The 55,321-nt window shown below is 45.9% G+C and overlaps 3 protein-coding genes across 3 annotated transcripts in view; all 3 read right to left on the bottom strand.

Annotated features, from left to right (window-relative positions):
- Positions 1–590: 590 nt before the first annotated feature.
- On the bottom strand, positions 591–29,971 carry KNG1 (kininogen 1). Its single transcript, XM_081911090.1, has 11 exons — positions 29,592–29,971; positions 22,367–22,477; positions 16,424–16,508; positions 12,880–13,052; positions 11,031–11,138; positions 7,513–7,594; positions 6,397–6,563; positions 4,392–4,499; positions 3,853–3,942; positions 2,369–2,413; positions 591–1,890 (listed from the first exon to the last, which is right to left on the bottom strand). Exons 1-11 carry the CDS (start codon positions 29,778–29,780, stop codon positions 1,354–1,356), a joined length of 1,695 nt encoding a protein of 564 aa, XP_081767216.1. The 5' UTR covers positions 29,781–29,971; the 3' UTR covers positions 591–1,353.
- Positions 29,972–32,332: 2,361 nt separating this feature from the next.
- On the bottom strand, positions 32,333–45,346 carry HRG (histidine rich glycoprotein). The gene is made up of 7 exons (XM_081911112.1): positions 45,006–45,346; positions 42,914–43,024; positions 42,071–42,158; positions 39,839–40,005; positions 37,808–37,921; positions 34,511–34,606; positions 32,333–33,213 (listed from the first exon to the last, which is right to left on the bottom strand). The coding sequence occupies exons 1-7, from the start codon at positions 45,207–45,209 to the stop codon at positions 32,422–32,424; spliced, it is 1,572 nt and encodes a 523-aa protein (XP_081767238.1). The 5' UTR covers positions 45,210–45,346; the 3' UTR covers positions 32,333–32,421.
- Positions 45,347–53,247: 7,901 nt separating this feature from the next.
- FETUB (fetuin B) overlaps positions 53,248–55,321 on the bottom strand; it is a 9,768-nt gene continuing 7,694 nt past the window's right edge. The window contains exons 6-7 of the mRNA XM_081912525.1: positions 54,876–54,888; positions 53,248–54,397 (exon numbers count right to left, since the gene is read on the bottom strand). Coding sequence (XP_081768651.1) covers positions 53,831–54,397; positions 54,876–54,888 — 580 coding nt within the window. The 3' untranslated portion in view covers positions 53,248–53,830. The remainder of the gene's footprint in view (positions 54,398–54,875; positions 54,889–55,321) is intronic.

Here is a 55,321-nt window from a genome sequence, read left to right as displayed (position 1 = left end):
AACCAACCTATTTTTGAAAAATTCAAGATTTCTGCTGCTGTGGTTCATGAAGTAAAAGGGTAAAGGTAAAGGTACCCCTGCCCGTACGGGCCAGTCTTGACAGACTCTGGGGTTGTGCGCCCATCTCACTCAAGAGGCCAGGGGCCAGCGCTGTCCGGAGACACTTCCGGGTCACGTGGCCAGCGTGACATCGCTGCTCTGGCGAGCCAGAGCCGCACACGGAAACGCCGTTTACCTTCCCGCTGGTAAGCGGTCCCTATTTATCTACTTGCACCCGGAGGTGCATTCGAACTGCTAGGTTGGCAGGCGCTGGGACCGAGCAGCGGGAGCGCACCCCGCCGCAGGGATTCGAACCGCTGACCTTTCGATCGGCAAGTCCTAGGCGCTGAGGCTTTAACCCACAGCGCCACCTGCGTCCCCCAGGTTCATGAAGTAGGGGGTGCCTAAATTTAGCGAGGTTTATCACTTTTTAAATTTTGCTTTAACTCTGAGTTTGAGGTCCAGAGGCATTTGGGAAAACTGAGTTTCTCTGGCCAAGCCTTCAAAGACCTTCCCGGTTCGTTGCCAACAAAGTATATTTAGTACTTGAGTGCTTTTTCAATGCTTGCTTTATTATTTGCAATAGCCAGGGAAGAGAGCGCAGCTCAATCACCAAATGTACTTTGCATTAGAGTAACAGACAAAGTAGCCTACATTGCTTTCATCCTTACTGTTTCAAAGCTGGAACATTCTACTGATTTCAACTGAGTCGGGGCGGGAGTGGGAAATAATCAGGTGCAATATGCTAGATCATGCTTGGAATTCATTCAGAAAATTACTGGCTAACAAGGCTGCAGACAAACATAACACTATTGGTGTAGCGAGGTTGCTCGAAAAGTGCAATTAGGACATTCTGTTCAAACATATGATTCTTTCCAGGGATCGGTACAGAGGCAACTAGTTCTGAGAATTTGTTATAGGAGCCATGTATACATTGCAGATTGGCAGGTTGCCTGTGATATACTGAACCTACCACCCCCATGTCCTTGGAACACTTTGGTAACTCTTAAATTTTGCTTTTTCGTCCCAGTGTAAGAAAAGGAGGAAGAGGACAAATGCTGAAATAAATAATTCGAAAAACAAAACAAAATAAAAGCATGTGAGAGGCAAGGTTGCTGACTCAACGTTTAAATTTCGGGGTTGCACACCTGCCAATTGCATTGCAAAAGGGGGGGGCAGGCTTGCCGTGTGGGAAAACAATTTGCCGCAACTCCTGTTTCAGTGTTATGTTTGCACGCAGCCTTAAAATCCCAGTCACTTTCCCACTTCAACTGCTGTGGGATTTCATGAATTCCTGAAGAAATAATAAACTGGTTACAGAGCATCTGTGAGATCAAAATCAAGGGAGATTGACGGGTTGGGAGCTGATGTTGTTTCGATCGGTTCAGCGGTGTCCACAGAGGGAGGTAAAAGATCTTCGAGTGTGAAGTCCCGACTAGGTTCCTGAAGGGCTATAATGGGTTTCCACGGTTTCCCTGGACACTTAGGAGCTGGTGGTTCTGTCAGATCCGGTAGAGGTTCAAACAAAGAAGGTGGAGATCCATTGATGTCTTGTGGTGTCTCAACTTCCTCTTGTTGAAGCACATCTAAAGTAGGTAGCTGTTCTGGGATTTCAGCAGCTGGTGTAAGTGTAGTTTTGTCTTCATCAGATTCTTCAGAAGACTTGTTTTTCGGCTTGCTTTTGGGCTTTTTAAGGACGTATTTGTGGCTGTGGCCGTGTTTGTGGCTGTGGCCATGATTGCTGCCAAAGCCTAGGTTACAAGCCCCACTTGGTTCATCTCCACTTGTTCCTGTGATGAGGGCTAGAGCAGCACTTCGGAATGGGGTGTAACCTGGAGGTCTCCTCATAAGCTGAAAAGCCATCACAGTGTATTTAATTAGGTGCTTAAAACAGACCAACACATCCCGGAAGTCAAGATTGCATAATAACAGACAAGAATTAGACTTAACTCTTAAAATACAGTGAAATGTAAATTGGAAACTCGGACCATGCTAAATCCAGGACCACCCCCCACAAGCCCCAATAATGAACTTTCTGGAAGTTGTTCTGATCTTTGAGGGCATAGCTCCACTTCAGGCTTAAAACTGGTTTAAAAGCCATTCCCTCAGCCCAGACAGGGATCTACTGAGCTGCAGTTCTATGAGGGGAAGTTCAGGATTTCTATTAGAATCCTCACTAAACTGCAAATCCAAGTATTCTATGGGAGAAGTCACGATGACTATTAAAATTATGAGGTTGCAGCAACAGATGTGCTCAGAGTGATTAGACTCTAGGGGCGGCTCCAAAACTGCTAAAGCATACCCCCCCCCATTATTGTGTTTCCTGTACCTGCATCATGACTGGTTTCTTCAAGGGCTGGCTTTCTTCTGTTTCCTACAATGGCACACAGAAAAGCAAGTCTCTCAGATACAGCGGTATCTCTGGTCACGTACTTAATTCGTTCCGGTGGTTCATTCTTAGCCTGAAACCGTTCTTAACCTGAAGCACCACTTTAGCTAATGGGGCCTCCTGCTGTCGCTGCCACGTGAGTTCTATTCTCATCCTGAAGCAAAGTTCTTAACCCGGGGTACTATTTCTGGGTTAATGGAGTCTTGTAACCTGAAGCGTCTGTAACCTGAAGTGCCTGTAACCCGAGGTACCACTGTACATTGGGCTAAGAGCATTAAGTCTTATAGGCCAAATGCAATCAACATCTTGACTGGAAGAGGAAGAAGAAGAAGAAGAAGAAGAAGAAGAAGAAGAAGAAGAAGAAGAAGGAGAGGAGGAGGAGTTTGGATTTGATATCCCACTTTATCACTACCTGAAGGAGTCTCAAAGCGGCTAACAATCTCCTTTCCCTTCCTCCCTCACAACAAACACTCTGTGAGGTGAGTGGGGCTGAGAGACTTCAGAGAAGTGTGACTGGCCCAAGGTCACCCAGCAGCTGCATGTGGAGGAGCGGAGACGCGAACCCGGTTCACCAGATTATGAGTCCACCACTCTTAACCACTACACCACACTGGCTCTCACTGGAGCTCTAAAGACTAGAAGAACTAGCATGGGAAGTGGGTCCTTGTCCCTCTCCAGTCTGTACCAAACCACACCAAACCTTCAAGCCAGTTTTCTGCACTTTGATGTCTTTTGGATAGTGTTGGACCCCCAACTCCCATCAGCAACATCAGCGGTCTGCAATGACGAGAGTTGTACTCCAACCAGATGCCTTCTAGATATCACTGGACAAGACTGTTCCAAGTTTATCTGGCTCGTTATTATTTCAATTTCTTACCTGCTCTTCCTCTAAGGAGAGGTTACAGCAATATAAAATTCAATATTAAAAACAGCAGTACCTCATCTTAAAACTCTTATCACCTGGGATAGAGGTATTCATATGACAAAATGGGTTGATGGCCCGTCTAAGAGGAATCTTGGGCCGGGGCAGACAGAAGGCTGCCAGGATAACTAGATGTGAGGTGACAGGGAAAGAGAGTCTTTAGCAAAGTGTGCTGGGAAGAAGGGGGAGAAGAAAGACTGGGATCCATCTTGGGCTGGCTGGCTGAAGGCTGGCTGGGACAGATGCCTTGGAGTCCAAGGCTGCACTGCTATGGGGAACAAGCCCCTCTTGAAATGACCATGCTGCAAGATCTGGACTCCCTCCGTGCAAACAGAAGCTGTAAATAAGTGAATAAACCACATTTCTTAAAGCTATGACAGTCTCTTCTGTGTCTCAATTCTCCAAAGGAACACAGACCCTGGATGAGTGTCTGGAACCCCCTGGACTTTTGCTACCGCTTGGCAGAGTGGGGGTGATTTTGTAACAATATGGATTTTCATACCTCCTGAGGTTCCTCACCACATTTCAATTTGGGCTGGATTTCTGACGTCCAGGGTCTCTCATAAATAGATGCATAGCAGTATAACAGTTTCTGCAGCCAAAACAAGACAGAGCAATGGCACAGCTCTAGTCAAAGGTTATAATGAAATACAAACCCTGGCAAATTATTATAGCTGGGAATGCTATTGTGAAAGCTTGTGGCATTTTCTTATCTGTATTTTTTTTTATATAAAAAAGACCCTTTTCGTTTATAAACAGTTGTGCTGGGTTTTCATGTGAAGAGGAATAAAATTTATTAAGACCACAACCAAACACAAATTAAGGCAAGAAATCTTAACTGAATTAAATATTACCTAGCATTCAGGTCTAACCAGGGAACTAAAGAAGTTTAAATCAAAGTGAATCAGGAATGGACTTCTCAAAAAGTAAGAATACAAATAACCACATGGATCTGCAATATTCCCACCCGCATCCAAATTTTAGATTTATTTAGTGGATTGAAATAAAATATTCATCTTAGAACCTCTCCCAGTAACTTACACTGTCTTCTGTAGTCTGACAATCATCATTCAATTTCGGGACAATTTGCTTAGAGCAATTTGTCTCCTTAATTTGAAAGTGAACTCGGTACATTATTCCAGCGACAACCTGAAATTTAAGGAGAAAGATGACCAGGAGAAGCACGAGTAAAGGGGAATGGATGTTGTAGAGCACACTGTGAATGCTTAGTATTGTTAAATTTAAAAACAGCATGGAGGTTGGCAGGATAGCATGGAGATGGCACGCAGCTCATGTTGGAAGTGAAGCCTTCACGCTGTTCAAGCGCAGCCTCAAAACCCAAGTCAGGACTTTTGCACAGAAAGGGTTGAGCAGTAGGGGCATGTCTTGCATGAAAATTACTATCCCATCTGGCTTAATGTATATATTCTCATGTGGTCTAGCAGGTAGGAATCCTGATTTTTGTGGGATGTGAAACACAAGAGCAGTCAAGTACAACATTCCTAGAGTGGACATAAAAAGGGGTGTCTGGACCAGCCAGTCGGAACTTCCTGTTTCTCCTTGGCTGGGACAGACTTCCTCTGCATGTGACTAGAGGTGGGTGTGACCTCACTTGGTCAGCCATCTCTCTCTCTCTCTGACCACATTTGTCGAAGAAGCAACATCTGCTTTGCCTAAGATGCTCTCTTGGCGTGCAGCCAAGAATGGACAAAGGAGCCCTCTCCTTATGGGATAGTTTCCAGGTGTATATTACTTTTCTAACTTAAGTCTGCCTTCTGTGATTCAATTGTGAACAGAATGTGTGAGTAAACTCTTTTTATACTTTTAAAGAAGACTGTGTCGTGTCTATCTTTTTACGAGGGACTAAATGGGGAATTACCAAAAAGGAAAATGTATTTTAGAGGCTTTAGCGAGCCTGAGCAAACACATCTGCTGTGCAAGTTTAAAAAAGGGGAAAGTTGCTCTGCTAAATTGCATCCCTGAACATTCCCACAGTTTTCACCCAAGTGGCCCAGGTTTGACTCCCAGTATGGGAAAGTCTGAATTTTGGGGAAGGGCTGCAGCTCAGTGTGATGGGTTGCCTGTTTTGCATGCAGAAGGTCCAAGGTTTCATCCCCGACGTCTCCAGGTAGGGCTCAGGTTATCCCTTGCCTTAAACCCTGGGGAGCCACTGCCAGCCAGTGTGGACACCACTGAGCTGATGAATCGTTGGCCTGATTCAGTAAAAGGCAGCTTTCTATGTTCCCATAAGGGACAGGTGGGGCTCATCAACCTGGGAAGGTAGCCCTTCTAGTGGGAAAACTCTGACTCTAAATCTCCTCTGCCTTGCAGAATATATTTGGGAGAAGAAAAGGCTAAGGAATAAACCAGGGGCCAGCAAACCTTTTCAGGAAGGGGCTGGTCCACTGTCCCTCAGACCTTGGGGGGGGGCGCAGGACTATATTTTGGGGGGAAATGAACTAATTCCTATGCCCTACAAAAACCCAGAGATGCATCTTAAATAAAAGGACACATTCTACTCACTTAAAAACACACTGATTCCTGGACCGTCCATGGGCCAGAATTAGAAAGTGATTGGGCCAGATGTGGCCCCCGGGCCTTAGTTTGCCTACCCATGGCGTAAACCCTACACAAATTGAGTAGAGTCCCTAAGGTGTTTGGATGGTGTCTTGTACACTGTCTCCTTCCTGCAACTCCCGCAGCCAAGCTGGTGCCAAATGGATTGCTCTGTTTTCATTTAGACCACACCAGCGAGGCTGAGAAGGGGGTCTTGGAAGTTGAGAGGTGGGGTCTTTGGGCAGCCCAGGGCCTCCATACACACTGCCAATTTGGTGCTGATAACACAGCAAAAACAACACAGGGGGCAGCGGTTACGAGTCATCAGTCTCTGCAGCCACAGCAGGCGCTGTGATTCCCCAGCGGTTTGACTTCACCCCCTGAGGCACATTCCATTGTCTCTCGAGACAGACTGAACAGTTCATCCCAGTTTGAGTCAATTTTCTTAAAACATTACATTGAAATATAAGGGTAGCAACAGAGTCCAGACCTGGCTTGAAGCTTCTGTAATGTTTTCAATTTTGTAATAGAAATCGCCACCACATTGCGAGTTGTATTTCTCCAGGGTAACCGCCAGTGGCTCCTTCAGTTCTGGGCTGTCTGTTGGAATACGTTGAGGGCAACCAGGACAAACAGCGCCAGAAAATTTTTCCTTTTCTGTAAGTAAACGAACAAACTAAGTAAAACACGTTAGATTTCATCAAAATCAAATAATTTTCAAAACGGAGACCTCGCTGCAGGCACCATGCATGCATTGCGACTGAGCACATGCCACGACCACATTCTATTGGTTACCACAGAATGCTTCTTTCAAGCCTAATTTCTGTGGGGAGAGGTGAGGAAGCCCAGAGGAATCTATAGAAGGCCTATGTGGGTGTCAGGCGCTGGTGGTGGTTGCTCGCGAGTAACCAGGCAGGACTCAGACCTGTCTTTTACAGGTTTTATTTGGTGCAAACTATATACAGTGCAGAAACACAAAGTTCTTGTCTGTCCTAGTCGCTTGCAGATTCCGGGAGTGGCCCCTTCCGGTTTCTCCCCCAACATAAGAACTTAGACACCCCAAATCGCCACCTCCCCTCCTTACGTTTCACCCCTCTGCGTAAGCTGGGTGACGGAAACGGCGTGTCTGCCTGCTGGCCAGCCGGGCTAGGTGAGGTGCTGGGGCTCTCAGTAGCATCTTTGAGCCCTCCCCTCGCCTGGCTATCCCCTTCCCCCTCCGTTCTACTGACTTTCCCCACCGCTTGACAAGTGGCTGCTCCTCAGAAGCGTCGGAGGCTCCCTGTATCCCCCTGCCTCCCTCGCCAGTCCCGATGGCACTCCCCTGACAGTGGGCATGGGCGCTGCTGCCATAGCTACGGCGAAGAGGCTACGCTTTGGTCTCCCATCTCCGCATTGTCCTAAGTAAGCTGAGCCTGTGTTCTGTCCTCCGGTCTGTTTCTCACTTGTCTCTTTGGCCCATAGGAATTAATGCCAAGCTCTGTGTGACACAGCACTGTGACCCAAACAGAACCAAAAAGTGCCCTACCTTTTTTGCCCCCACGTAGAGATGATGAATACTAACTTCACCCCCCCTCCAATTTTTTTTTATAATGCTGCAGTTACAAACCTCGAAGGATGCACTTCTGTTCAGCATGTACAAGCTTCCCTTTCAAGTCCACAACGGCATCAACTACACAACTAGCTATGTGCTGGAAGGGGGACAGAAAGCAAAATGAAGACAAGGTGAAGTGGTCATTGAACCCCAAAAATAAAAGCAAATGCTGTGTGCTGGCCGCTACATCTCAAGCTTTGCTCTTCTTTTTTTGATGTCCTGATGTGGTCCTCTTAGTTGAATTGGAAAAGGAGAAAGGGAATCCCCAGATGTTAAGGACATACCACACCTCCCCCCCCCATTCCCATTCCTATAGGGCAGCAGGGATGGAAGAGAAATTCGATTTGGTTCACCCTCCCAAATTTGCAGTGTCTGAAACAGCACATGAACCAAAACACCGCCTTCAAAATTCACACTTCTTTGAATTTTGCAATGCAGTTCTCCCGACAAGCAACACGCACAAAGCTGCATATACTAGGGCTAAGTGTGATTAAAATAGATATATTACAAAGAATAACACACAAAATTGCATTAAATTAGGGGGAAATTGGTTTGTAAAAATAAGGTAATATTGCATACAAAACTATGTACATGAGGAGAAACGGGCACTAAATTACTGATGAAATTTCATTAGTATTAAGCTCAGTTCTTGTAAAGGTAAAGGGACGCCTGACTGTTAATTCCAGTCGTGGCCGACTCTGGGCTCATCTCGCTTTATTGGCCGAGGGAGCCGGCGTACAGCTTCTGGGTCATGTGGCCAGCATGACTAAGCCACTTCTGGCAAACCAGAACAGTGCATGGAAATGCCATTTACCTTCCCGCCCGAGCAGTACCTATTTATCTGCTTGCACTTTGATGTGCTTTCTAACTGCTAGGTTGGCATGAGCAGGGACCGAGCAACGGGAGCTCACCCCATTTCAGGGATTCGAACCACCAACATTTTGATCGGCAAGTCCTAGGCTCTGTGGTTTAACCCACAGCGCCACCCGTGTCCCTTGAGTTCTTGTAGTCAAATAGTAACCCATAGTTTAGAAGGTGAGCAGAGGCACTTAATTCCATTTTTCTGCCAAGGGTGGGACTTTAAGATCTGCTCAGTGTATATTCGACTCACACACATGGAGGGATGAATTGCAATTAATATACCCTCTCCTACCCTCTCATGACCTTGTTTCTGTTTCAGAGGTTTTTTGATGTCCATTGCTTCCCTCGAGGCTTAAGTTCAGCTGGGCAGTTCCTTAAGAAAGTTGGGAAGGCAATGGCCATAGCTGTTGGGGCGAGAACAGTACCATGCTTTCATTATGATAGGAGTTAGGGTTACAATTAGCTCTCATGGCTAACAGCTCTTCCTATGTATTCCTCTTTCTCGTCTACTCCAGCAGTGGAGAACCTGAGAACCTCCAGCAGTTGTCGGACTCCAGCTTCCATGAGCTGCAGCCATCCTGGCTGATGGACAGGGATGATGGGAGTTGTAGTCTGGTGAGCTGCAGTTCCCCACGCCTGTTTTGCAGGGTCTCCAAACAAAGTTCCTGATTCACATTCCCCCGATCCCCTGTAATCTGGCCTGGACCACTGATGGGGGAATTAGGAGGCAGAATCGCAGAGCAAGAACAAGCAAATCAGCTGTTCTTTCTAACTCAGAGACTTCTCTAACAATGCAGTAGCTAGGAAGTTCCTGGCTGGAATATATATATATATATATCTCCACTCGAAACATCCCTCCTCTGAACTGCATTGCAGATATATATGCTTTAGAGGATCATTTAACAACTTCCTTTTTATGGAAATATTTGCCTGGAGTTAAATTGGTTGCTGTCTTAATCTTTTTATTTCTTTTGGCAACTCTTCCAGCACAGCTCTCTTGGCCAAGAGAAGAAACAGAATGAATTAGACTGCTGTTTCCTGAAGTGCTTTTGGCTGCCCAGCCAAACATCCCCGGAGGAAGCTACCGTCTAGGAGCTAGACAGGACTTTAGTTCCCACTTTTGCTAGGATGTTGTTTCAGCCCCGGGATCCCACCAGGCTGGTGTTGTTTTTGCAGGTGCGTTCTGCAACACGTCACTGACACAATAATAATGCGTTAAAGGTGGATTTATACCGAAGCGTCCACACATCATTCTGCTTTATTACTTGTTCAGGGATGCTCAGTGGCGTAGTGTGGGGGGTGCAGGGGGGGGCGGCCGCACCGGGCACAACATCGGGGGGGGGCGTGCTCGCACTCGCAAATTACTTGCCTTGCCCCGGGTGCTGACAACCCACGCTACACCACTGGGGATGCTAGCCTAACGTTACTGCAATATTGCAGTCTGGAGGGGCAATATTTGTAGTATAGCACAACAAAACCCGGGGGGAGGGGGAAACCAGAAGACTTGTGGTCTGAAAAGATACAGGACTTCAGCAGGAAGCTATGGGACATGTATGGATTAGAAACAAAACAGTATGTCCACCCTGAAACTTTTGCAGGTGCAAACAGTATTGAAATCTTTTTTTAAAAATAATGTTTACGTTCTCATGAAAATTTAACAGCATCTTACTGCTAATTTCTTCCAGTGTGCACATTTTTGCAAAGAATGTCTCCTAATATATACATTTCTGCAAAGCAATTTCCCCATGTGTAATGTGCTTTTGTATGCTATTTTCACAAATACATACATTTATATGCACTCTTTTACCCCAGTATATGCATTTTTGCAGTGCTTTTTCTGGGGGGAGGGGGACACACAGGGGTACGCATACCCCTAAACATTTTGTGAATCTTCGTACTTTTGTCCATTTCCTATATTGATTTTTCCCGATTTGAACTATGAAATGGTGATTTTCTTGAGTCAAAATGAGACTACCCCTAAACATTTTTTTTAAAAGAAAAAATGCACTGCATTTTTGTATACATCTCTTGACTGGAGAATTGCTTTGCAAAATTCAGAGAAGTGTTAATTTCAGTATACGACTGTGTTTTGGTGCGCGTATTGCTTCGGAAAGTGCTAATTTGGTAAGTTCGCCTTTAAATGTTGTGAACTTCACAGAGATATACAGATAAAGAGCGGTATAAAAAAATTAATTAATAAAACAATAAATTAATTAATAAAAGAAATACCAGCTGAATTGAGTTTTCCCTTCATCCCTAGGTTTGGTTTAAGAAAAGAAAAAGAAACCTTTCCCTGGTTTGTCTTCTCTGTCTGCCTGGAGATTCTGTTCACAATCTCCATCATACATTACAAAGGTTGAGAATGAGGTTAGGGATGGAGGGCAACCTCAGGTACATCAAATCCTATCACATTTCTATGCACTCTATATTTTTTCTGTTGGTTGCATACAATTCCATCTGTCTTTGTCCTCCTTCAGACTTATTTCCCAAATTCTGTGTAAATCAAATATGCACATTGTATGCAATTTTCAAAAATGCTAATATGTCCAACTTGTATGGTTCATTCACCCATTGGTTCATGTACGTTTGGTGATTCTAACATTTTGAGGTGTTTTTTGCACAAAATTCTGGAACCCTTCTTTATTCCAGAATAAACAGAGAGGTTCACTTACGCCTTGAGGAAGAGCTTTGCATTCTGCAGTCAAATCTGTAAATTCAGCCTTGGAACAATTTGTCTCTCTGGCCAAATACTCAAAATTATACTTCCATCCAGCCACCACCTGGAAGAAACGTTTAGGCGAGGTTGTAAATGACTCACAAAAGTTCCCCTACAGCTCAAGGGAGATGGAGGTTCTGCTGAGCTTCTGGGCTGGAGTTCTCAAAGTCACAAGGGGCTGGGGAAGTGAACGTCTCTTCCCATGCTGGACCTTCTGACGCAGTGAGGACCATTGGGGGTGGCTCTGTGGGCAATTCCCACTCCTCCCATTGTTTTTCCTCCAAGTCCACAGTCTTGCTGGAACAAATCTTGGGTTGGGGAAACTAGCTAAAATGTTTAAAAATGTTCTAATTTTGGCTCCTCTGTTTCATTTTTGTCGGGTTGGTGTTGGTTAAATGTTTACCGTATTTTTGGCTCCATAGGGCGCACCGGACCATAGGGCGCACCTAGTTTTTAGGGGGTGAATTAAAGAAAATCCCCCCCCCACCAGCCCCAAAGAGCAAAAAAGCCAAGACAGCTAGTGGGATCCATCCCGCTGGCCGTCTTGGCTTCCTCTTTAGCCGCGTGCAACCTCTCCAGCTGGGAGAGGCTGCACACGGTTTTGGCAGAAGCCAAGACTGTGAGCGGGATGGATCCCGCTCGCTGTCATGGCTTCGTTTTTAGCCACGGGGCTGGGGTAGGGGAAGCCCGAGCTTCCCCCGACCCCAGCCCTCAGAACAGGTCTGGGAGCAGTGGCAAGGTTGTGCGCAGCCTTGCCGCCGCTCCTGGAGCTTGTGGGGCTGGGGGCACGCTCCGAAGCCCGGGGAGCACAGCGGGAGTTGGCACTGCGCTCCCCAGGCTTCAGGCTGCTATCTGCAAGCCCTCGGAGCGCGGGGGGAACTCAGCCACCAGAACAGGTCTGGGAGCGGCGGCAAGGTTGCCTGTAGCCTTGCCTCCACTCCTGGAGCTTGCGGGGCTGGGGGCAGGGTAAACCCGAGCTTCCCCCAACCCCAGCACCCAGAACAGGTTGGGGAGCGGCGGTCCCTTCTCCCTCGCGAAGCTTGTGTGCAGCTCTTAGGGGCTTTTCCTGCCTGCCTCCCCCCTGCATTTGCTCCATAGGACACACAGACATCCCCCCTTCGTTTTTAAGAAGGAAAAAGTGTGTTCTATGGAGCGAACAATACGGTAGTTGAGGTTGGCGGTTACTTTAATTTGGGTATAACTGTAAACAGTCTACTATTATTATCACTATTGTTGTTATTATTGTAATTGGTTTCTATTGATTTATTGGTCTGTTGCTTGTATAGGGTATTTTGTTTTTAATGATTGATGTTATGTCACACACACACACGCACACACACACACACACACACACACACACACACACAGTCATACATTGGAAGTCAAACAGAATCCATTCTGGAAGTCTGTTCAACTTCCAAGACATTTGGAAACCAAAGCGTGGCTTCTGATTAGCTGCATGAAGCTCCTGCAACCAATCAGAAGCTGCGGAAGCCCCGTCAGGCTTCCAAATGAACGTTCAAAAACCAAAACAGTCACTTCCGGTTTTGCGGCATTCGGGAGCCAAAACATTAGAGAACTAAGCTGTTCAAAAACCAAGGTACGACTGTATATGTTGTAAGCTGCCCACAATGGCTGGCGAAACCCAGCCAGATGGGCAGGATATAAATTTAAAATTTATTATTATTATTATCCCCTGAAGAGGGTGAGGCAGACCCTGAGGTCATGACACCAGCGTATGGAGACCCAGATGATGCCAAGGAGCACATGACATTAGGTTCCCCCCACCCCAGACATATACAAACCTGACGCTGGGCTTTCACTATCTCTCCAGCTTCAAAAAGGTTTGGCATTCCGCTCTGGTTGTTATGTAGCTGTATGGCGTGTCTCAAAATGGGCAGCAACTCCAAAATCTTGGTGGATATGGATTGCCAGCAGCCTAGGCACCCGGCATGCGCCCTGGTCACCTTGTCTGGGACTGAAGAACAAACAAAACAAGAACAGCACTATGCCAGCTTCGGTAAGCTGCAAAGCTCCAGCTCCACTGCCCAGTGCACAAACTGGTACAATGCAGAAAGAAAGAAATTTCCTGGGGGGAATAGTGGTTGAGGTAAGACATTCACAGTAGATGAACAACATTAAGAAAAACGTTCAACCCTCTTCCCTCAGTGCCGTGGTCCCAGTCTAATTGTGGGTGCTTTTAATCAAAATTTAAATAGAAGCGAGAGCCCACTTATCCAAAATGTAGGGCCCCTCCAAAACTCCCTTTTATTGCACGTTCATGATTATTTGTGCTCATGATGGTATCTCAGTGGTCATATGTCACCCCACTTTTGCACCTGCAAAGCCTTAGGGGTGGGCAAACTCCTTAACATCCAGTCAATGTTTAACTTGCAATCGGTGCACATCCTACAACGTACTGCTGAAATCCCGTGACATTTCATATTGCAAACTTTCTGGCTTTGCCCTGAGTTTGTTGCGCTATACAGTGGTACCTCGGGTTAAGAACTTAATTTGTTCCGGAGGTCAGTTCTTAACCTGAAACTGTTCTTACCCTGATGCACCACTTTAGCTAATGGGGCCTCCTGCTGCTGCTTCACTGCCGCCACACAATTTCTGTTCTCATCCTGAAGCAAAGTTCTTAACCCGAGGTAATAGTTCTGGGTTAGCGGAGTCTGTAACCTGAAGCGTATGTAACCTGAAGCACCTGTAACCTGAGGTACCACTGTAGTGCCTCCCGACAGCCGGAGTGTGGTAGCTTTCAGGAAGCATAGCATAAAAACTAACGATGCAGAATCAACCGACCATTAATGTATTACTGTATTAATGAATCAGGAACATGCTGCATAATACAGCTGCCATAGAACACCAGTCAGAAGGACCCCTTTGTACAGGACAGCTATAGTCCTGCGGAACAAAAGGAGCATGTGAAAACACTGCTTTTGTTTCATTTTGTTTGCTGTTTTGTTATTCTGCCGCATTGGGCTCCTATAGGAGGCAAGGGAAAAGAAATACTACTCTTCTTCTTTGGCGATCACTCGTAGCTGAGTAAGATTGTCTTCCATAAACATGGTTTTAACAATGAGTTCGTAAGTGACTCTGGAGGCCAATTCTGGATCCACACATCCTTCCACAGTGTGGACATTGGTTCCCCAGCAGGAGTTGATCACGGTGTGGATTTGCCAAGCGTGCCTTCCTCTTAGCATGCTTCTCCCTTGCGTTCTGAGTTTGAGTGTCTTCAAAGCCCACGACACCTTTGGTAAAGGCTGTTCTCCAAATGGAGCTCTCTCAGGCCAGTGTTTCCCAGTCATCAGTGTTTATACTACATTTTTTTTAAAGATTTGCCTTGAGACAGTCTTTAAACTTCTTTTGCTGACCACCAGCATTACGATTTCCATTTTTAAGTATGGAATAGAGCAGTTGCTTGAATAAAATATTGTGGGGACCCATGACACAATGCACCCCCCTTTGAATGGAAATGTCCCAAAACTTGGGGAGGCAGCCCCCTCAAATATTTTATTGTGGGAGCTGAAGCCCCTATGGTCCCTAGGAATTGGCTCCTGTGATTGACAAGGCACCCTGAACATAGCAAATCTTATTCAATAGATTTGGAGGGTACTTCTAGTTTCCATGTTTCTTCAGATACAACGGGGAACTTTCCCAGACTTCGGAATCAGAGCTGTATTTTCCGGCGGTGCACAGCTCATGTAGATTTCAGCTTTCACAAAGGGGCCAGAAAGTGTCCCTGCAGAACACATACAGCTACCATTTAACAGTGACAACTAGGTGTCACCATTGCCTTATAAATGTGTTTGAGAATGAAGTTGAAGACTTGCTGGTAGGGAAAAATAAAGCCAGCCAGCCTTTCGCAGAAAGGGGCTTAGCTAAGGTGCCTGCAAACAGTTCAGGTTCTCAGCAATTGGGGGTGCATTTGCATAGGCGCTACGACATACCGTATTTTTTCCTCTATAAGACTCACTTTTTCCCTTCTAAAAAGTAAGGGGAAATGTGTGTGCGTCTTATGGGGCAAATGCAGGCTGCGCAGCTATCACAGAAGCCAGAACAGCAAGAGGGATTGCTGCTTTCACTGCGCAGCGATCCCTCTTGCTGTTCTGGCTTCTGAGATTCAGAATTTTTTTTTCTTGTTTTCCTCCACCAAAAACTAGGTGCGTCTTGTGGTCTGGTGCGTCTTATAGAGCGAAAAATACGGTAACTTGCCACAGCGCTGCCACACAAAGCTGGAGTTGCAGCTCCAAGTTCAGTGCTAAATGGCTTTAACAAACCGTATTGCAAATCCTCAGGCCTCATACACATCCGATGGGCTTTGATCCTTCAGGTCTGGGCACTGTCCCCTCACATGTGTCCATCTGAGAATTTGGTAGGCTTCTTCCTCAGTTGTTCAGTCCTGCCAGCCTGACATTCAGTTCCTAGCCTTGTTTCTTAATTACCTCAATAAACCATAAATCTAAATGAAATATGTACATGCTGGGAAATATTAATAGGGGTCTTAGCCAGGGTTCCTTCTGCTTCATGGTAAGTACTGGTAGCATATATGTCTCAAATATATTCATAGACACACAAACCCCTTCAAATACACGGACCTATTGGTTGAATATCTCCTTGTGGCCCATTTCTCAAGTTCTCTCTTGCTCCACATGTACTAAAGTAACCCATCACGAAATGGGCTCCTTTTAATTTAAGTAAATAGCATCTAAAAAGCAGAGACATCGCCTTGCCGACAAAGGTCCCTATAGTTAAAGCTATGGTTTTCCCAGTAGTGATGTATGGAAGTGAGAGCTGGACCATAAAGAAGCCTGATCGCCGAAGAATTGATGCTTTTGAATTATGGTGCTGGAGGAGACTCTTGAGAGTCCCATGGACTGCAAGAAGATCAAACTTATCCATTCTGAAGGAAATCAGCCCTGAGTGCTCACTGGAAGGACAGATCCTGAAGCTGAGGCTCCAATACTTTGGCCACCTCATGAGAAAAGGAGACTCCCTGGAAAAAGACCCTGATGTTGGGAAAGATGGAGGGCACAAGGAGAAGGGGACCACAGAGGACGAGATGGTTGGATAGTGTCTTCAAAGCTACAAACATGAGTCTGACCAAACCGCGGGAGGCAGTGGAAGACAGGAGTGCCTGGCGTGCTCTGGTCCATGGGGTCACGAAGAGCCGGACACGACTAAACGACCCAACAACAACAAAATAAAACCAAGCTTGGGGCTTTCATCTTTTCCTGGGGAGCATTGCTTTGCAATTATCAACATGGACCATTCTTCTGCCCATTCCTAGTCACTATTTTCCTATTCGGTCAGCCTACTGTGTGCTAACTTAAAAGTACCGCCTACCAGTAATGTTAGTGCATTTCTGCAAAACGTTGGAATGTTCGGCGGAGTCATCGATGTGAACTTCAGCTTTACACTCGCCGGAGTCCTACAAGGAGTGAGAAGGACAACGATTAGTGTTTACCAGACATAAAATTCCTCTTCTCTGATAGTTATGCTGTTAGTTACTGCTAGAATTGTACTGCATAATTTGAAGAAATGCAAAATTCTGAGAAATGCAGGCCTGAGATTCTTTGGGAAGAAGGGCAGGATAGAAACTTGACACAAAGGGAAGCAGTCCCGACCGAAGAAGATTGGCAAACCATGGACTATGCTAAAATGGCGAAATTAACTGGAAAGCTCAGAAATCAAGATGACAAGAAATTTAAAAAAGAATGGGAAATGTTTATTATATATTTGCAAAAGTATTGTAAACAGGTTAATGCATTGGCAGCATTTTAAGAACACTTGTAATTATAGAGATAGTATAGGAAATTTGAGATGAAAATAATTTGGAGTAGAAATGATATGCAGCTAAAAAGAAAAATTTAAGGAACCGAGTGTGTGTGTCACGGGATTCAGAGAATCCCATTTTATGGAATTGATATTGTTTTTGTGTATATTTTTCTTTCTTTCTTTGTTGTTGTAGTCGTTATTGGGTTTTTTTTGTTCAAAAATTTAATAAAAATTTTGTTTTTTTTATTTTTTAATATTTTTTTATTAAGGATTTTCTTGTTTTACAGAAGTGTCGTGCCTCGTATTTTTTTCTTCTTCTTCCATGTAACGTTTTTACAAATCCGTTTCATTTGTTGAGGCATTAGGGGGAGAGGAAAAAAGGAAGAAGAAAGAAAGGGGGTGGAGAGAGGGAAGATGGATGGGGGTGGGGTCGGGTGGCGGTGTTTCTATTATGTTTAATGTATGTAGAGTTTGGTGTCAGCGTTGTTTGTGTTGTTCACTTGTGTTCCTTTGGCGGTGAGAGAGGTTGGGGTTGGCCTAGGGTGTGATTGTTTGCTTGTGATTGTGATTCCTTTATGTATCAAGTTTCTCTTTCTTAACAAATTTTTTATAATCACAATCACAATCATAAAAAAATTGTTAAGAAAGAGAAACTTGATACATAAAGGAATACCTGAAGAATAAGAATTAAGGCTTTGCAAGGTCCCCTCAGTCTGGCACTTTGGCTCAGCACAGGCCAACCTTAGTGCTAATTAGGGTTTAAACCTCTGATTAAACTTGTGGTCAGGGCAGGGGAAGAAGATGCGGCTTCACTTCCCCCACTCACAACTTTAATTACAGTTTTAAGCTGTGGTCTAAACCACAGAGCCTAGGACTTGTCGATCAGAAGGTCGGTGGTTCGAATCCCCGCGACGAGGTGAGCTCCCGTTGCTCGGTCCCTGCTCCTGCCAACCTAGCAGTTCGAAAGCACGTCAAAGTGCAAGTGGATAAATAGCGGGAAGGTAAACGGCGTTTCCGTGTGCTCCTCTGGTTCGCCAGAAGCGGCTTAGTCATGCTGGCCACATGACCAGGAAACTGTCTGTGGACAAACGCCGGCTCCCTTGGCCAGTAAAGAGAGATGAGCGCCGCAACCCCACAGCCATCCGCGACTGGACTAAACGGTCAGGGGTCCCTTTACCTTTACCTTTTAAACATGTGGTTGGGTAGGGTTGCCATATTTCAAAAATTGTTGAGCTTCTTTGGGTGATTTTAGGTTTTGGAGCTGTTTCTGCTTTTCCCACCGCGTTGCCATACACCTGGGTTTTCCCTAACATTTTGCCGATTCAGCAAAATCCTGGACGCCATTTTTACATCCAAAAACCAGGACATGTCAGGAATTTTCCTGACGTATGGCAAGCCTATGATTGGGAGCTGGGAGGGGAAGATGGAGATGCTACAGGTCTCCTTCCTCCTTATCACACTGCAGAGAGCACGTTCGTACCTTCCAATCACCAGCTGGTGAGTAGAGGGTTCAATCCTGCTGGGTGTTGCTTTGCCAGTTCCCTGCGGCAAACCCTGCAGAGGCTGTTTGTCTCTCCTTCTCCCCTCCCACCCAACTGCCCTGCCTTTTGGCAACCCCAGGTGACTGACCGAAAGCCATCTCAACTGGATTCAGCCGGAGCCCAGATCAACCTGATCTGGTGTGGGATTAGGGCTTCAGCTGAATCAGGGGCAGAGCCCTAATAATTACACTCCGATCTGTGCATTAGTTTAGGCTACTAGACGTGACAGCTATTCTCTGCCTCCACGGTTGGAGGCAGTTATGCATCTCAACAGCAGTTGCTGGAAGCTGCAAGAAGGGAGAGTGTTCTTCTGCTTGGCTCCTCCTTGCATGTTTTCAATAGGCAACTGGTTGGCCATTGTAAAAACAGAATGTTGGACTAGATAGGCCATTTGCTTAACCAGCAGAGTCTTCTATTCTTATGGCAGCTAGACTGGTGACTGGGAGTGGCCACTGAGACCATATAACACTGGTCCTGAAAGACCTCCATTGGCTCCCAGTACGTTTCTGAGCACAATCCAAAATGTTGATGCTGACCTTTAAAGCCCTAAACCAGGCTTCCTCAACCTCGGCCCTCCAGATGTTTTGAGACGACAATTCCCATCATCCCTGACCACTGGTCCTGCTAGCTGGGGATCATGGGAGTTGTAGGCCAAAAATATCTGGAGGGCAGAGGTTGAGAAAGCCTGCCCTAAATGGCCTTGGCCCAGTATATCTGAAGGAGCGTCTCCACGCCCATCGTTCAGCTCGGACACTAAGGTCCAGCGCTGAGGGGCTTCGGGTGGTTCCCTCTCTGAGAGAAGCAAATTTACAGGGAACCAGGCAGAGGGCCTTCTCGGTAGTGGCACCTGGCTTGTAGAACGCCCTCCCATCAGATGTCAAGGAAATAAAACAACTATCTGACTTTTACAAAACATCTGAAGGCAGCCCTGTTTAGGGAATTTTTTAATGTTTGATGTTTCATCGTGTTTTAATATTCTGTTGGGAGCCACCCAGAGCGTCTGGGGAGACCCACCCAAATGGGTGGGGTATAAATAAATTATTATTATTATTATTATTATTATTATTATTATTATTATTATACAAGTTAGGTCATTTTTGTTTTAAAAAGTGGACCGAATAAAAATCTTTCCCCATCTCTAGTTGCCGTTGACATTTAACTGATGTTTCAAAATTATTCTATGGCCCTCTATTTTATTATTGTTTCAGGCTGTGTTCAAACATCGCCTCAGTTGCCTTCAGGCAGACTGTGTGTAAATGGAAAACTAGGTGTATAATTTAGCGTTGATATTTGAAGCTGATTTAGCCAACTCCTTCTTTGGAAACTATCATTTGTTAATGTTCTCATCCAGAACTAATCCAAGCAGGCGTTCTTTACCCAAAACGATATCCTGAGGTGATATCGTGTGATTTGTTTCCGAAAAGGATTAATCTCACATTGAAAGTTAGTTGAAAGCACGCGATAAAGGAAAATTGATCATATAATGGATCAATGCTGCAAATATGTTTTTTAAAAATCCATTGTGGGTGGTTTCATTTATTTATTTTAAAAGATTAATGTTTGCTGGAGAACTGCTTAACCGTAATTCACAATTGAATGACCAAGTACTTCGAAGCAGGGATAATCTTGCTTAGTTATTTGAAAAAAACCCTGTGTGGATGTAGTCTGATGTAGTGCTAATGGCGAATATATTGATCCCTGTAAGGATGGAATTAGCATGGAAATGAATCTCTGGGTTTTTCAGCAGTAAATATATCAATAGCAGCACCACAATCTAGCAGTTGGTAGGATTTTTTTTTTTGCTCACGCGGATCAGCTTTCTGATGTACACAAGCCCTTATTCCACACTGAGCTTCCCTTATGCATCTGATTGGCCAATGCAAGGAGAAAAAGCTAGACTAGATGGGCCTCTGGTCGGATCCAGCAAGCGCTTCTCTTCCATTTCCATCTTGGATACTGCTGTTATGTCTCTTGACATTAGGTATGTGTCCTTCATGTTGGGAGACGTTCTGCACAGAAACGTGTGTACCTTTAAGAAGTCTCTGTAAACTCTGGGTTAATTGGTTGCAGCTGGCCGTGGCTACAAAAAGAAAAAAGCTGCAGTTTGTCCCCTGCCTGCAGGAATAACACCCACCAGCATTTCTGTTTGTTGTTTTGTAATAAAGTCTTCGTTTAAGTTTGGTTTTACACCTGTCTCCTGGAGTCACAGTCTGTCCTCTGCCACCAGTTGAAAACCCCCCTCCAATAGGTTATGGACCTAGTCCTGAGTGGGCAGAGACAGAGTGTGAAAAGAACCCAGAGACTGGAAGCAACTCAGCATTTCTCAAGCAGCTGGCTGTGTGAAGGCGTTGGCAGAGAGCGTGTTTGAGACCAGGAGCCGAACATTGCTTCAAGCCACGTGTGAGTAAGGACTGAGTGGAAAGCTGGAAGCTGGGTGGCGCCATGGCTGAACTTGGAGCTGGAGCTCAAGGAGGAGCTTCCTACAGTGGTGCCCCACAAGACGAATGCCTCGCAAGACGGAAAACCCGCTAGATGAAAGGGCTTTCCGTTTGGAGGTGCTTCGCAAAACGAATTTCCTATGGGCTTGCTTCACAAGACGAAAATGTCTTGCGAGTTCCTGCGGGGGTTTTCCCCTCCCCCTTTCCCCCAAGCTGCTTATCAGCTGATCCGTCAAGCCGCTAAGCCGCTTAACAGCTGATCCGTTAAGCCGCTTAACAGCTGATCCGCTAAGCCGCTTATCAGCTGATCCACTAAGCCGCTAAGCCGCTTATCAGCTGATCCGCTAAGCCCGCTAAGCCGCTAATAGCGCTAAGCCGCTAATGGGCTTGCTTCGCAAGACGAAAAAACCGTAAGACGAAGAGACTCGTGGAACTGTATTTTCCAGCAGAGAAACTGAGAGAGTCCAATTATATGTCATGGAGTTTACAAATGCAGGCGTTTTTAAGGAAAGAACAATGTTGGGCTGTTATTGTTAACCCTCCTGTAAAAGATGAGGATGAAGAAGTAGATGAAGCAGACCAAAGGCTGGAGGACAAAGCCTATGCCAATTTAATTTTGAGTTTAGAGAAGTCTCAGTTATCTCATGTGCGAGACCTTGAAACAGCAAGTGAGATTTGGAAAGCACTGAGAGCAATACACGCTTGTGAGTTGTACATACAAGCAAAGGGTCATACACACTGTAGCTTGCATGCTTGGGCAACCAACACAATTTCATCATTGGAATCCCTGCTAAAGATGTCGGTGCCACCTGTACCCAGAGCACAGTTCTCCCATGTTCTGTGTAACGCATTTCCACATGGGCACTCCTGCATGGTGGGATACTGCTGGGGAGACGGGGGCATCAGTCAGTCAGTGACACGAGCCTCAGATACGTTCCGAGACCCGTGCACACTCTGTCAGCAGAGTGTTTAAATCATCCACAACGGAAGAGGCAGACAGAGAGAGTTGTGCAAGCATCATTGACAGCATTTATTCAGCGTAGTCCAGGAACAAAGGAAAACATGACTGCTTGCCTTCGTGTCCAGCAAAAACAGCCACATAGCAAAAGCAACACACAACAGAAGTTCCCAGCAGACAGTGCTGGCAGTAAACAGGCATGTGATACACAAACCGTTTTAAGGTGGAATGGAACTATATCCTAACACTGAATACCCTCCAACATCCCGCTGATCAAAATTGGGACGCTTGTTTTTTTGGTTTCCAGTTTTTGTGGAAACCAGGGGATTCCTTCAAGAACATGAGACACCCAAAAAACGATAGCCCTTTGGCCCGGCACTCTGGCGCAGATCAGCTGACTTGCACCACAGCATGAGACAAAATAATAATAAAATGGGCGTCTTTTGGTCTGATCCAATCAGCAATTGGGACTGTTGACGGGTATGCTGTGTCTGTTGCCCTTTCCTGTGGCACCTTCCCACCACGTTTGCGCTAAATTATACATACATTTTAGAGAGAAAATATAGATACTTACTCCCTCCGATAATAGCATGAACTCGCAGTTTTGCCAGGGAGTCGCATCTCCAGCAACGCAAGAGGTTTTCTTTAGCTGATATGTCACAATGTAATTTTGGCCAGGGCCTGGCTGAAGAAAACATTTATGTAAGTGCTCATCATTTCCACAGCGAGCCAGGAAGATCGTTTTCAGAAGGATTTCTTAATGACTTATTAATATGTGCAGCCTTTTAAATGAGGCCTATTCCCCAGGATCATAAATGACCAGGCTCTTTTCTGCCGGAAACCCATTTTCCTAAAAGTGTGCAAGAAATTTTGTTTGGTAGATAGTGTATTCTCAGCTTGCTTTCTTTTTTTACATTTTAAATGCTTCTGTTCAGAATACTTCAGTGCTTTTGTTCAACCAGTGATAGACAAATTGAAATTACTACACCTAAATATCCAAAGAGGGAGTTGCATAGTAAAATGAATATTTAAATCAACTTTTTACATGGGGCCCTTCAGATGTTTTCGTCCACTGATCTCCTCATCCCTGACCATTGGGCCATGCTAACTGGGGAAGATGGCCCTAGAGTCTAAAAAAACCCCATGGCTTCAGTTTAGAGGAGGTTGATAAAGACTTTCCCAATCAAATTAAATATCAAAATAGAATTACCATATATCAAACACATACCCTGTGCTGCTACCCTTGGATCAATATTCATGAGAATTAAGTAAATACTCCGAATTCATCACTGTATTTAGTTTTGAACTGTTTTTGGTACAGTGGTACCTTGGTACTCGAACGCCCAGGCTCCCGAACGCCGCAAACCCAGAATTAAGTCTTCTGGTTTTTCAGAAGCTGAACATCTAACACAGCTTAGGTTATTGTATTTTAGTGTTTTGTTGGAAGCCGCCCAGCGTGGCTGGGGAATCCCAGCCAGATGGGTGGGGTATAAATAATAAATTACTATTATTATTAGCTTCCACTTGAGTTCAGGAAGCTCCTGCAGCCAAACGGAAGCTGCGCCTTGGTTGCTGAACAGTTTCGGGAGTTGAACGGACTCCTAGAACCACGTTTAAATTGTTGTAACCTGCATTGTGACCGTGATGTTGAAGGGTCCCACAAACCAACTTCTTTTTCTCCTCCCCTCTATAGCTTCTTTGCAAACACCCGCCCGCCATCTGCTCTAGAGGGTTGGGGGGACCCTCCAGAGCATATTTTGGGTGTGCAAGAGGACTTGGAGGTGGAAGAAGTATCTAAAACCCTTTATCATTATTTTCCGCAAGCCTAATCCGGACATACGATTCAGTCGCCTATGCTTGTTTCGAAGGTGCTGCCGATTTCATCTGTGTTTTAAGATCGTGTCCAGCCCGGTTTTACTCGAAGAAAACCCAATGAAAACAATGTGCGCCACAGTCAAAACCAGCAGGACATTTCTCTTAGTAAGGTTGAAGTTGTCTGCGGTTAAGCAGGGGGGTGGGTGGGAGCACCCATTCTGTTCATAGAATTGTAGAAGGCAGCACTTCATCAAAATTCAAATTCAAAATGTACTCACTGGTCCAAAAAGGTTGGTGCCCCCTGCTGTAAGGCCTAGTTTTTTGAAAATGGCAAATGGAGTGATAAACCTGTGTTTAGGTAGCCCCATTACATGTGGGGGAATCTCATAGCCTGATGCTAAATCACTTTGGAATGCCTTATGGGAAGCAATTTGCAGATGAAATAAATAATATACACTTCTCTTTAAAGAAAAATTAAAAATCCTCTACACATAAGAAAGAACATGACAGCACATCCCAAAACATAGCCTATATCAGATGTATTCAGATATCTCTTGAAGGTTTTATTCTTTTGCTTCGTAATTCCCTGACACTTAAGATCAGAGCCCATAATTTCTGAATCCTGTTTTTACCTATATCTATCTATCTATCTATCTATCTATCTATCTATCTATCTATCTATCTATCATCTATCTATCTATCTATATCTCTATCTATCTATATCTCTATCTATCTATATCTATCTATCTATCTATCTATCTATCTATCTATCTATCTATCATCTATCTATCATCTATCTATCTATCAATCATCTATCTATATCTATCTATCTATCTATCATCTATCTATCTATCATCTATCTATCATCTATCTATCATCTATCTATCATCTATCATCTATCTCTATCTATCTATCTATCTATCTATCTATCTATCTATCTATCTATCTATCTATCTCTATCTATCATCTATCTATCTATCTATCTATCTATCTATCTATCTATCTATCATCTATCTATATCTATCTATCTATATCTATCTATCTATCTATCTATCTATCTATCATCTATCTATCTATCTATCTATCTATCTATATCTATCTATCATCTATCTATCTATCTATCTAATCTATCATCTATCTATCTATCATCTATCTATCTATCTATCTATCTATCTATCTATCTATCTATATCTATCTATCATCTATCATCTATCTATCATCTATCTATCTATCTATCTATCTATCTATCTATCTATCTATCATCTATCTATCATCTATCTATCTATCTATCTATCTATCTATCTATCTATCTATCTATCATCTATCTATCTATCAATCATCTATCTATCTATCTATCTATCTATCTATCTATCGCTCGATCAATCTATCATCTATCATCTATCTCTCTATCTGATGTTGTTTTTATTATGTGTCATTTTTGTATACCGCTTACAGATTTTAAAAAAAATATTAAGCACTTTAGAAATGCTTCAAATAAATAAATATTTTTGCTTTCACAACAGGGCTTTCCCTTCCTCTCCTCTCTCTGTGCCCTCTCCCCCAATCTGCTCCAGAAGGTCCCTCAATCCTCTGGAACAGATTTTGATTGTGCATAGGGGAGATTGTGTGAGAGAGGAGTTGCACAAGCAGAAGTGTGTTGCGCGTGTGGAACGGCAGAATCGGACACAGCACCCAGACTCATTAACTCAACTGCAGCAATTTGTGCCGAGTTAACACAGAAGCAACAGAATGAAACTGGACCCAGCACACTGCTGTGTTTCTTTGCTACATGCCGTGAAACAGCCCTTTCAGCTAAGCATTCTTTGAACCGTTGTCCGCAAGGAGCAAAGCAGAGCAAACATTTCATAAATGAAAGGTAACTGATGGGAATATTTAACCTCTGTAAACAAAGCCAGCTCTTCAGCCGGCGTGTTGTGAACTTTCCAAGCAGAAGACTTGTTCCAAATTCCGCTGCGGTCGACACACTGTGTGATCTACAGCTGCATCCAGACTTGCGCTTGCCGCACCTCAACATCAATATTTGGCTGCTTTGATAAAGCTACGTGCTGTTTTCTCCTACGATGGCAAGCCCTACCCACTGTGCTTGAAACCAGAGTGACACCAGTCTCTTGTACAAGAAAGCTTTTATGCTTAATTAGTCCATCAATAATAGATGGGTTTGAACGATCCATTTAAGAAATGCCAGCAGAGCAGCAATGCCTATATTCTAGAATAAATTAAGGATGGATGAATAGATAGATGATAGATTGATAGATGATAGATAGATAGATGATAGATAGATAGATAAATAGATAGATAGATATAGATAGATGATAGAAAGATGATAGATAGATATGAGCCAAATCTCTCCTATGTTAGCATCAACTTCAGCTCAAAAAATCATATTAATTTCAGTACAGTGGTACCTCAGGTTAAGAACTTAATTCGTTCTGGAGGTCCGTTCTTAACCTGAAATTGTTCTTAACCTGAGGTACCACTTTAGCTAATGGGGCCTCCTGCTGCTGCCGCTGCGTGATTTCTGTTCTCATCCTGAAGCAAAGTTCTTAACCAGAGGTACTATTTCTGGGTTAGCGGAGTCTGTAACCTGAAGCATCTGTAACCTGAGGTACCAATGTATTACTGTAGAACCCCAAAGCATGTAATTTCATGGGAAGCAAAGTTCAGCTAGAAGCAGCCGCCTTGGTGTGTCATTCAGAAGTGTCACAAAAGAGTGGGATTATTGGAGTCCCTCTCACAATACCAAAGAACTTGGAGTCATTCAGAGAAACTGATTTGCAGCAATTTGGTCTTACAATAAGAAGCAATTCATCACACAATGCTTGTGGAATTCCATCCCACAACTATGCAGCGACTATTTCTAATGCGGAGTCAAATTACTTACTTATTTACAATATTAATAGAAAGCCACCCAAAGACTTGGTCCTTGGGGGCAGCTCCTGGCACGAAATGTCAGAATACAATTACCGTATTTTTCGCACCATAGGGCGCACCGGACCATAGGGCGCACCCATTTTTTTGGGGGGAAATAAAGGGAAAAAAATTATTTCCCCCCCCAGGCGCGGGGCTGGGGCGGGGGAAGCTCGAGCTTCCCCCGACCCCAGCCCGCAAACAGGCAGCTCTCTGCAAGCCGTGGGAGCACTCCCGCTGCTTGTGGAGAGGTCCGCGAAGCCTGGGCGCGCTGAGCTCAGCGCGCGCAGGCTTCGGCATGCTGGCAACTCCCCGCAAGGAGCCGGAGCGCTCCGGCTCCTTGCGGAGAGGTCCGCGAAGCCTGGGCGCGCTGAGCTCAGCGCGCGCAGGCTTCGGCATGCTGGCAACTCCCCGCAAGGAGCCGGAGTGCTCCCGCTCCTTGCGAAGAGGTCCGCGAAGCCTGGAGAGCGTGAGGGGTCGGTGCGCACCGACCCCTCTCACTCTCCAGGCTTCAGCGAAAGCCTGCATTCGCACCATAGGACGCACACACATTTCCCCTTCATTTTTGGAGGGGAAAAAGTGTGTCCTATGGTGCGAAAAATACGGTAAAAACGCAGTGCAAAAATACCATAGCATTGCAGCATTGGGGTGCTGAGCAGAGAAAAATGTAAAAGCAGATCAATGCACAGCATGTGAAAACAGTACCTCACGATACTAAAATCACAGATTTGTTAAAATCTCAGGTTTTCTGTTTTTTTAAAAAGCTAGGGAATAATTTTTAAAAGTCTTCACCTAGCACCAAAATGACCATAAAGGGTAGTACCAAGCGAGCAAGCCTCTCTGGGAAGGACAGTCTGATCTAAAACATATTTAAAGGGAAGGTAAGTAAAGTCATTAAGGGACACAGGTGGTACTGTGGGTTAAACCACAGAGCCTAGGACTTGCCGATCAGAAGGTTGGCGGTTCGAATCCCCGCGACGGGGTGAGCTCCCGTTGCTCAGTCCCTGCTCCTGCCCACCTAGCAGTTCGAAAGCACATCAAAGTGCAAGTAGATAAATAGGTACCGCTCCGGCGGGAAGGTAAACGGTGTTCTGGTTCGCCAGAAGCAGCTTAGTCATGCTGGCCACATGACCTGGAAGCTGTACGCCGGCTCCCTCAGCCAATAAAGCAAGATGAGCGCCGCAACCCCAGAGTCAGTCACGACTGGACCTAATGGTCAGGGGTCCCTTTACCTTTTAAGTAAAGTCATTGGAACTTTTTGTCTTTAAAACACTCACTCACATAGGCCTAGAAACATAGATTTTATTCTGTGAGACCCCCCTGGTATTGGGCAGTATATAAATTCTCCCCCACCTTTAAACTTTATTGCAAAACAATTTACATATAACAACACAGACAAACAAATGCAATACCTCAGTGACAACTAAACATTAATGAACAACATAGCATCTAACATTACACACAATTTTGACTTCCGATTCACCTCATTGTTAAACTTTACGCATTTCCTGTTATATCTGTTACATATCCAGAAATTTTTCTACATTTATAGTTTTAGATATTCTTTAAATGTTATCCATTCTTTACACACTTTCTGGTTTGAGTTTCCTCTTATTCTCCCAGTCTTTTTTGCAAGTTCCAAGTATTCTATCATCTTCACCTGCCAGTCAAGCTTTGTAGGAATTGAGCCACATCTCCAGTTTTTTGCTACTAAAATTCTAGCCGCCATAGTTGCATACATAAAGATGGTTCTAAAGTTGTTTTGGATTTCAGTGGACATAATGCCTAACAAAAAAGCTTCTGGGTTTTTTTTAAAGGAGAATTTAATGATCTTTTTGAGCTTGTTGTATATTGTATCCACAAATTATCGTATCCTCACACAGTCCCACCACATGTGCATGAAGGTACCGTCCCCCTTTTTAAATCTCCAACAAACATTTGAGGGTTTTTTTTATACATTTTGGCCAGTTTGCCAATACAACTTCAATTAATAATACAGTGGTACCTCTGGTTGCAAATGGGATCCGTTCTGGAGGTCCAGTCAGATCCCAAGGTTTCCGCAATCTGAGGACCGCTTCTGCGCATGCGTGTGTGGCGAAACCTGGTCAAATACTTCCGGGTTTGCTGCTTTCGCATCCTGAAGATTATGTAACCAGAGGGTTACGTAACCGGAGGTACTACTGTAATAATAACAATGAAATCTGGGCCTAGAGCAAAGGCAGTAGTGGATGCTGATGCTCACCTGACCTTTAACTGGTCACACTGTTGCCTTAGAGGAGGAGAGGCAGCAATGAGATTGACACTGGAGCCAATCTGGCACTTCTTGCCATTATACTTGGACCATGCCATCCTTCCTGCTGCCTTGCCCTCCCCCCCCCCTTGCCACCCTAGGCTCCTTCAGGAGGAAAGATGGAATATAATGCTAAAACTAAATACTACCTCCCGGTAAACAGCAACCATGCAACTTATGGGTGGTTCTTTGAGCACTGCCTTCTCACCCCACAATCGTCAGCTACTGAGTGGAGGTATTAATCAAATTGTGAGAGGTGCTTAAAAAAAGGACTAAAGGTTTAGAAAAAGACAAAACTGGGAAAGCACCCCTCCACCTTGCTGGGGAGTGGTGTTCCCGGAATTTCTGGCTTTACGCATTTTTGCGTACTTGCATGTACCCACGGAACCGGACCCTCATGTAAGTTGCAAGTTACCAGCATAAAACTCTGTGGGTGAACACTTTCTGAAGTCCGGCGTGAGCTCTATGCAGTGATATTAATACAATTGAAATATTCAGTAAATGGAGTTGTAATTGGTGCTCATTTAATTTTATACTAGTTAGAGTGCTTCAATATTAAGGAGAGAGAGAGAGAGAGAACTATATGAGAGCAACAACGATAGGAGATAGAGAAAATTAGCACTCCTGGCTCGTGAGCAGATGTCCCCTACTGCAACCGATCCCATTGATTTGTAGGAAATGTCTTCTTGTAGAACAAATTAATAGTCCTTGCATGAGAAGATTAATAATCAGAGATGATTTTTCTGCTTTTCCAGAATCTACTTACTGTTTTGCTGGCATCAAGGACTACACTGAGTGCATATTTGTTGCCACTAGTTATGCCTCGATTCAGTTCCTTCAGGGCTAGATCCACCGCGTTAAAGACCCCAGGATCATCGCAGTCTACCTTCTGGCCTTGGAGAGGGCTGGCATGGCAGCAGCAGAAGGCAAAGGCTAACAGAATGAAGAGCCCCATGTCCAGGCGAGGAAGAAGGTCCTGAAACCTGGGGAGAGGAAAAGGGAGAGAAAAGGCTCTCTAAAAGCCTGACGGGGAAATGCCTTGCCGTGGAAGACTGGAGCAGCCTTCTTTTGATTTAAGTTAATCAAGCACAAGCAGAAAGAGGGCAGGAGGGCTTGATGGACTCTTGTCGCTCCCTGTGTACAGTGCAAACAACCTTTTGGGTTTATCCAAACATCTGCTGTTTTCTTTTTAAAGAGGCAGCCCTGCACTGTGATGACACCACGTTTGTTCACCTGCCGCTCTGGTTACAGGGCGAACCTCAGGATGTTAGGGTCAGAACAAAGATTACCAGCTCTAGGTCATGTTTTGTACGCCCTAGAACATTCTGCAGTCTTATGGTGAATATGCCGATTTCAAAACTTAGATGCGTACAGAGAAAGCTGAGGTGGAACCTCAGGAAAACAAACCAAGAGGCCATGTTCCAGCCCCCAAAGGGGACCTTTCCCCCTCTGTAACACCATCCTTCAGAGAATGCAAGTTTGCCAAGGAGGTGAGAACCAAGAAAATGACTTAGGGAAGAGATGCAGGTCCCTGGCTGAATAGGCAGCCATTGTGGGATGCTTTCCCTTAGATACACACCTGGTACCTGTTTACCTTGGCATTTGCTTATTTATTTCACTAAAATTTGAAGGCCGATTGATTGCAACAAAACTTCTGAGTGGTTTATAATATTACAATGATCAATAAAACCAGTTTGTTTAAAATGATTAAAAAACAAACAAAACTAAAAGCATTTAAAGATAATTGAAATTAACAGCAAAAGAGATTAAAACACCTCTCCACGTAGGCCGACAATGTTTCAAGCAGGTGCCAAAAAGAGTAAAGGGGAAGGCACCTGCCTGTTTTCAATCGGCAGAGAGTTCCAAAGTGTAGATGCTGCTGCAGTAAAGTACGGATTATTTAAAATTGCAGAATGAATATTTGCACCTGTAACAGTGCCAATTCTTCAGATCAAAGCAGTTGCACGGGCCTATATGGGTAAGGCAATCTCACAAGTAAACTGATCCCCAAATGTGAAGGGCTGTATATACGAAGAAGCAATAGTAGCAACTTGTTGCAGAAGACAGAATTGGAATTCAAGATAAGCTTAACAGATTGGAGAACTGGGCCCAAACTAACAGAATGAATTTCAATAGGGACAAATGTAAGGTTCTGCACTTAGGCAAGATAAAGCCACCAGCACAAACACAAGAAGGGAGACACCTGGCTTGCCAGCAGTACATGTGAAAAGGATCTGGGGATCTTAGTAGAACACAAACTTAACATGAGTCAACAGTGTGATGCAGCGGCAAAAAAAAAGAGAGAAAACCTTAGGCTATTCTAGGCTGCATCAACAGAAGTATAGTGTCCCAATCAAGGAAAGTCATAGTAATGCTCTTTTCTGCCTTGGCCAGACCCCACCTAGAATACTGTGTCCAGTTGTGGGCACCGCAATTTAAGAAGGATATTGATAAGCTGGAATGGGCGCAAAGGAGGGCAACCAAGATGATAAAAGGTCTGGAAGCCAAGGCTTATGAGGAACTGTCAGGGAACTGCCATTGGAGCTAGAGGTGGAGGGAAGGCTCCAGAGGGATGCCGGAGAGGGTCCCAGTAGGGAGAGAGGCAGCCCATCTGCTGGGGAAGGAAATCAGCGTAACACCAGTGGAGAAGGGGAGCAGATGGGGGAATCGGAGAGGAGACTCCAGGACTCTTCACCGGAGACCAGCGAGGAGACCACAGGTCCTCCGCTGCCCACACCCTCCCTGTGCAGAAGACTTCCGCGCAGGGAGAGTAGGAGGAGACTTGGCGTCAAAGAACTTCTTTGCTGGAAGAAGTTCAAGAAACGCCCACTGACGGATTCTGCCAGCGACTGAGACAGCCACAAAATGAAGGGCTGTCCAGACAGAAAGGGTTCAACCAGGTAACCTAGCCAGGAGTGGTGGCAACTTACGCACGAGCAACCCCTAGAACCATTACAGGAACAGTTGAAGTTGCTGGGTATGTTTGGCCTGGATAAGAGGAGACTGAGAGGAGATATGATAGCCATCTTCAAATATCTAAAGGGTTGTCATATGGAAGATGGAGTGAGCCGTCCTGGATTCTGCACTCATCATCTCCCCCCACCCTTCTTCATGTGCCTCTTCCACATGAGGTTCAGAGAGTGGCAACACGAGAACGGGCCTTCTGTGTAGTGGCTCCCCATCTATGAAATGCTCTCCCCAGGGAGGTTCGCCTGGTGCCTTCATTATATTTTTTTAGGTGCCAGACGAAAATGTTCCTCTTCAGCCAGACTTTTGGCTGGTTAAATGTGTCTGTGGGAAGAGTGTGTGTGTTGTGCTGTTTCGTTTTATTTATTCTCACGTTTTCATCCTGTATTTTATTCTGTGAACTGCCCTGAGATCTTATGATGAAGGCTGATATATAAATTTAATAAAACCAACAAACCAAACATAGGTTTTCTGCTTGAGACATACCTTAGGAAGGCTCTTTCCACAAATGCTCATTCCCTCTCAGAATAAAAGAAACTGTTTTGTGTATAGAGATGTTTTATTTTTCACTATTGAAGGCTGTGGAGCTATGTAGTTACAGAAACACTTCGGCTTAATGGGAATGTGTTTCATTGTGGATACAAAGACAAAAGGCCCGGCCGCTCATACTTGGGCTTCCCTGGGCATGATTTTGATTCTGAATCAGGTTCTGGGAATGGCTGCAGCGCTGGTTTCTGGCGAAGTCCTTTGCCGCACAAAGGCGGCCCCCTGTGGCCTCCCTGCTGACTGTCTGGGCCACCAAAGAAATCTGCCCCAGGAACTTGGAGGACATTGCTTGGACTCGCAACTGGGATGTAGTAGACCGACCCGGCTTTGCTGCCGTGGAAAGGGTGGTGGTCTTCAAAGGAACTGTGCTCTTCAGAGGATCCTCCTCCTCTTCTCCCAGCTGACCTCATACGACACCTGGGGCCGTGACAGCGCTTGTGGTGGTCGCTATGCCTACGAACCCGCTGATTTGGGGGAGATGTGGGACGATCGTCGGGGACATCAGGAGGGGGAGGAGGATGGCAGAGAGGCCCATGTGGTGGCCCTGGAGGAGGTGGGGGACCGTTAAGAGGGGGGAAATGGTGTGGTCCGCCAGGGGGTGGAGGAGGGTAGCAAGGTCCTGGAGGAGGGGGAAAGTCAGGATATTCTTCAGAGCAATTGTGGTCACCTCTGGGCCCTGCATGCCCGTGATGCCCATGATGCCCATGCCCATGCCTGTGATGCCCATGATGTTTGTGATGCCCATGGTGAGGTCCGAAGCTGTGACGGTGATGATGGTGACAAGGACCATGGTGGTGGTGGTCATGGTTGTGATGGCGCCCATGCGGCGGGTGCCTGCATGTGTGCCTGCACACATGGCAACCTTTTCCTGTATCCTGGAGCGCAGCCACCAGGTGTGCATGCAGCACACATGAGAACGGGAAGCAAAAGGAGAAAAGAAAGAAAGAAAGAAAGAAAGAAAGAAAGAAAGAAAGAAAGAAAGAAAGAAAGAAAGAAAGAAAAGGAGTTAGCTTACGAACCTTTCACAATTTTCATTGCACCAGCGAATGCACCCAACTCTTTTTTTTTTTTGCCTTGGGTGTAGATTGTCAGCCCTTGGACTTTGGGCTGCTATCGCGCTCACCATGAAACAGCAGCCTCCCATTCGTCCTCTCCAAAAGTTGCTGAATGTTTTTTCACAAAGTTGTTGAGTTCTGCTGAGTTTTTTGTTTTTGTTTTGCAAAATCTCCAATTAATGTGAGCCACATTAGCAGCTTGTACTTCCTATTCACTGAAACTCTAGAGACCAAAAGAAAGCACAGTATAGGAACCTCTTTGGTGCTCTCTGCTGGGTGGAATAAAAATTTGCTATTGCCACTTCTGAACGGAAGTACAGTGGAACATTGGTTTTCGAACGTCTCGGCTGCTGAATGATTCAGAAGCTGAACACCGAAAACCTGGAAGTGAATTCTTCTGTTTTCGAACTGCCTCGGATGTGAAACGGCCTCCGCCGTGCGTTCTTCCATTTTCACCATTCGATTTGCTGACAGCCCTTTGATTTTCGGTTTTCGAACATTTTGGAAGTCAAATGGACTTCTGGAACGGATTAGGTTCGAAAACAAAAGTTCCACTGTAAATGCAGTGCACCTAAATTTTCTGCCACCACCTGGTGGATTGGTTTATGCTGCACAGATGGTGTCCTTGAATGTTCCCCCCTTCAATGTTCTGCTTCCCCAAAAAACCTGCAGCGGCTGTGTGTGCATGCTGTGTAACATGCTTACCTTAATTGCACACCGTCACACAACTGCCATCAGCACGCAGTTCATTGTGCGTCCACAGTGCGAGCACGGCACATGGCGCATGACATCAGCCCGTCCTGTGGCGTGCTGACGTCACTTGCGCATGTTGCAGGCACCGGCCCCCTCAACTATGGAGGCAAGGTGGTGCGCTTGTTTCTGTCGATGCTGCCTGCTTCTGTCTTTGCCTTAAATCAGGCTTCCTCAACCTCGGCCCTCCAGATGTTTTGAGACTACAATTCCCAGCATCCCTGACCACTGGTCCTGCTAGCTAGGGAACATGGGAGTTGTAGGCCAAAAACATCTGGAGGGCTGAGGTTGAGGAAGCCTGACTCAAAGGTAGGTGGGAAGGCCACTCCCTTTAGCCACGGAGCAGGGGGCAGGGGAATAGACTTACTTGAATATCGTAGATTTCGCAGGACTCTATTTCAATCACACTGGGATCTTTTGCATCCGACTCCTTAACGGCTTTTCCTCTGCAGAGTCCTTTGTGCTGCGGAGAAGGAGGAAATGTCAGTGTGAATCTGTGCCCCTGCACTGGATGGTGCTGTAGATTCTTTTGTGTGTCAAGGCACCCGAGCCACAAAGTTCCCAGAAGAACAATAAAACACAATGACACGGCGTAGTTTGGTTTATAGGTTCAAATAGGCCACAACTCCATTGGTTACAGATGTGAGCAGTTTGGCTTAGGCATTGGGGTGAAGTCAGGCTACATCTTGACTCCTGCCCATCTGTAGAGAGTCCATGGAAAGGTAAACCACTGATAGGGGGTGTCCTATGACTTACACCTATGATAGAGGTGTCAGGAGCTTGTCCTACACTCGAGTAGGACCCTGGCAGAGAAACATGCCCGACTGGCATGTTCTCTCCCTCCTGGTCGATCGTTCGGGAGCTTCATAAGCTTTCTTCAGCCCAAACATCACAGCGACCAATGCCAACAGACACCGGCACATTTAGGGATCCGCAGAGTCTTTGCAGCTTGTGTAACAGACCTCAGCAACTCAGCATTTTGGCTAATCTACTTTATTTACATATAAACACACACGGAGCACTGCAACATGGCTCCCTTTCTCTCTAGCATCAGACAGCAAAGGGAAAAAGAACAAAGGACAATAGTCCCACGTCACGGAACACAGTAACACAAACATCCTGTCTCCATCACTTCCCACTCTGTGGAGTCAAAACATATACCGTCATGTGATAGACAAAAATCCCATGACTGCAACCATGGAGGAGGAATTCTAACAAGAGGCAGCACCCCAAGGGGTCCCTGTAGGAGCTTCGGACAGCATGTCACACTCCAGATCCCTTTAACAGGATACCCTTACTGAGGAGGGGCAGGCGAAGGCTACAAGCTTGATGGGAAGTTTTGCTTCTGCACATGACTCTGGCAAACCGTTCTAAGCTGAAGCATTTCTTCCTCACCCTAGAATGTTCAGTTCACATTGAGTTCATGAAAACATTGTACCCTGACCTGTTCTTAATGCATGATTGATCACATCTACGGAACGTGATAGTTATGTTAGTTTAAGTCTTGCTATATCATTCACTAGTAATAGTTTAATAAGGAGGTTTTCACGCCTGTCCAATTCTGTGTTCCCTTTCCCAACCTTTAATCTATTGATGATTAATGCTTATATGCAACCTTTGCATTGTATTTGTGTTAACCAATCAGCAGCAAGCACATATGTGGCAATGCTGTAATATTCAATAAAAGGGACTCCCCGAGACGTGCTCGGCAGATGTCTCCTATATGACACTTGCCATTCGTCTGTCGCTTATTTCAACCCAACACAAGCTCCCCTCCAACCAAAGGCTCACCCAATGCCTACTGCCACTTGAGCCCAAGATCCAGGGAAGGGGGTGAGAAAGAGGGTGCTGGCTGGCTGCTCCAGCATTACATTACTTGTGGCACACCCACCCTGCCAGCTGATTGGGGCTGTCTCACAGCACTGCTGACGCGGCCAGCTGTGACGTAGGGGAAAAGATGGTGCTGCAGATTCTTTTCCAGGGGCGTAAGAAGAGACTGCTGGGTCAGGCAAAAGGCCCAGGTAGACAAGCATCCTGTTCTCACACTGGCTGACCAGATGCCCCTGAGATGCTCACAGGCAGGACCTGAGCACCACAGCAACTCTTCCCCTTGGCGATCCCAGCTGCCAGTATTAGGACCCACACTGTCTCCAACAGTTATGGTAGCACATGGCTGGTAGCCATTGATACCAAACAGAGAGACCTAAGCTTTGCTTCTAAAGGTGCAATCCTGTTATCCCTAAGAAAGCCAGGGCCCCAACAGCCCTTGGCAAGGGAGGGAGGTTAAAAAAAAGTCAACATGCATATATTTTGAAAGAAAATGCATTTAGAGATGTAGTTTGAAAGGAAACCATTTAAAGACAGTGAGATGTTGTGCTGGCCACCAGGCAATGGCTTTTTCCACCTGCCTTGCCCATCCCTCCAGCTCTAAGAGCCTTCAGTATGGAGTTGTTGCCACAGACATTGAGAGTTTGTGTCCTTTGATGAACAGAGTGGAAGACTGTGAGTCATGGGGGTGTGTGAACTCAACAGCGCTTAGTTTGTTTTTGGTTGTTGGTTTGTTAATGTTGCTAATATTGTTTTGTGCAGTGCTCTTTTTCTAGAAAAAGAGGTGCCAGAACTCACCACGAACAACTCCCTTGTTCTCTTAGAATGGCAATGGCGCCCACCTGAGAGGTGCCAGAACTGAGTTCTGGTGAGTTCTGGCTGGGAAAAAAAAGCCCTGGTTTTGTGGATTACGAGTGCTGTAACGCTTTGTAGTTTCTTGTCGTTCTGCAGTTTAACTTATTTCTTAGTCGTTTTGTTAACAGTGTTTTATAGAAGATTGTTCTACTGAAGATTTGTAATTGTTTTACTGATGATTTGTTTGTTATTCTGCATGATTTACACTGTAATTGTTTTGTTTTTTATTTTTATACATTTATTTCCATTTTATACATTTATTTGACAAAGTAATAATCATAAACAAATAAGAATAAAAATGTGCACAACACCACTGAGACCATTCCATTGTAACTATCCAACCTCCCAAAATTTCAACACCTCTTGCGATGGTTTTACCCCTTTCCGTTTTAACAGTACAAATTCTACAGACACCCTCCATATCTCCTCAAAATCATTTCTCCTGCATATTCCCTGTCTTACCCTAATGGCACATGTGAATTAATCATTCATAGCTATATCCCACACCTCTTTATACCATTCTTCCATTTTATATTCTGCTTGCCCCTTCCACTTCCTAGCCATCGTAATTCGTGCAGCTGTCAATAAATTTATGAGCAAGAGTTACGCTGTAATTGTGATGACATTTAAATCAGCCTGGGGGAACTTTAGGCCTGTGGGCAAAATGTGGACCTCAAGACCTCTCCACCAGGCCCTTGGGGCTCTCACTAGGCCACACCCTCTCCCCAGGCCACACCCCCTGCCTCTGCACCCTCCTCAAGTGCTGGATTGCATCCTTGAACTCTGATAATGCCTCCTGCTTGCCTGGATAGGCAGTGAAGAGCTGTGAGTGTGTGTCTAGAAACCTCTCATATTTCCCCTCAAGATTTAGCTTCTAGCGTTAGCTAATCCACAGCCTGTCAAACTGGGGCTGCTGGGAGTTGTAGTTCAAAACACCCAGAAAGCGCCACATTGCAGAGGTTATGCTAGACTCTTCGCTTACCGCAGTTCTGTCAGGGAGAAATTCACATGCCGAGATATTCTTTGCAAGACTGGCTCTCGGGCACGAGGTTTCTTTGATGGTAAACTCAACAACGTACGCCGTACGATCAGCCACCTGCAGGGGAAAGGCCAGGCAAGAGCCCAAATAATAATAATAATAATAATAATAATAATAATAATAATAATAATAATATTTATGCCCTGCCCATCTGGCTAGGTTTCCCCAGCCACTCTGGGCAGCTTCCAACAGAACACTAAAATACAGTAACCTATTAAACATTAACAGCTTCCCTAAACCGGGCTGCCTCCAGATGTCTTTTAAAAGTTTGGTAGTTATTTTTCTCTTTGACATCTGGTGGGAGGGCGTTCTACAGGGCGGGTGCCACCACCGAGAAGGCCCTCTGCCTGGTTCCCTGTAACTTGGCTTCTTGCAGTGAGGGAAACGCCAGAAGGCCCTCAGTGCTGGACCTCAGTGTCCGGGCAGAACGATGAAGGTGGCACAGCCATTTGAAATGCCAAGGCACACCTTTCCTATTTGCGTTGGGCCCCTGGTAGCTACACGGCAAATTTAAACCAGCTGAATTTCATTAATTACCAAAAATTATATATCACATGATTGTAAAAAAACAATAACAACCCCAAATCACTGCCCCTCTAAAAGGTTTACAAATATATAAATTAAAACATTAAAATCGTAGATTAAAAACAGTCGGAAGCAGGTATTTAAAAATAGTCAAAATATGATTAAAACATAAAACGAAACACTTCTAACTTCTTTGTGGGCTTCCCTAAACAAAAGTGATTGAAGCAGGCGCTGAACAGTGTGCATTTGTGGTGCCTTTGTTGTTGGCATCTGACAATGGAGTATGCCTCCGGGGGTGAAGTCAAACTGCTGCAGAATCACAGCGCCTGCTGTGGCTGCAAAGACCCATAACTTGGAATGGCTGCCTCCTGTGTTGTTTTTGTTGCATTAGAAGCACTGCAACAATCTCTCCAGGCCACAAGCCTGGGCAGTGTGTCTGGAGGTCTTGGGCTGCCCAGACAAGAAGACCCCTCTCTCGGACTCACTGATGTGGTCCAAAGGAAAGCACCAGCTTGGCCACAGGAGTTGTCAGTAGGGGGCGTAAAGGGCGCCATCCAACCGTCTTAGGGACTCCACTCCAGATTTGTGTAGGCTTTACTCCTTGTGGCCTTTCTTCCTCCCGAAGATTTCCTGCAAGGTATGGATTTTTCCTTGGGTTTACTCCCAGAGCCTGCCAGATGTCAATAGGCACTGAGCTCCAGAATGCAGGTGCCACCACACTAAAGAAATCCATTTCTTTTCCATGCGGAACAAGCATTACGTGGCACCTTTGTAACGGTGCCAGTTCTGCACTGTCAAATTAACTGAATAGACATGGTTTGCCCCAGTGAACTCTGAGAATGTACTTGCCAAGCATTGTGGGCCTTTGACACCATCCTAATAGTACACAAAAGAGCACATGGCCTCTTTCCTAGCAAAGAAATGGGCATAGCTGTCAACTTACAGATTTGAAAATAAGGGGCCAGCAGCCTCGAAAATAAGGGATCAGCAGCCAAAATAAGGGATTTTAGTCAACCAGCAGCCAAACGAAACCTCAAGCGGTGGTTCCCACAGCGCAGCAACCTGGCAAAGGGGATGCAGCAAGGAAAACCACAGGGAAGCGCTGAGCAAAGGCGAGTCCCCAGGCAACACAGCCGATTTGATCAGCACAGGGCATGCAAGCTCCACCCCCCAGTTGTTCTCAGACTCCTTATTGGGTGAGCAATGCAGCCAAACAACACAGTTGGAGCCTCCCTCGTCCCTGGCCGACAGGGAGGGAGGGAGAGGAGCTGCTTCCTTTGAAACCCGGGAAATTTACGGGACATCATCAATCCGGGACAGCAGCGGGAAATGGCGCTGGGATAAGGGAGTTTCCTGCTAAATAAGGGACGGTTGACCGCTATGAATGGGAGATGGGGAAAGCTTCACTTGTATGCAGCAATTTAAGTTCCAGGGCAGACTGATACATACCGCACTGAAAACTTTTTTTATTTCCTCCACCTTGTAATAATTCGTCTGGTTGCTGTCCTGATTGTATTGCTCCAAGACCCCATTGGCGTACTTCATGTGCTCTTCAGCGGCTTCTATGACTGTTACCCTCACTGGACAATCCTTGCACTCATATAGTTCAGGTGGAACTGAGAAAAGTGAGCAGTTATCAGCATTGTATTTTTGTTGCCTGGGATTATAATTAACATGCAGGGTGAAGTCATTGATTTATAGCACGTCCAATGTCCCAGTGTCGTCCTTTAATCCCTGACTTCCCTCACCCTGTATCTTCCTCTGTATCAAATCCCGATTCTCTTCAGCAGTGGATTCTCTCTCTTCAGGTGAATTACCTGCCCGTGTTTTTAAAGATATTGCATTTATACCTTTAAAAGTTAAGACGGTGCTTTTTTAAAATTAAACCTGAAAAATGGTCCTGAAAAGTAGGTTTCTGACATCACAAATCCCTACCCAATCACCAAAGTCTGCTGCCAGCACCTGTTGAAAAGTAGGGGGGGGGGAGGTTTCTACTGGGATCAGCTTGGGCGAAATGATAATTCATATGATGACAATTAAGGGCTGTGGTTCAGTGGCAGACCATCTGGATTGCATGGAAAAGGCCCAGGTTCAATCCCTAATAATAATAACAACAACAACTATTATTATTATTATTATTATTATTATTATTATTATTATTATTATTATTATTAATCATTTATACCCCACCCACTCTGGGCTGCTCCCAACAGAATATTAAAAACAGGATAAAACATCAAACATCAAAAACTTCCCTAAACAGGGCTGCCTTCTAAAAGTCATATAGTTGTTTATTTCCTTGTTATATGATGGGAGGGCATTCCACAAGGCTGGTGCCACGACTGAGAAGGCCCTCTGCCTGGTTCCCTGTAACCTCGCAGTGAGGGAGCTGCCAGAAGGCCCTTGGAGCTGGACCTAAGTGTCCGGTTTGAACAATGGGGGTGGAGACGCTCCTTCAGGTATACTGGGACAAGGCCGTTTAGGGCTTTAAGGGTCAGCACTAACACTTTGAATTGTGCTCGGAAACGTACTGGGAGCCAATGTAGGTCTTTCAGGACTGGTATTATGTGGTCTTGGCGGCCACTCCCAGACACCAGTCTAGCTGCCGCATTCTGGATTAGCTGTAGTTTCTGGGTCATCTTCAAAGGTAGCTAGCATCTCTAGGTAGGGCTATAGGGCCACTGCGAGTCCTTTTAGACTAAACCACCTGCTTTTGTGTCTGGAATGTAGCCTTGTCTACAAAGGCTAAGACTCACATCTAGTGTTCCATTTCTCCCCCTCTGGCACCCACCCATCCCTGGCACCCATGTGCCCCTTAGGAGGTTTTTCCACAGGCAATGGACTCAAAATGGTTCCCAGCCCTGGTATTCTGAGCAAGATGGACCCAATGATCTGACTCGTTATAAGGCAGCTTCCCCTGTAATGCTGTCTTGAGAGCAGTACATGTGAAAAGGATCTAGGAGTCTTGGTTGACCACAAACTTGACATGAGCCAACAGTGTGACACGGCAGCTAAAAAAGCCAATGCAATTCTGGGCTGCATCAATAGGAGTATGGCATCTAGAACAAGGGAAGTAATAGTGCCACTGTATTCTGCTCTGGTCAGACCTCACCTGGAGTACTGTGTCCAGTTCTGGGCACCACAGTTCAAGAAGGACACTGACAAACTGGAACGTGTCCAGAGGAGGGCAACAAAATGGTCAAAGGCCTGGAAACGATGCCCTATGAGGAACGGCTAAGGGAGCTGGGCATGTTTAGCCTGGAGAAGAGGAGGTTCAGGGGTGATATGATAGCCATGTTCAAATATATAAAAGGATGTCACATAGAGGAGGGAGAAAGGTTGTTTTCTGCTGCTCCAGAGAAGCGGACACGGAGCAAAGATTCCAAACTACAAGAAAGAAGATTCCACCTAAACATTAGGAAGAACTTCCTGACAGTAAGAGTTGTTCGACAGTGGAATTTGCTGCCAAGGAGTGTGGTGGAGTCTCCTTCTTTGGAGGTTTTTAAGCAGAGGCTTGACAACCATATGTCAGGAGTGCTCTGATGGTGTTTCCTGCTTGGCAGGGGGTTGGACTCGATGGCCCTTGTGGTCTCTTCCAACTCTATGATTCTAGGATTCTATGATCTTTTTGTCTGTATCCTGCGTGAGTTCACAGACACTTTATTTGGAAGCTATGAATACCTGGGCTCATAGTGCAGTTGTATCTATGCAGTTTCTCTTCCTCAAGGAACCGGTTTATTTGCACAACAGCTTTACATCGCCCAAAGTCCTGGAGAAGGCAAAAGACAGACATCTGTCAGAAGCTCTGATACAAGCACCCACCTTTTCCAAAAGCCACAAGGGATGTTTCCTCCCTGCTCTGACGGTTACTGTAGTTTTCTTAAGCTGTGTACACATTAATGACTTAAAACGCTGGAAGTCTGTTTCCGCTGCTGCGATTCAAGTCACATCTTTACCTTTTTGTACACATCAACAAGGGGCTTAGAATGTCTTCACCTGATGCGCATTACCTGATTTGTGTCCTTGCACCTGCAACCCCCGCAAACTCCTGTTGCCTGAAGCTGTCCTCTGCGCATGTGCAGTCATTTGTGCATGTGCGGTGGCTGTCTCAAATGTGCACATCTCAGCTTAACTATGGCATACGTTTTCAAGCTGGATGGAAGCCGGTTTGAGGGAAAATGAACCAAGCCGTAGCATTTCTCAAGGGCCCACAGAATACATAGAGATTGTGGCTAATGACATGCACGCTCAGCTTCAAACGCCAGTGGTGGGCGTGTGCCAGAGCTACAGTACATATCCTTAGTCACAAAAACATTGATATCCATAGAGCGGGCATAGGCAAACTCAGCGCTCCAGATGTTTTGGGACTACAACTCCCATCATCCCTGGCCACTGGTCCTGTTAGCTAGGGATCATGGGAATTGTAGAGCAAAAACATCTGGAGGGCCGAGTTTGCCTATGCCTGCCACAGAGTATCGGCAGTATCTGTGATCTGCCGGAAGGAGTAGAGATGTTGTTACTTACTGTATAGCCGTAGAACGGCCTGTTTCCACAAGATGACCAGTTTTTCCGAGATAATACAGAGCATTCTGTTTCCAGCACATCCAGAGTTAAGTACAAGATGGAATCATTTCCCTGAAAGGGGAGGAAATGCAACAAAATCCAATGCATTTCTGCAGGAGATATTTTGGCAGTATCCAGCTACCCCCCCACCCCACCCCCAATTCTGTGCAATCCAACAGGTTTTTTTTAGTAATTCCCCCTGCGATTGGTGTGGCCTAGTTGTTAGTGTTAGACTTGGACCTGGGAGGCCAGAGTTCAAATGCTGCAGCCGTGAAGCTCACCTTGGCCAGTCGTCCTCTCTCTCAGCCTAACCTGCCTTGCCAGTTGCTGTGGGAATTAAATGAAGGCGGGATGTCACCTTAAGCTGCTTGGCAGAAAGGCGGAATATATATGCAGTAATAAATTAGGCTTGCGGATAGCTTCCTGGAGCCTGGAGAGCGAGAGGTGTCGGTGCGCACCTCTCGCTCTCCAGGCTTCAGCGAAAGCCTGCATTCGCCCCATAGGACGCACACACATTTCCCCTTCATTTTTGGAGGGGAAAAAGTGCGTCCTATAGGGCGAAAAATACAGTATATATTTTTATTAGTTTTTACATATATTTTCCAAACAGAACATCTCATCTCATCTCATCTTATACAACATTTTGGCTATTTTAGCCTGAGGCTTCCATCAACCACGTCTAATGATTTCCAAACCTCATCTTTTAATCTTACATTTGTTATCCTAAATATTACTTTTAATAATCCATAACTTAAAATCCATTCTCATAAATCTTTTCTGCAATATTTCATATAGTTCTCCTTACAAAACTTCTCGTGAGAGTCATGTGGTTTGATCTTGGAGCAACCAGCTGTGTGCTCTTTACAAGCTGAGCTTCTCAGGTAGACTGGAGGGGGACAAAGGCTTGATTACCTAAAAAGGTAAAGGTAAAGGTACCCCTGCCCGTACGGGCCAGTCTTGACAGACTCTGGGGTTGTGCGCCCATCTCACTTAAGAGGCCAGGGGCCAGCGCTGTCCGGAGACACTTCCGGGTCACGTGGCCAGCGTGACATCGCTGTTCTGGTGAGCCAGAGCCGCACACGGAAACGCCGTTTACCTTCCCGCTGGTAAGCGGTCCCTATTTATCTACTTGCACCCGGAGGTGCTTTCGAACTGCTAGGTTGGCAGGCGCTGGGACCGAGCAGCGGGAGCGCACCCCGCCGCAGGGATTCGAACCGCCGACCTTTCAATCGGCAAGTCCTAGGCGCTGAGGCTTTAACCCACAGCGCCACCTGCGTCCCTAGTTCATCCCAAACAGAGCTAAACCTGGCAGGACAGCTTATTCTATGACATTAACCTCTTCATGCATCAATTAGATTTAAGCATGTTGGTTATATGAGGTGGGTTATCCCAACAGCCCCCTCTCTGGCAAATATAACAATTGCACACACAATTAATGAACCACCCAGAGCGCCATTTTGACTCATTCCCAAAATGGTTTTTCTTGGTAGTGACTTGCTCAGAATGTCTGCTATCATTGGTTTGACATTTCTCCAATTCGCCTCACACGTATAGAGGTATTTCACACCAATGTGTTCTTGCATGAAACGTCTCGCTTTGAGACAATTTCAGACAGCTTTGGTTGTCCTCCATGGAGCCTGCTGGCTAGGGAGGATGGGAGTTATAGTCCCAAAAACAGCTGAAGACCCAAATTTGGGATACCCTGGTGTAGACAATGGGCCAGAGGACTCGCTATAAGGCAACTCCATGTACAGTCATACCTTGGGTTGAAGTAGCTTCAGGATAAGTACTTTTGGGTTGTGTGCTCCGGCGACCCGGAAGTAATGGAGCGCGTTACTTCTGGGTTTCGCCGCTCGCGCATGCGCAGTCAAAATGACGTCACGCGCATGCGCGGGAGCGGCAAATCGTGACCCGCGCAGACGTGCGGACACGGGTTGCGTTCGCTTCTGGATGCGAACAGGGCTCTGGAACGGATCCCGTTCGCATCCAGAGGTACCACTGTGTTCCTAAGAGAAAAGCCAGCAAAGGAGTCAGTCAGAGCTGTAGTACTTACTGCATGTTGTATGTGAGCATCGGCAACACGCAAGAGGGTGAAAATATAGCCATCCTTGCGGTGCTTATTGATCAAGTCGAGGGCCACTCCAGCATCCCTTTCTATTCCTGCATCATTGCAGTCTGCAGAAACCATGGCGGCTTGGTTTTCGCCATTAGAGCCCAGCAGCACCGCCATCAGCACGGCAGCTGCCAGAAGCTCCATTTTGGCTGTGGTAGAAACTGGCTTCCTCAGCTCAGCCCTTCTCTGCTCTCCCTTCGGAGTTTACATGTGAAGTGTCCGTCCAGAGATGCGCTCACACACAGGGGGATGCTTAAAGGCGCACCGTTTTATACCGACACAACATCTGCAAAGCTAAAGCTGTTGCCTTGATCCACAGTCAAGGGAGGCAAATAGAAAATGAATCATTAATGGAGTGACAGGAAGCCAAACAGAATGAGATTCAAGTTGGCCAAGTAGCCATGTGTGAAGGAACAAAGGTATGTGGGCTTTGGCTGAAATAAAACGTCCGCAAATAGGGAGGCAGCTGTTTTTGCACAGATGTGATGGTCTCATGAAGAGAGCGCAATTTATCTATTGTATTTAATCACAGAATCTTAGAAGAGACCCCTAAGCGTCATCTAGTGGAAACCCCTGCAATGCAGGAATGTCAACTAAACCATCCTTGCAAGATGGCCATCCAACCTCTGCTTGAAAACCTCCAAGGAAGGAGAGTCCACAACCTCCTGAGGGACTCTTGTTCCACTGTCAATCACCTCTTACTGCCAGAAAGTTCTTCCTGACGTTTAGTTGGAATCTCCTTCCTTGTAACTGGAAGCCATTGGTTGGATCCTACCCTCCAGGGCAGGAGAAAACAAGCATGCTCCCTCTTCCATGTGACAGCCCTTGAGATGTTTGAAGATGGCTATCGTAACTTCAGGATTTATAAACTGTTCTACATTCAAGGGATACCCAAGAGGTGTGCAGAAATGGAAGAACTGGGGGAAGGCGGGGTATAGGCAAACTCGGCCCTCCAGATGGTTTGGGACTACAACTCCCATCATCCCTAGCTAACAGGACCAGTGGTCAGGGATGATGGGAATTGTAGTCTCAAAAAAACATCTGGAGGGCTGAGTTTGCCTATGCCTGGCCTAGAGAGCATCTTTGGGGCTTAAAGATTTTGCAGAAAGGGAGGCTGCTAAAGTGGTTGAATCTGCCGCTTTCTGAAGTTAACGGCTCCAATCAAGTTAATTAAGTATCTCTTTGTAAGACTAAGGTGACTGGAATTGCCATAGAAATGTCTAGCTGGGGATGCTTCAGATCTAGAAGTGGAGCAAAAAGGAGCACTGCTTTCCCTTCTTTTGTGGTTGGAGATTATGCTATCACTGAGTATAAGGCAGGCACTAAAACATTTTTGTTAAGGCAACCTTATCCAGACACATAGATGTTGACATATTTGAATCTTTGTTACGATTTTTTTTCTTATTTTTTTAATAGTAAAAAAGATTATTTTTTTTCTAAACTTCCTTATTTGTTAAAAAAACCCCATATTTTTACTGATAATTGTAATATTTCTTGCTCATTAGACGTTCTAATCCCGTCAAGTGGGATATACATTTTGCTAAGTAATAAATCAAATCAAATAAACAACGGAAATAGGCAGCCTTGCATGGAGCTGGGATGAGTTTGACTTGCTCTTTGTGCTGAATCCAAAACTATGGCTTTTTGAGAGCCCTCTAGAAACCTGAGAGGGGAACAAGATCTATTGGAATGTTACTGCTATAATCCTTTCCATCTCATGAATCTCATATATTCATATATTTGCGGGAGGAGGGTTATTGTTTAGTTTTTATTATGCATTTTGTGTTTTTGTCTTGTATTCTTATGCTGTGAACCATCCCGAGATCTTCAGATAAAAGGCAGTATACAGATTTAATAAATATAATAATAATAATATATCACAAAGACGCCACCATCTTCAGTGACCTTCATTCTAAGGAAGCCATGCCTGAGCTGTGGACTGGCATTTCTGAGTCTCCCACTGCTAGGAAATTGGGGTGCGCATAACAGAGACTTTGGGGGCAGTTGCCTATTGGGCAATGCAGCGCTGCAACAGGCTCACGTGTCCAATGACCAAATTCCTCCCCAGCTTTGCGAAAGGTTCTGTGCTCACACAGCCTGGCTCTCGCTTATCTTGTTTTCTTTGAACCTTTGTATATTGGATTTGGCACCAGTGTCATTTTTAAGAAACTTACTTGCCTATTAGATTCACATGAGAGAAAAGCAGAAGCAGGTTTTGTTGCCAAATCAAAGGCACAATCTTTGCTCTTCTGTATTTGGACCTTGTCACTCTCAGCTTGCGTACACACACACACACACACACACACACACACACACCCTACAAAAGGGATGCCCATTATTTTACAGAGTGGCCTCCATTGCTCATTCAAGGAAGACAGTTGTTCGCAAGTGCCTGCTGGTGCTTCAGTCGGGGACCAGGGTTCATGTGGTACCAACCCTGCCTGCCATCTTTAAATTGCAGAGTGGCTTGATCCGTTTGTCAGATGCTAGTCAAACAAAACCACGAAGGGTGTTAGCCTGGAGAATGCAAAACCTGCTTGGCATCTGTCTGTCTCGGGAGACAATGGAGAAATGCTTCATTGTTGAACTGTTGGAAGGTTTCAACATCTGCTGTAGCTGTAGAGACCGATATGGGAGAGACATGTTTTGTTGCAGCTGGGGCAGATGAAGGTGTGCTGCCGCAGATGCAACATGGCGTTTCTTCTCTCTGCGCTCCTCCCAGTGACCATTCCTCCTCTGGTCACTGCTGTGGATACACAACCTGACTGTCTGTCTCCAGGCACTGCGGCCGTCACGGCAGGGTTGATGTTGGCAGCCTTTGTGCCATGTTTGCAGACATCTCTGTAATGCCCCATCTGCCTGTGGGACTGGTCCCCAAAGCCAGCTCCCCATAGAGCGTGTCCTTGGGGGGAAGCAAAACAGGGGAGGGGACAATAACCTCAACCCTCACTCATCACAGTCCAGCAGAGTGCTCAGGGTTCCCTTACTCTGAGATCAGGGCTATGGGCATACATTGTATAAATGCCTAGACTCTTTGACATCCTTGGCGAAAGTGCATCGTGAGCATGATTCTCCACTGGGGAGAAGGGCATTCATTCCCCACAAAGACGACCCCTGAAAATAAGAAGCCCAAACTTACCCGCAAAAGGACCAACCTCTCGGGACCTGTAAGCGACACGCCTGGGGACGCAGAGTGTGCTTTAAGGGAGCTTATTCTACCTGATCCTATCACTGCACTAAAAATAGCATTCAGGGGCCTTCTGAGTCGAAGAACAAGAAGGAGGGCAGTAGCAGAGGCCCTGCATGATCTTCAGGAGTTTTATCAGCGTGCGGGAGATTACATGGGAGGCTGGCAAGCGTCAGGCTGTTCTTATTCCCTGCGGGTGGGGGAAGGAAGGGCCTACTGGGACTGTGCTCAAGTCAAGGGCCACCCTTGCCTCCTTTTATGTACCATTGCAGCCTGCAGAAACCATGGATCCCTGGCTTTGGGCATCAGAACAGAACAAAGCTGTCAGAAGTGCTAGGAGCTCACCTTACCCCTTCTGTGCTCTGTGAAGACTTTGCACCAAGGAAAGCCCCCACAGAGGCACATGGGTTGATGCTCAGCAGGACACCCACTTGTTTCGTTTATTAAAGAAGAAAAAAGATATAGCATCAGTGTAACTAAGGCAGCTGTCTTGATCCCGGGTTGAGAAATGTAAACAGAAAATGAATGATTTATGCAGACATGGAGCCAGAGCAGAATAGCAAAAGAGGAACATTGGGTTCAAATGGTAGTTGTGTGGGTGTTGTGGGCCCACTGGAGGAATGAAGGTGCGTGGCTGAAATAGCAGGTGTGTGTACAAAGGTAAGGGTTCCCCTGACCGTTAGGTCCAGTCACGGACAACTCTGGGGTTGCGGCGCTCATCTCGCTTTATTGGCGGAGGGAGCCAGCGTACAGCTTCCAGGTCATGTGGCCAGCATGACTAAGCCGCTTCTGGCGAACCAGAGCAGCGCACGGAAACGCCGTTTACCTTCCTATTGGAGCAGTACCTATTTATCTACTTGCACTTTGACGTGCTTTTGAACTCTAGGTTGGCAGGAGCTGGGACTGAGAAATGGGAGCTCACCCCATCGCGGGGATTCGAACTGCCGACCTTCTGATCGGCAAGCCCTAGGCTCAGTGGTCTACACCACAGCGCCACCCGTGTCCCTAGGTGTGTGTATAGTGAAATGCAAAAATGCATATATTAGGGTAAATTATATTGGGCATAAATATGAATATATTCATGAAATGGCCAATGAGTGCATAAGTGGTGTTGAATAGTGGGTAGACATGGAGACGACACAGCGATTTCTCCAAAACAGCTCTTTATTTTGTAAGCTGGAACAGAAAACTGAACGGCAAACAGCTCAGCCGGCCTGCTTTTATAGGCAGCTGGCTATCAACATTGTAGCAACAACAACCCAGGGTTTCCCGCCTAAAATAACTGACGTGGGCCTGAGTGAAAACTATCTACAGTATCCCCCTGCTGGCCCAGGGTGAGAACTTCAGTACATAACAAGTGGTCAGATGACTGACAAGTTCTTCTGCAGTTTGTTTTAAAGTTTTCCCAAATTGTTGTTTTTTTTTAAAAAAAGAAGTGTCTTAAGCATACAAGTCCACTGGTAATCAGCCTTTTGCTGCTTTGAACTGACCTGTAATAGATTCCTTGGTGTGCCTAAAGACTGTTTTTGTATCTTGTTGCTGACAAAGTGGATGCACTGGGCAGAATCTGAAATGCACCCTTTTCCATTTCTCTGTCTCTCAGCGTGTCTGTTTTTAACAGAATCCCATGGCTCTTCTGCTGCTCCATATAAAGGTATTCATCCCTCCTAAACGTTCTATAGTCTCTGGTCAAACAGGGGTTGACCATGCTTCTAAACTCTGAAAATATTTATTTGATTGGATGGTATTGTAGGACAGAAATCAGGTATAGTTCTTACGTAAAATGGGTAAAGTATTGCTCCACACACGGTTTCTGGCCTTGCTCACAATTCCATGGGGGAGGCTTTCCGTAGCCCCTCCGGGGGCTGCGAAAAAGTTCAGGCAGGGGAAAGGGAGGGAATGAGGCACAAACACCATGGCCAGGGCCTTCTCAGTGATGGCTCCAACCTGGGGGAATGCTCTGTCCCATGAGACCAGGGCCCTGCAGGATTTAAATTCCTTCCACACAGCCTGTAAGACAGAGCTATTCCGCCTGGCTTTCAATTTGAACTTAGCCTGATCTTTTATTCCCCTTCCTTCCCTCCCTCTCCCCTTTTTATGAAGATTACCCGCTCTGGGATCTCACAGCTAATTCTCCCCTGGCCTCCTCGCTGGCCCAAATAGGACTACTTTAGCCACCTAGCCCTGGTGATCATCTAATGTTTATTGGATGGATTTCCCCCCTAAATTGATTTTTGATTTTATTGTTATTCACGTTTTGTACCTTATTTTATGCTGTTTTTTGTAGCATCAATTAAGTGTTTTAAATTTGTTAGCTGCCCTGAGCCTGGTTTTCTGAACCAGGAAGGGTGGGATATAAATAAATTATTATTATTATTATTATTATTATTATTATTATTATTAACCCTCCAGATGCTTTCCAGGGGGGTCTGGGAAGTTCACTGTATCCCACAGTGTTGCACAATCCTGTGTCTCCCAATTTGGAAGGCAGAATGGCAGCAATTTGGGAGTGTGCCCCCACCATGGAGGAGACACCATCACATCACCATTATGATTTGTGGAAGGTTCCTCCTCAATCTGGACAATAGGCGTTAATCAAGAGGTGCTCATATGCAAATAGGTTGCAATCAATCAGCTGCCAAAAGAACGGAGACTAAAGGTATTTGAAGGGTTTCCTGAAATTTGAGAATCCCTACCGCAGCCGTGAAAAGAAAGGGGGAGGACAAGGTGCTTTTTTGTGCACTCTGATGGTTTTCTAATGGTCTTTTTTCGCCTCTCCTCCTCTACGTAATGAAGAGACGTGTGTAGTTGCTACTCTGCTAGACAATTTGAAAAAAAAGGGGGGGGGGTTGATTTATGCTTTACAAGGAATTTAATAAGGTTTTGCTATGCCCCCCCGTCCCTGGACATACGATGCAACAGGAGTGGGAAACCCGATTTTAAGAAATTGTGTTAAATTAAAGTAATTTGGTTTGAAATAATTTGGAAAATTAACAAAAATGATTATTTAAAAAAGTATTGCTACACACACACACACCCCTTTTTGCTAGGCAATAAAATGGGAGATGATTTTTGGGCACAGGGCAAAACTCAGTGTGTGTGTGTGTGTGTGTGTGTGTGTGTGTGTGTGTGTGTCTGGCAACCATCAGAGCTGCTCCCATTAGCTGCAGGACACTCCTTTTAATAAAATAAAATAAAATAAAATAAAATATAGAAGTGTCACTGTCACAAGAGGTTCTGGGTTTAGAAAGAGAGAGGTTTTTGCTCTGTGATGGAAGGCAATCTTGGCCTCACCCCTGAAAGCTAAAGCTATGTGTCAGGGAACTGCCATCAGAGCCAGAGGGAGGGGGAGGGCTCCAGAGGGGTTCAGGAGAGCGTCCTGGGAGGGAGAGAAGCAGCCCATCTTCTGGGGAAGGAAATCAGCGTAGCACCAGTGGAGAAGGGGGGCAGATTGGGGAATCAGCGAGGTGGCTCCATGACTCCTCGCCGGAGACCAACGGGGAGAGCACGGGTCCTCCGCTGCCCACACCCTCCCTGCGCAGAAGGTTTCCGCGCAGGGAGAGTAGGCGGTGACTAGGCGTCAAAGAACTTCTTTGCTGAAAGAAGTTCAAGAAACGCCCACTGACGGATTCTGCCAGCGACTGAGACAGCCACGGGTGAGAGGCTGTCCAGACAGAAAGGGTTCACCCAGGTAACCTAGCCAGGTGTGGTGTCGATTTACGCACGAGCAACCCCTAGAACCATTACACTATGCTATATTACAACACAGTACCATTCTGGGCAAAGATGAAAACAAAAAAGGCCGACATGACCATTGGGACAAGCATGAATGGAAGCGCAGATGCTGACCCAATGAGTTTTTCTCTTCCATGCCCCCTATATGAGTTTTACACCCAGAGCCGATACGGACACCAGGTGGACTCAGGCTGCTGCTTCAGGTGGCCATGGCATGGCAGGGCAGCACCTCCCATTTTTCCTCAAGCGGTGAAACAGGATGAGCTCCCCTCTTCACTCCTCCACCTTGAAAATCTTGGGGAGGGATTTCCCCCTTTCATCCTCAGCCACCTCCCCCAGGCTGAAGGTGAAATTTCTCCTGTGAGAATATGTTATGTACTAAGCTTGGATCCTAGAACAATAGGCAAATAGGATCCTAGAAGGGGACGCGGGTGGCACTGTGGGTTAAACCGCAGAGCCTAGGACTTGCCGATCAGAAGGTCGGCGGTTCGAATCCCCGTGGCGGGGTGAGCTCCCGTTGCTCGGTCCCTGCTCCTGCCAACCTAGCAGTTCGAAAGCATGTCAAAGTGCAAGTAGATAAATAGGTACCGCTCCGGCGGGAAGGTAAACGGTGTTTCCATGCACTGCTCTGGTTCGCCAGAAGCGGCTTAGTCATGCTGGCCAAGGACCCGGATGCTGTATGCCGGCTCCATTGGCCAATAAAGCGAGATGAGTGCCACAACCCCAGAGTCGGTCACAACTGGACCTAATGGTCAGGGGTCCCTTTACCTTTACCTTTAGGATCCTAGAATGCAACAACTGATTGGCTTGCAGGAAAAGACCAATCAGGCTCCAGGAGGAAGTTAATCAGCCTATTAGGCTGGTAGGATCCTAGAATGCAACAACTGATTGGCCTGCGGGAAAAGACCAATCAGGTTCCAGGAGGGAAGCAGAATCAGCCAATCAGATGGGACTCATTGTGTAAATAATGTATATAAAAACCTGAGGGTTGGGGGGCAATTCAATCACTGTTTTACAAGCTGCAATAAAGAGCATGAAATCACTACAGGACTCCGAGTATATTTCAGAATATATGTCTCATCTCTCTCACTCTACATGAAAGACACCTCCAGTACCTCCTGGTTTCCTCAGGCTGAACTGCCCCAAACACACACTTCACGGTTACCACCTGGAGGCCTTGAGGTCTAGAGGCCTGCTTTGTTTTTCAAAGCGAAAATGAGAAAGGTCTGGTTTCCAAAACAGCCACTCTAGAGGCAGTAATGTCACACCACTAGTTTATTGAGTATTGTTAAGCTTCCTTGCAGCAGAGAAAACGTCATTCTTCTCACATTCACAAGGACAAGGAGGTCAGGGATGGGCAGAGAAAAGAAAGGAAATACAGAAATCTCTGGCCACCATGTTGTTTAGATTCATGAAAATATCCCACCCCCCGCAGGGACTAAAGAATGCACAGCTGAGCTGTGAACGTTTGGGGCTTTTCAAGTGTTGCTTTTGGGATGCTATAAGACCCAAGATGGGCTCCCTATTCACTGTCAGTCATTCCTTCCCTCTGTGGACTTTGGTCCAAACAGCATGGGGATACTATAAGAGGGAGCTCATTTGGCAAAGCACTTGTGCAAATCACTAACATTAGTACCACAAAGATTCCTCTGGTGCCCTTTGTGACAATTCACTGCACAACCAGTTGTATTTTGTTTTTAATTACCTTTTGTGGTGAGATATTATAATGACCATCTTTTTCTCCTCCTCCCTTCCCTTCCTCATCCAAAACTGCTCCTCTCATGCTGCAAGGATACAGTACCACATGTTGAATAGCTTTTGGGGATTCTACAGTACCCAAACTTTAGGCCTTCTTGGGCTCTGGGGGCAATTTTATCGCAGGCCTTTGGGGCAGCTCGACGCCAGGGATAGTTATTGTGCTGTCTCCTGGACACGTAGCTGAGTTTGAAAACCCAACAGGGAATGCAAAGATGTTTGGCTTAGCCAGTGGTTTGCCCGGAGCACCATATATATCAGGGCGGTTGACTTGAGGGGTTCCTGTTGGGCTCTCTGCCCCGGGGGGAACGGGTTCCCCATCTAATTGTTCAGGTTGAATTTCTGGCAGGGAATGTAGAGATACATGTTCGTTTGAAGGAGGGAGAACAACCACACGGCCTGGTGTTTCTGGCTGGCCTGGTGGACTCTGGTGTTCATGCGAGTGGTTCCCGTGATGTTTGTGGTGGTGGCGGCGATTGCCGTGGCCGTGGCCGCGGCCATGACCGTGACCGTGACTGTGACCATGATCGTGGCCATGGCCGTGTCCGTGCCCTTTCTGGTGATGGAGTTCTTCACTGCTTTTGTGATCTTCGCGGTGTCCTTCCTGCCCAGGTTTAGGTCCAGGTTGTGGATTCTGATCATCCGTATTGAGTGGCTAATAGGGGAAAAAATATTAGAATTGTTCATTCTGAATCACTTTGCAATTTTTTCCCCATCTTTATATACGTATGCATTTATTGGGACTTATCTTCCACCCAAAGCGGGTGGCGCTGTGGTCTAAACCACTGAGCCTCTTGGGCTTGCCGATCGGAAGGTCGGCGGTTCGAATCCGCACAACGGGGTGAGCTCCCGTTGCTCTATTCCAGCTCCTGCCAACCTAGCAGTTTGAAAGCACACCAGTGCAAGTAGATAAATAGGTACTGCTGCAGCAGGAAGGTAAACAGCGTTTCTGTGCACTGCTCTGGTTTCCGTCATGGTGTCCTGTTGTGCCAGAAGCGGTTTGGTCATGCTGGCCACATGACCCGGAAAGCTGTCTTGGTTCTACTGGTTGGCGACCAAGGCTTTCCTCCAGCTTCCCAGAGTGGATGGCACCCAGGGATTGGGCAGTGGGAAAATTCGTGGAACATCCTCACCTGAGAGCCTTCCCTGGCACCAGAGCTGATATCTTTTCAGCACCAGGTGAAAAATACCATTTTGTTCTCCTGGAGGTTTTAAGCTCTGAGCTTTAACACATTCAATTAGGTGTTTTCAAAGGATATTCTTATTGGGGTTTCTGTTGTTGGCTGACTCTACCCAGTTTCATTTTCTGTTTATTCACATGCATCCAGTGGCGTAGCGTGGGTTATCAGCACCCGGGGCATGGCAAAGTAATTTGCGCCCCCTAACCCATGGATTTCCCTAACCCCCAGATGTTGCGCCCGGTGCGGCCGGACCCCCCTGCACCCCCCATGCTACGCCACTGCATGCATCCTGCAAATCAAGTGCTTGAAGTAATATTGTTTTCTCCTGCTATAGAGGGTAGGACCATGGGCATAGCCAAGGGGATGCGGGGCGGGGGCAGCTGCCCTCCCCCAAATCA

The sequence above is a fragment of the Podarcis melisellensis genome (genome assembly GCF_964234715.1).
Source record: "Podarcis melisellensis genome assembly, chromosome: 5".
Lineage (NCBI taxonomy): Eukaryota > Metazoa > Chordata > Lepidosauria > Squamata > Lacertidae > Podarcis > Podarcis melisellensis.
Note: the sequence above shows the minus strand (reverse complement) of the source record. Positions and strands in the feature narration are given on the sequence as shown.

Coding starts and splice junctions, on each gene's coding strand:
- KNG1 (XM_081911090.1), bottom strand. CDS start 29,780: ATGGGGCTCTTCATTCTGTTAGCCTTTGCCTTCTGCTGCTGCCATGCC. Junction 16,509..22,366: donor TCATGCTATTATCGGAGGGA/GTAAGTATCTAT, acceptor CACTCCTTGTAG/GACTCCGGCGAGTGTAAAGC. Junction 11,139..12,879: donor TAGTGAAAGCCCAGCGTCAG/GTTTGTATATGT, acceptor CGTTTCTTCCAG/GTGGTGGCTGGATGGAAGTA.
- HRG (XM_081911112.1), bottom strand. CDS start 45,209: ATGGAGCTTCTGGCAGCTGCCGTGCTGATGGCGGTGCTGCTGGGCTCT. Junction 43,025..45,005: donor ATGCTCACATACAACATGCA/GTAAGTACTACA, acceptor CTCCCCTTTCAG/GGAAATGATTCCATCTTGTA. Junction 33,214..34,510: donor GCGAAATCTACGATATTCAA/GTAAGTCTATTC, acceptor GCTGCGCTCCAG/GATACAGGAAAAGGTTGCCA.